Genomic DNA, 72,089 nt, shown 5'->3' with positions numbered 1-72,089 from the left:
ATAAGTGGTCAATGACCCCAGTGCCAGGTGAACTACAGCAGTCTCACAGTGCTACCCATTATTCATCTCAGTGGTAGAACAACTGCAATGACATAGTGACATTTTGCTAAAAGCTCAGATTTCTCTCAGTAGGTGGTTATACGGGTGGAATGGGATTTTTCTGAAAGACCACCACCGTTTCTTGTTCTCCCTCCGAAAGGTCAATTTTTATTTTATTTTATTTTTTTTATTTTGCTGAAAGACAAAGTTAAAAAGTAGGAGGTGTCACAGTTAGTAAAGGACACGCCAAAACTATAAAACAATTAATATTTCTATATGGATGTCTATTTTACAGGTTCTGAGGCAAACTATTTTCTGAAGATAGGACTGTAAGTCTTTTGGGGAGTTTGCAGTGAAAATTCAAATGTCGATGTTCAAGTTCAAGCAGACTAAATACAGACTTTTCCCTCACTCTGTAAAGTCATTTCACTATCAGTTTATATCATTTGACAGTGATTTTACCATTGAGGAACAAGTTTTTAATAATGAATATGAAGATAAAATGTGGGAATAACTTTATTTATGGTTAGGATGGGGGAGCTAACTTGTGGTTTTCTGACCTATTGGGCTTGTGCTGTTTGGGAATATTTCAAAGCACCTATCAAGTGCTCTGTGCGCTATTGTCCTTCATAGGCAAAACCCACAGGAAGATGGAGATAAGATTGAGAATACATATAAAAAACAAAAGGGTAGATAACATTACAGGGATGTTGTAATTATCCGCAAACCAAGCATAACAAACTCAGGAAATTCAGAATTAAAAGTTACCCTCAAAAGAATTTCAACTCTGATTTGTAGTGATGCCATGCAATCACCTTATGATTATAATTAAGGCATTTTAGTGTTTGCAATCTCAGATTAGATTAAACTGATTTTTTAAATACACAGTAGGTTTTTTTAAATCTCTCCCTCCCTCCCCCCGCCAGGGTGCGTGCATTTATGGGGATAGATAGAGTGTGTATGAAAATTAAAAAGGACATAACCAGGAGCTGACTGCTAATTAAGGTCCTTATCCTGGAAAGATTTATTCCACTTGCTTAATTTATGTCCTTATTTGTAAAATGGGGATAATAATCACTTTGAGATCCTTAAATGAGAAATGCTATATAAGTACAAAAGAACATTGCCAAAGAGTGAAGGGCAGCTGCATGTATGGCTGGTATGGTACAAAACAAAACAAAATGTTGGGTTGCTGACTGCAGGAAATTGATGAATTCTGTGGGTAAAAATATTGAATATCTAGGCATCTTAAGGCGGGAAAATGTGGAATCTGAGGGCTTGTCTACACTACCAAGTTTTGTTGACAAAACTTATGTCGACACCCAAAAGTTGCCAAAACAAAAATCGCCAAAGGGTGTTCACACTTGCTCCCTCTGTCAACAGATCATGTCCACGCTGGGGACACCATCCTCAACAGGGTGAGCAATGCACTGTGGGTATGTATCCCACAGTGCAGTGTTGTGGGAAGGAAGAGCTGATTGCTGCACATCTTGGGATTCTCTCTGAGTTCTCCCAAAGCCCCCTCAGCCGCTGTGAGCAGCGTCATGAGTAGCTCTGTGAGCTCTCCCTGCTGAAGAATGGCAAAGCAGCACCGCAGTCTGTCCCCCTCCCCCTGCAGCAGCAGTCCACCTGCTGCTGTGTTCCTAGTGCATGGTAGAACAGGAGCATTCCAATGATTTGCTCTTTGTTTGTTCCCCAAACAGAGCAGCACACAGATACTTCCTGGAGCTTTGAAAGGGGAGGGGCACATGCCTGCAGGGCAGCAGAGATCAAAACACTGAGCAGAGCAATCAGGGCAAGCATTGTGGGATATTGGCAGAAGCCATTTCTGTGGACAAAACAATCAGCAATGTCGACACTGGCTCTTTGCCGACAATAAAGGGATGGGAAAAGACAAGTGTCTCTCCTAGGGGTAGAAATTTTTTGTCACCAAAACTGGGCATTTTTTGCAACAAAAATCCCATTGTAGTGTGTACGCTCTTGCTGTTTTGTCGCCTAAAGGCAGTTTTTGGTGACAAATCTTGGTAGTGTAGACAAGGCCTGAGTCTATGTGCCCTGAGTGTAATGTCCAGAGCAGTTCACACCTCTCAGAGCTATTGTTTCAGACAGTTTGCAGATTCAGCCAGGAATCAGTACATTGGTTCTCCTTCAGCTTATCTTTTCAAAGTTCTTTGCAATTATGTAGGTTAGATACATATTATTTTAAATAAAAAAAGCTGGCCCTATGGAATAAAATTCACAGAAAACATGCCCCCCCCTGATTTTAAGGAAAGATGAAGTATCACTGCTTGGAGTAGTATTGGGACACAAAGGGCTGGTTCTGAAGTCAATGGAAGTCCTTCCATTGATTTCAGTGAGCTCTGAAGCATGCCTTAAGTCCTTTCCAGACTATGCACTAATAGGTCCATTCCTTCTTGTGCATCATAACCAATCTTGACTTTCAGATCCCAGTTAGAAAAAGTAATTTTTGCCAGGCAACTGAGCTTTCTGAATGGAAAACGTTAAGAGACCAATCAAACGGCTTTATTATTTATTTAGTATTTGCAAAGTCAATTAACGTTATTTAATAATGTTGGAGGGTTGCCGGGAGGAGAACCGTTGCATTTAAGATGAGGTGTTCAGTTTCAAGTCATTTGAAATAATTTGACTTTGATAGGGTTTAAATAGAAAAATCCCATAGGATGCTAACATCATAATAATACCAAACCATAACTTATTTCAGATTCATAGTTTGTTTTTCTATAGCCAGAAAAGTGGAAAAAATAAAACTTACATTGCAGGAAAGACAGAAAAATATTGTTTTAATCTGACCTGTTAGAACATTGTTTGATTTAATTTATTTGACAACAAAAGATATTACTTCACCCACCTTGTGTTTCTAACAACAAATATGGCAGTGGAAAGCCTGCTTAGGGTAACAGTGTCATTTCTGTTACAATAATCTTTTGCAGTTCATTCTCATCATCTGCTTTATGTCAATGCTTAACATGATGTGGGTAAAAGGTCTGGCCAAAAACAGAGACCTCTGAGGAAGGTCTGGAGATGAGTGGTTTCTGGTGGGTAGGTAATATAACTGTATAGAAACAAGCTGTTCAAGATCTAACCTTTCGCTGCAAACGAATGAAGTTATTTTGTTGGATTAGGTCAGATCTGTGTTTTCTGTGAGACCAATTAAAACCCTGAATAGTGAGTGGTATAAAGGTGCAATATGCACTACACATCATACAGGAAATATTAGAATAGGAGGTTCACAGGGACAGTTATTAAAACTAAAATGATAAACACAAATACTTTGTTTCCTAGTGGTATTTTGAATGTAGATTAATTTATTTTAATGTTCTTCACAACCAATTAATTTCTTCTAATGTGTTCCCCACAACTGATTAAAAATAATAAAGAACACTTAAAAGTTTGTTTATGCTGCCATCCCTCAAAGGTTCAACCCCAAAGATTCAGTATTCTGATACTTGTCATACTTAAGCCAGGTATCTATTTTTAATATGTATTAGGATTAATGACAATTGAACACACAGTACAGAATTATCTTCATTGATTGAAGTTCTATTGTTTTGATATTGCTGAGGCATCCCATACAGAAACTGCAGCCTTAACTAGACATTTTTATAACAGAATCCCTTCCTAATTTGCCCCTTACATGTCACAGAAAGAACCAATGTAGATTTCAAGATTAGAAACACGAAACATACAATTGCTTAGCCTTGAAATAACATTTCAGAACTCTTAGGTGGACTGATGTTGCCATTCTGTTATGTCACAATGCCCATTAAAAAATCATGCTGGGACCAAATGCACAATGCTATGTTACTTGGCTGACATAGTTCTTTAGAATAGTTTTTCCACCATTTTATGAAGCTACCCACAGAACACTAATAAAGGAGGTGAAAAACTCCTTAAAGGCAAATTATTGTGTTAACCTCATTTCGGTCTGTGGTGAGTCAATGGTCATATAGCTGATTATAAATAATGCTGAAAACAGAATATTACCCTATTTTTGCAGCTGGATATCTATACTATCAACTATGGCGTGAAGGAAACAGTCTTTTATATCAATTTGCCAGATATTAAACTATTGCAAGCCAACTGAAATCCTCATCTGAGATTTATATATTTGATGTTTATTATGACTATTACAATAATAACTGACTGCTGCATATAAACTGCAGAACAGCTACTAGACAGTCATCTGAATTCTACCTTGACAAAATTCTTTTTTTCCATTTAGTCCTGTAAAGGTGTGTGGTGGTGGGTTTGTTTGTTTGGTTTTTTTAAATGTTCTCACACTAGCAGGATAACTCTCATTATCAAAGAAATTTCATGGAACAGCTGTTTTCTACTCAAGACAAGACTACCTCTACCTTCATTTTCCATGGGTGTTTTATGTATTACTGGCTGACAGGTCGACCTTTTCAGGTTGCCTGCTGTGAAGTTGCTACTAGGGACAGCTGAAATGGAGGGGAGATAAAAGGTTATTTTGTAGCTCTTACTTAAAAAAAAGGATTGGAAGATGAAGACGTTCTAATTAGAGTAGTACTTTACAGAATTGTGCATTATTAGACACCTGAAATGAAGAAGATATTATTTCCCCTCCTTTTTTACCTAGGGGGACAGTTAGTGATAAGTTTTAAAAGAGGCTTCTGAAATGAGCTATAGAGTTCACTCCTGCTCTCTGTAAGTAGTTTTCAACGTTGCAAAAATGGCATTTTGAAAATATTCTCTTAAATCTAAAACTGCAATACCAAGGTTTGTTATATGGCTCTCTTCCCACCCCCAGTATTTTTTTCTAACAATGGGATTCTGGTTACCATTTCCCAGCCAACTACTTCAGATATAATTTAAAATTTAGTTAGGGTCTTCTTTTATCTTTCAAATCATAGATATGCTTTTAGATCTGGCATCTATCTATATTAATAATTGCCCAATAAATTTGCAGCTGTTGATTTTGAAATCAGCCAGATGTACTGTGAAGGGATGTGCATTTTTATCAGGTCACCAGGCATATTCCTCACTGGAAGACAAATAAGATGAGGGGGAAAGTCTGAAGTCCCATTATGGGAAGACCTCTTTGGGAGATCCTAGGGGGACATAGCTGTTGATGGTATCAGTTTTTTCCTTCATGTTCTCTGGGATTTAAAAGTTTGTGATCATCCAAATGAACCTCAAGAAGGACTAACTGAAGTAAATGAAACAAACCAACCCTCTGATTTAAATTAATGCAGTGGTTCTCAGCTTATTTATAATTGTGGGCCACATTTCTGTCCCACAATTTCTTACCTGGGCAGTGGCAGCTGGGATCCAGACCCCTGTCACATAGGGCCGGCGGGCTGCTGCCCACCCTGGACCTCCACTTCAGGGCTGCCCGGGACCTTGCGGCACCAGGCGGCTGCCCCAGACCTTGCGGGGCCAGGCGGCTGCTCTGGATCTCTGCCAGGCGGCTGCCCCAGACCTCACGTTAAGAATCGATCCAAATCTTCTCAACTTGGCAGATCTACTTTGTAATGACTGTCAAATAACTCCAACTTGTGGTATCTAAAAATTGTTAATTATCTTTGTCATCTTTCTTTACAATCAGGCGCATTATTTTCTTCTAAATAATAAGTGGATTCAGTGTATTACCTCTTTTCAACAGGAACTGCATACATTTCATAAAATTTCATTTGAATCTTTATGACAGGCCTGAGCAACCTATGAAATTGTCTAGCTATCGAAGGCATTCACAACCTTCAAAAAATAATCTAGCAATCCATATTCATCCGCTTGTCAGCAATGCCTGCATGTTGGGAGTGAAAGAGAAAGGGTGGGTCCTCCGTGTCCTATAAAGCTCCCATAAGTGGGAGGCTTCTACCTGTCTTGAAGCTGAACTGCCATAGTTCTTATAAACCCTGCTCCTTTCACTTTAACTTGTGGAATGCACGTCACTGAGGTGAGTGTACCCAGGGTTGTTGATAGTCATGCTAGAAGTCTTCCCTGATCCTTACACAGTACTTACATCACTACATGAGTTGCATTCTAAATGTTAAACTTTTGTGCCTAAAATTAGATACCTACATCCATCTTTGGGTACCTGGAAATGAAGCCTCGGGGCTGATGGCTGGTGCCTTATCCTAGGCATAAAATCTCCAGAACAAAATCTCCACATCCCTTTCCACCTCTGACACACCACCTGATTCGGCTGAACAATATCCATCTGTAAATACTCATGCTTCAAACCATCCACTTCTTTGCCCTCATGTCCTACCCTGACACCAAGTGGCAGGACCTGTTGCCACCTGTGGAGTGTGAGGAACCCCATTGGGCCAGTCTGTACTCTGCTCTGGTTCCACGGCCTGTCAGGATTGTTAGTTGGTGGCTCATCTGTGGAGCTGAAAGCATGCGAGTGTACTTGGCATGGTTCACAAACTCCCCTGACACTGGTCCCTTCTGTTATGAGAGAGACCCTGGCTCACATTTATGTAGAGTGTGTCAGGTTGAAGCCTCTCTTCCAGCTCCTTCAGAAACTCTTACTGAGGTTCTGGCTGCTCTTTTTCCTGCACCTCCTAATTTATTCACAGTCCACCCATGGCCCCACCAAGTCTCAAGACCTCCTTATCATTCTCCTCCTGGAGCTGGCAAAGATGGTCATCTACCATTCCAAGAGGAGGAAGCTGGATGGGGTGGTTGTGGGTCTTTGTGACTGTGGAGCCTATTTCCGTGTCCTCATCCAATCATGTCTCTGGGCAGAGTACTTGTGGGCAATGTCCAATGACTTTGAGGAGCAATGGGCGTGGATATGCATTCTCTGCTCTGTGTCCCCCCTCTGGTTCCTGATATTTAACCTTTGACCTCACCCCCGGTCCTGTTTTCCACTTCGTTGTGCCATGTACTTGCCTGTGGCCTGGGCCTACTGGTTCCTCCCCCTTTAGTTGAGGGGGAGCCTTTAGTTTTGGGACAGGCGTAAACTCAGCTGTCCCAGTACCTGCAAAGAGTATCCCTTTCCATCAGCATGGCCTCATGCTAAGGCTGTAAAGGAGGGCACAGAGCTTACATATGAGAATGTGCCCCCCCTCACATCTAAAAATCTTCAACTGTCTTTTAATGGTAGTTTGACAACCTCTTTGAACCAGGCTGTATTGAAAGCCAGGATATGTCCTTCTTTTTGTGCAGTTTTCATTTTACTCTCTACTTTTCTCTCTCTTTTTTTTTTGGCTATTTCAGTTTTATTCTGCAAGATTTCCCATCCTCCTCTATGCATGTCTTTTGCAATTTATGTGCCTTTCCTGTTCTTTTATTTCTTTTACGTTGCTTAGTTCATCCACATTAGCTTTCTTCTACTTCGTGTTTTTTGTTCCTTAACTCTTGGGCATTTTTCTTTGAACATTTTTCATTTCCCCTCTGTGTCCTTCCCATTACCTTTAACCCACTTTATTCAATCTGGCACTTCTCACTTTCATCCAGAATTCAATCTGTTGAAATGCAGTGTTCACTTTTCTCTTTTCATTCTCAATTTAGTCATGATTGCAGTACACCTTTCCAGTTCTAAACATGTCAGCTCTGTTTGTCAGCAGGCAGGTGAGAATCAGCCTTTCCTATTTATTGCAACTTGGTTGGTTTTATACATTGTGGGCCAAATCCTACCCTTGGAATATGCACAACCCACATTGTGTTCAATGGGAGTTTCATGGGATATCTGTGGAAGGAATATGGTGCTACAAAAGGAAGCAGTCCTGGGTCATAGTCACAAAACTAACACACAATATATTTTTGGACCAAGTTTACAGAGGTGCCACAATCATATTACGTTTGTGCTCACAATTTTGCATGCATCACTAAGATGCTTGTGTGTTTTATTACTAGTGAAGATGCAAAAGACAAAAAGAACAAGATCCCTAACTTAGTTTTCCATGCAGACAACTTGAAAAACACCTCTTTACTTACATTTACTGAAGAAATTTTAAGCTGAGGAAATTGATATGGAAATCATTGAGCTACCACACACTGAGCTACCACTCCACAATGACATTTTTACATAGTTACTTTTCAAAGTAAAACCCCATGTTATTATTGATTGCTCTCATTTGTTTCTCTCCAGTCTTTATTGATACTTTGTAAAGCTTTTTTTTTAAGAAACTTTTTTAAAAGTTGTATAAGGTGATCTTTCACATTCTTCTTTTTCTCCTGTTTCTCTATCCAAAAAGGAGCAATGGGTCTAAGAGGAAAATGCAATTGAAAAATGTGTAATTAATTTATTTACAAATAAGGAAGAGAACCAAGAGAACGTTTGTTCCTTGGTCATTATAATCCTTCATGTGCCCACCATTATCTTTTGCTGTTAAGAAGCTTATACAACCAGCTGAAAATAATAATTTAATTCTAAATCTGGAGCTAACTCCCGACTAAATACTCATTGGGTCAGAGAGAGAGAGAGAGAGAGAGAGAGAGATGGATTCAAATCCCTTCTCTGACTGAGACAAAGAGAAGATTGGAATCCACATCTCATATCTCCCAAATGAGTACTTTAATCAGGCTATAGAATCACTCACATTCTCTCTTTTTGAACCAATGTCTTTTTATACAAAGTGGAATAGCTTGAACAGGAAAGCTTGAGAGACAATTGCCTATAGCCTGGTGGTTAGGACACGCACCTATCAGGGGAAGCCCTGAGTTCAAGTCCTGATCCAATTCATATTTGAGTATTTATACAATGTGGAACAGCTTCAACAGGAGAGATTGAGAGTTAGTGACCCCACACTAGCCTATACCCTTGTGGTTAGGAGGCTCGCTGAGGAGGGTGAAGGTCTAAGGTCAAGTATCTGCTCCAGACTGGAGACCACATTACAGGCAAGTGTCCCAACAACTGACCCAAAGGTTCTAAAGGATAAATGTGCACATGCAGTTTTCTGAAGTTGCCTCTGAAAAATCTTTTTCTTAGATAAAACTAAATGGGTCAAATCCATGAATAGCTTTGGGTTGACTGAAACTGTTTTTCAGCAAATGATGTATTCATCCAAAAAATTCACCCAGCTGTATCCATAGCTGATTACAAACATATCAGCCTAATATCTAAGACCTACTCATATGTTTAACTTTACACGGGTAGTCTAGTTGACATCATTGGGATTATTCATATATGACAAGAAAAATGTATTAATGTCTTTTCACACTTAGCAAGATTTCAGCTTTAGTGAAGAAGACAGACCGCTGCTGTTTTAAGATTAGATCTAGTTTTTAGATTTCCATACATTCCATACATGGTGTTTTCGGACATACTCAAAGTAGCTAAGGATAATGAGAGTTTTTCATTATGACAATGGTGAGTCTCAGGATTTCTTGACATCCCATTTATACAAAATAAAGTTCTTTTATCTAGAAGAGGAAAATAAGAAAGCAGTGCAGAATTCAGTCATTCCTATATGACTGATAGTCATTATTATTATTATTATTTATTAATCTGGAAACCACTAGTGATCAAAAAGTTTTACATTTTTAACTATTGAAAGGAAATTGTATCTATTTGGCCTTTATTTGTAACTATATATATATATATATATATAACTTCTATGATTGGGAATTAACTAATATCTATTACTATTCCTTTCTAAGATTTATGGGTGGCTAGGGACTAACAATAGAGGGTTATTAAATCCTGATGGTCCTCTGTTCAAAAAGAAACATTCTGAAACAAAAGACTGGCTCCTAACCAGGTAGACTGCTTTGTCAGGGGAGAGTCTCCTGTTGGTTAGTGCCTGATCACCTGAGGAAGCTGATCAGGAGACACTTAACAGTGGACATTGGAAGGTTAAAAAAGAGCAGGAGCTGTGCTATTCTGTGTCTTTGGCCATTTTCACCAATGCATGTTGAGGAGAGCTGCTGCAGGAGCCTGCGGAGGTGGAGGGACCCTCTCTCCTTGTTCACAGAGGAATTCCCAAGGAAAGAGTAAGCTACAGCAAAGTGCATTGCATTCAGGGTGTTTGTTTTCTAAATGATGTGTGCTTTCTTGTGTTCCCTCTCTTAACTGAAGAGTAACAGTGTTTTAGAGTCCTGTTCAAAGTCTGTCTGTGTCTCTGTTGGCTTTTGCTGTTGTGTGTCCCTCAAAAGGTGAAATGTAAATGAGAAAGCTCACACTTTTGGTAGTATTCTGTAGAATGTGCAAGATCTACTGGGGGAGAAGGCACTAGTGTCAGGTCCTAGGCAATTAGATCAGAGGGTCCCTCCCACTAAAAGAGTGGTCAAATATAAAGTCTGTCTTTAGAGTAAAAAGAAAAGGAGTTGGCACATTGTGGCACCTTAGAGACTAACAAATTTATTTGAGCATAAGCTTTCGTGAGCTACAGCTTACTTCATCGGATGCGAATACAGACTAACACGGCTGCTACTCTGAAACCTGTCTTTAGAGTGCGTGCCTGAAACCAGAGCAAGTGCCTAAATGCTACCTACACGCACCAACCCAAGGGCATGTGGGATTCAGCATTTGGATCCCTATCAGCAGTCTGGTGAGTGTCCAGCATGGAGAGCTCAGTCAGATCTGTGACACAAGTTACATCTTTTTAAACCTTGTTTTATGTAATAACATAATCTGTGTATTTTGCAAACTTGTATATTAAAAAAAAAATTAAAAACATAATGGGATCAGATCCTCTAATGAGCTCTGAGGCAGTTTTGTGATTGGAGCCAACTTGAGCTGTTTGAAATTTTGTAGCCCACTTGAGCTGGCTTCTTTGATTGTTCAGAGGATCTCCTTTAATTTCTGCTCTTTCTCCCCTGCCCTGCCCCCCACTACTTCGTTATTCCTTATGCTAATTTTTTTTCTGGCTATATCAAACCAACTCACTGAATGTATATTTATTTAAACATTAGAGCAGGGGTTCTCAAATTTCATTCCACCACGACCCCCTTCTGACAACAAAAATTACTACATGACCCCAGGAGGGAGGACCGAAGCCTGAGCCTGCTCAAACCCCACCGCCTCAGGCAGGGGGGCCAAAGATCATGCCCAAAGGCTTCAGCCCTGAGCGGGAGGCCTGTAACCTGAGCCTCGCTGCCCAGGGCTGAAGCTCTTGGGCTTCAGCTTTGACCCTGGAGGTGGAGCTTTGGGCTTCAGCCCCAGGCCCAGCAAGTTTAAGCCAGCCTTGGTGACCCCATTAAAACGGGGTAATTACCCACTTTGGGGTCTCGACCCACAGTTTGAGAACCACTGCATTAGAGCCATCATCAAGGAACACATGTCTATATAAGTTGTCTAAAAAAATACATTCTGATTTAAATATAGGCCTATTTTCATACTTATACTTGTGGTGTGCAGAGTTTCAAGGACTATCACATTCATGGCGTTCTCCATCCCTATGTTCCTTCATAACCAGAATCTTCATTGAATGAGGCAACCTGAACAATAGTAATTAAAGCTCTCCAGGGGAAGCTTGGACCCCAGTGAAATTTCTCCTTTGAGCTCAAGGGAGTTGAGGGACAACAGCTGTATCCTATTGAGAACTTAATTATTTAAGGCAGCTGTACTTCATTTGTAATCAAGGTGTATACAAGGGAAGTCACAAAGTTGGGCAGAGAGGGGAAGAAAAGCTGAAGGAAAATTTCTTAGAGCTAGAGAAAGTAACATGGAAGTCAAACCTTTGTTCCCTGTGTTTAAGTTTTAAGATTATTTGATTAGTTGCTCTACAGAATCTTGATAGCTTTAGGGTTCAGCTCTGGCAACTATATTTTCTGGGTGTTGCAATCTAATCAATAGATGAAAAAGCCTTTTGGGGAGTATCAGGGGCTGATGTAAATTGTGGAGCCCACAATACCCTTCTTCCATCCATTCACTTTTTTTTTTTTTAAACAAGTGATCTCTCTGGATTTATTAAAACACAACCCATCACAGAATTTAGCTTCTAAAATATTTGGTTCTCTTCTAATTCTTGAATGGTTTTTGCATGATTAAAAGAAAGTTTTCAAAGTGTGGAAATGCTATATAAGAAGTGTGGGTTTTTTAAATTAGGGATCTAAGTAATATTTCATACAATATTTCCCTCTCTGCAATGAGATATTTGATTTACTGTCTAGACTAACATCACTAGATATCTGACACCCCTGTAACAAAGATTTTGTTTTCCAAGAGAAGCAACTTTCATATAATCATTCCATAAAATTAATTTTAACGGATGATACTTCTCATTGGCAATAGATTAAATAGTTCAATTTGTATGACAAAATATGTATGTTTTATTATACAGTACCAGTTAAGAACATTAACACAGAAAGCTTTGTTTTACTGTATGATTCTTCAAAAGAAGAAACAACAAAATCTTCATTTTTTCAGACTTTCATTTTAGTAGCTTTCCTAAGCCAACCAAATTATTCGCATTACCTCCCCCTGAGCTGCACCTGTATTAATAGTAAGGAAATGGCCTTTCAGACTAGCCACATGATTTTCACTGCAAGAGTATGCACAGGGGATTAGTCAAGTTGTGAGAGTAACCCTTTGCAGGACATTACCGAATGTAAGCCTTCTGTAAACAAATGGAGAATATTTTTATATGACTGAGGTCCGTACAAGAGAAAAGCACATCAACACTGAAGTGAAGACAGCTTTCTTTTGTTGTGTAGTCTGGGCAGGAATTAAAAAAAAAAATAGCAACCTCGAGCTATTTCAAAAACACTTCTATGTTATTGGCTGAATAAAGTGAGGCTTAAAATTCAATTGAGCATCAGGAAGAAATTCCTCAACACATACACACAGGCAGCCCATATACAACTGATTACCGTTTTCACATCATGAAGACTTTGTTTTGCCTTTCTTTGAAGTACTGTAAGAGGCAAGATATCCTACTATATCACCAATTTTCTGATAGGATTTACTATACACTATCTTCCAGCAAGCATAGCTAACAGAGATTTTAAAGAGCTATAGGTGGCGGAGGGAGAGGGGTGTTGTTTTAGGTAAATGATTTGCTCTAGGAAGACAGATGCAGTATGTAGAGCCAAGTATGCTAAACATTGTGCCTGATGTAAATCATTGTTGCAAGACAGAAAGACGGGATAAAAGTCAGAAACAGCCATCTTTATTATGGAATTTAGAGCGTGTTTGTGTCTGACATTGAGCAATCAGGGAAAGGCTATTGATATCTGATAAAAGTAATATGTTCTCACACCAAGGCAACTAGAGGAGAAAAGACCAGAGTAGGAGACAGCTGGAGCTCTAGGGTGCTTCTGGAAACATGAGTGAAGTCTTGCTCTAAAAAAAAGAAAAGAAAGGGCAGAAAAACATCCAGACACTTTCCACCTGGTGGAAAAGCACATTCTTGAATATCAGCCTGACCACATAGTTACCAACAAAAGGAAAATGGAGAGGTGGGTCAGATTGGTGTTGTAGCTGATGAGGTTTCTTAGGAAAGAGGGCCTAGGGCTTAAACAGATGGCCAGAAACAGGAGTTTGGGAGGATAATTATATCTGAAATCTCCATGTTGTTCTAGAAATTAGGAGACTATCTGTTTTAGTTTCAGAGTAACAGCCGTGTTAGTCTGTATTCGCAAAAAGAAAAGGAGTACTTGTGGCACCTTAGAGACTAACCAATTTATTTGAGCATAAGCTTTCGTGAGCTACAGCTCACTTCATCGGATGCATTCTGCAGTTTCCACAGTATGCATCCGATGAAGTGAGCTGTAGCTCACGAAAGCTTATGCTCAAATAAATTGGTTAGTCTCTAAGGTGCCACAAGTACTCCTTATCTGTTTTAGTGTGGCTTTAATTTCTACAAATACAATGAGGGATTATGATATGGTAGAAGATGAAGATGGGTTATTAGAAATAGCAGCAATGAGTGATGCAAAGAGCAGCTTCACTGTTTTAAGCCTGGTCCATATGTTTGTGATCTGTTTAAATAAACTGAATCTGTGATAACAAGAATCCCATATAAATACACAGAGATGTATTTTTTACAAGGAACATAAATGTGTTGTTCAATACTGAAGGATTCAAAGAACAGAAGAAGTCCGAGAGTTCCAAAGTGTGGAGTTTGATTCAAACAACACTTAAACAGAAAACATGTAATGATTACATTAATTTAAGATAAAATATCGGCTGGGATGATGCTAAGAGTATGCACACAGATATGGGAATCAAGGTATCATATCAATGTGAGAACTGAATGGGATAGGTTCTGTCCTCAGAGTTCATACAAACTGTAACATTCAGTCACTTTGACAGATAGACATGCCAATTTAATAGGTGCTCGTGTTGAAACACCTCTGCTTGGGAACCCTTTGCTTGTGCTGGAAGGGGTTATGTTTTGCCAGCCTGAATTTGCATGCTATCTGCTACCATTTGTTAGAATGCTATCTCACTTTTACAATCAATCTGGTGTCCCATTTTCTAACTATAGCTTGCTCCTTTGCTTTCATATGGGGAATTCTTGGAGTAGTAAAAGTAACACTGTAGCTGATGTCCTGTGTGGGTTTTTTTTTTAAAACTTTTTTTTTTTGGTGGCTCCAACCTTTTCAGTGACCATTTTTGGTAATACTGTGATCCTTCTTGAGAACAAAATTATAATAAAAATGAGGTTTAACTTTTGTATGAATTTCATAGTTCTCAAATGAATGAACTCATGGTACACTATTTCCTGTTCTTATTGTAACTGAATCTGAAATATATTATCTTTGTACAGCTTAAAAATCTCTTACCATGCGGGCAGGTATTTTTGTGTTAGGTAGTTTAAGTATCTGATCACTTGACTCTGTACAAGTGATGGGAGAACATCAAATATACAGAGGTTTGGCTCACATCAGGGAAACATTTTAGGCGTGCAAAACTTGGCTGCAAAATCTGCAAGAAAATGTATTTTACAAAATATCTTTTACTTCCTGATTTTGGGAAGGGTAGATACAATTATAACAGCCTGACAACACTTTCTTGAATAGATTTTCAAAACCTGGGTAGGTGCTTAAATTTAGGCTCCTACTTTCATAAATTTGTGACCTGATTTTAAATAGTGATGCCTGACTAGCAACTTTCAATGGTGTCAATAGGAGCCGTTGGGTCCTCCGACACTCTTGAAAATGTAGGTGCCTAAATGTAGATTTAGGAGCTTCACTTTAGGTACCCGTTTTTGAAAACTGTGGTTTCTGCTGCTAGTCCTGTTTCAAACCAGGAAATGAAAAAATGAAAGCTAACAGAGGAAATAATTTATTTTTATGAAACTTGGTAGGTTTAGTCTAGAACTAGTGATAACTCTTTACTGTTTATAAAGGCCGCAAGCAGTTCTAGTAGTTAAATGTTAGTTTCATTCCAATTTCCAGGGGATTGGGGGGATTCCAGGGCCTTAGGATATTAGACAATGGAACTTTGTGAATTAATGTACCTATGTAGCAAGTGATGAGGGCCAAGGCACCAAAGGTTCTGAATTGATAAGCATCCAAATGACATAAAACACTGTTAGGGCTAAATGTGATTATCTGAGCCTTCTTAGACCGGAAAATAATTTGGAAATCTTATACGAACAGTATTTTAATATAGCTTCCTCCTCAGTGATCATTTTTTTAATAATAAATGAAAAAATTATAGCAAGATTGTCACAGGAGTTTCATAAACTTAGTAAGTGATGCTTGCATTAACCTGCCATGCATATATTTACTTCCTCACTTTTAAAGCAAGTTTTCTATTTCATTCTTATAATTCTTCATTAAATTTCCATCATAAAGAGGCAAAAACTACTATGAAAATAAGTACCTAGAATGCTAATATATATATATATTTGACAAATGATGAGAGAGTATTTTGGAGTCCTTAAAAGTCGATTAGTAAAAGCCTTAAAAGTTAACTGCTAGCTTAAAATGTTTTACCATAATGAAATAGTGCCAAACATAAGAAGAGGAAAAATACAGTAACAGACATAATAAAACAGTCTGTGAGGATGGAAAACAGGACATTAGACAGTGAACAAGGCAGTCTATTGGGCGAAAAGGACCAGCAGAAACTTCAGAACATCTTTACTGGTGCTTTTGGAGAACAGCACTTTGCAATACTCGTATAATCAAGAGAGAAGTATTTCCAAAGCTCACAATTGTGAGGACAACTGCAGTATGCATCTCTGTGGGGTCAAATATTGTTATATGAATTATTACTTCATATTTAATCAATATATTTAGTCACAGGAAGTGTTACACATATGAGTTTCAATTTATTGAATTCCATGGGAGTTTTGCATGCTTCTAAAAGAATGGGTCACAACCTTCGAAGTGCAGAGGGAAATAAAGTGATTCTGGCAATAATTACTGTGTAATTATTTAAAAGCAGACAAGGAATTCACAAGACCTTCATATAATGAAACTAGTGCACACAACCCCTCAGTCAAGAAGAATGAAATAAGTTCAGCCGTGTCTCTGCAATATTAGAGATGCAAATTCATCTTCCCTTTTTCCTCCTCCAAATTTCTCTTTCTTAGCACCCACTGTGATCCTCTTACCAGTTTCTGGGAAGTGGATTTACCTCTTAATGTTTATGAACTTTCTTCAAGGCAAAGCAAACTTGTGTCAGAGACAAGAAAGCAGGTGAGATGAAGTGGCTTAGTCTTTGCATTTAGTACCAAGCTTTTCTTTTTTTCCCTTTGAGTAAAATACTTAAATACAGAGTAGAAGAACAAAATAAAAAAAGTTGTGTATATTCACAAAATATTTACCAAACCCTTCAAGCTCTAAGTAGAAGTTTGAATCTTAACTTATCCAAATTCTGTTAGTCTCACAGAAGCAGCTTGAAGCCCATTGCTGTTGCATTCCACTATAGCTTCTTTCACTTGGAACAATTTAGAAACATCTGATATTCATTTTGACCAGGCAACTTGAACATCCCTCAAACAGCAGTAGGCTCTTACTTCTTCATCTGTTACCACTAATTGCATGAAACTGTGAATTTTCTAGAAAGGATTAAGCAAGAAATTTGTGTGGCACAATAAAAAGCAAGACCTGAGAGAAGTTATTATATTTTAAGGAGTGCAAACTCAGGAAAATCAAAACCAAGATGAGGCTACAAAGACTGTGCTCCTGCTATAGAGGAAGAAGATGCTCAAAACAAAAGGAACTCTTATTACCAAAGCAGGAACAAACACTAAACATGAGAGAAACTGTGCAGGAAATCTATCCCTATTTTAATTTAATTGAATGAGAATGTTTATTTGAAGTCAGTTAGAGAAGGGTTTTTTTGTTACTGTAACTAAAGAGCAGTGAACTGGATCTAATAAAATAGGTCCTCAACTATCACACACAACTCCAACTCAAGCCTGAAGCTTTCTGACGTTTGAAAAGTTCAGAAAACTTAAAATTCACAGGCTTTTTCTTTTCTTTCTTTCTTTCTTTTTTTTTTTGGTTGGTGTAAACTTCAGTGAGGATCAGAAGCAGAAATGCAAAACTACCATTATTGCAGCATTTCTGATCAGGCTCAAACACGGGAGCATAATCCCACAACAAACTATCCTAATAAGAATTTACAGCCTGTTTTTCAGACCAAACTGGTGTGGCTGACCTTTCAAATTTCCAAATGCTCTTCTGAAATGAACTGAATTTTTTAAAGTGCAGTCATGTCCAGTTCTGCTTTCTGAGTAAGTTATGAAGACGGTGAGAGGCCGCTCCGAGGAAGCGATAATACATGATAATACTAGCATGTGTACAGTAGAATCCTAATCATATATACTTTTAATTTTTAAAAAATTCTTAATCCAAAATACATTTGTATCTCAGGCTGCCAGTAGCTTATCCATTGCACATTTTTTTCCCCCAAGGTTTGTTTTTAGGAAGGGCTGGAGTGTTCCTCAAAGTCTCTGTGAAATCCAGTTTCTACTCTGGAGCAGGGATCACTTTCTTGTTTGTATAGAGCTTAGCGTAATATGGTTGGGTCTTCTAGGTGCTAGGACAATACAAACAATATTATTGATAAATAGTACACAGCATAAAAGCAAAGCCTTAACTGTTTTACTACTATCTGAATTCACAGACAAAACCTACCCTTAATTCTGGCTTTTGGACAGATTCCTGACAATGGAACCAGGAGGGTTCCACTGTGTAACAAAAGACATTGCTTTGAGGGAGACTGCACAAGGGATACACAGCTCATGAGTGGCCTTATGGTGGGGGGAGGAGGGATGGTCCCTGCATGACAGTGTACAGAGAAGTTTGCAGGTGGAGCAGTGGTAGATGTCAGCAGAGATCAGTTGATCTGTTGCTGAACAGATCCTGTGGATCCTCAAACACACAGAGAGAGGGCATTCTGCATTTATAGAGGCTACTCCTCAGAAGAGTGTGTCTGCTATAATCTTGGGGGGAGGGGGAAGTGTGTTTCTGCAACCTCTTTCTGATTAATTCAGTTGCATCACAGAAGATTTGCTTGGGGCAGTATTATTGCAAGCAACTAAAACAGGAGACAGAGTTTTCTTTTATTTTGTATTACACTGGGATGTTTTCTGACCCTTGAGATTATTGAAGATCCCAGAGAACAATCTGAAAGATTAGGGGTGATGATGCACTGTGGTAGATGAATTTAAATTTGGATAATTACAATATGCACTTCTACCATAAAATTTGCTTTTGAATTAGATATTTTATTCCTTTCTTGGTCCTAAATTTCTGTTTAGTGTTGCTGTGTGCTGTTTAAACAGTTGCTACATTTCACCTGATAGGCTATATGTCAGTGGTGGATGAAGTGATTTCTATAGATTTATGTCTAGTTTACAAAGCTACTTTAAGATCTTGTCTAGGCCCTGGTCTACAATAGGACTTTAGGTCGAATTTAGCAGCATTAAATCGATGTAAACCTGCACCCGTCCACACGATGAAGCCCTTTATTTCGACTTAAAGGGCTCTTAAAATCGATTTCCTTACTCCACCCCTGACAAGTGGATTAGCGCTTAAATCCGCCTTGCCGGGTCGAATTTGGGGTACTGTGGACACAATTCGATGGTATTGGCCTCCGGGAGCTATCCCAGAGTGCTCCATTTTGACCGCTCTGGACAGCACTCTCAACTCAGATGCACTGGCCAGGTAGACAGGAAAAGAACCGTGAACTTTTGAATCTCATTTCCTGTTTGGCCAGCGTGGCAAGCTGCAGGTGACCATGCAGAGCTCATCAGCAGAGGTGACCATGATGGAGTCTCAGAATTGCAAAAGAGCTCCAGCATGGACCGAACGGGAGGTACGGGATCTGATCGCTGTATGGGGAGAGGAATCCGTGCTATCAGAACTCCGTTCCAGTTTTCGAAATGCCAAAACCTTTGTCAAAATCTCCCAGGGCATGAAGGACAGAGGCCATAACAGGGACCCGAAGCAGTGCCGCGTGAAACTGAAGGAGCTGAGGCAAGCCTACCAGAAAACCAGAGAGGCGAACGGCCGCTCCGGGTCAGAGCCCCAAACATGCCGCTTCTATGATGAGCTGCATGCCATTTTAGGGGGTTCAGCCACCACTACCCCAGCCGTGTTGTTTGACTCCTTCAATGGAGATGGAGGCAATACGGAAGCAGGTTTTGGGGACGAAGAAGATGATGATGATGACGAGGTTGTAGATAGCTCACAGCAAGCAAGCGGAGAAACCGGTTTTCCCGACAGCCAGGAACTGTTTCTCACCCTGGACCTGGAGCCAGTACCCCCTGAACCCACCCAAGGCTGCCTCCTGGACCCAGCAGGTGGAGAAGGGACCTCCGGTGAGTGTACCTTTTAAAATACTATACATGGTTTAAAAGCAAGCATGTGAAAGGATTACTTTGCCCTGGCATTCGCGGCTCTCCTGGATATACTCCCAAAGCCTTTGCAAAAGGTTTCTGGGGAGGGCAGACTTATTGCGTCCTTCATGGTAGGACACTTTACCACTCCAGGCCAGTAACACGTACTCGGGAATCATTGTACAACAAAGCATTGCAGTGTATGTTTGCTGGCGTTCAAACAACATCCGTTCTTTATCTCTGTGTTATCCTCAGGAGAGTGAGATATAATCCATGGTCACCTGGTTGAAATAGGGTGCTTTTCTTCAGGGGACACTCAGAGGAGCCCATTCCTGCTGGGCTGTTTGCCTGCGGCTGAACAGAAATGTTCCCCGCTGTTAGCCACAGGGAGGGGGGAGGGTTGAGGGGGTAGCCACGCGGTGGGGGGAGGCAAAATGCGACCTTGTAATGAAAGCACATGTGCTATGTATGTAATGTTAACAGCAAGGTTTACCCTGAAAGAGTGTAGCCAGTGTTTTATAAAATGTGTCTTTTTAAATACCACTGTTCCTTTTTTTTTCTCCACCAGCTGCATGTGTTTCAATGATCACAGGATCTTCTCCTTCCCAGAGGCTAGTGAAGATTAGAAAGAAAAAAAAACGCACTCGAGATGAAATGTTCTCCGAGCTCATGCTGTCCTCCCACACTGACAGAGCACAGACGAATGCGTGGAGGCAAATAATGTCAGACTGCAGGAAAGCACAAAATGACCAGGAGGAGAGGTGGCGGGCTGAAGAGAGTAAGTGGCGGGCTGAAGAGAGGGCTGAAGCTCGAATGTGGCGGCAGCGTGATGAGAGGAGGCAGGATTCAATGCTGAGGCTGCTGGAGGACCAAACGAGTATGCTCCAGTGTATGGTTGAGCTGCAGCAAAGGCAGCTGGAGCACAGACTGCCACTACAGCCCCTGTGTAACCAACCGCCCTCCTCCCCAAGTTCCATAGCCTCCACACCCAGACGCCCAAGAATGCGGTGGGGGGGCCTCCGGCCAACCAGCCACTCCACCACAGAGGATTGCCCAAAAAAAAGAAGGCTGTCATTCAATACATTTTAAAGTTGTAAACTTTTAAAGTGCTGTGTGGCATTTTCCTTCCCTCCTCCACCACCCCTCCTGGGCTACCTTGGTAGTCATCCCCCTATTTGTGTGATGAATGAATAAAGAATGCATGAATGTGAAGCAACAATGACTTTATTGCCTCTGCAAGCGGTGATCGAAGGGAGGAGGAGAGGGTGGTTAGCTTACAGGGAAGTAGAGTGAACCAAGGGGCGGGGGGTTTCATCAAGGAGAAACAAACAGAACGTTCACACCATAGCCTGGCCAGTCATGAAACTGGTTTTCAAAGCCTCTCTGATGCGTACCGCGCCCTCCTGTGCTCTTCTAACCGCCCTGGTGTCTGGCTGCGCGTAACCAGCAGCCAGGCGATTTGCCTCAACCTCCCACCCCGCCATAAACATCTCCCCCTTACTCTCACAGATATTGTGGAGCACACAGCAAGCAATAATAACAGTGGGAATATGGTTTCGCTGAGGTCTAAGCGAGTCAGTAAACTGCGCCAGCGCGCCTTTAAACGTCCAAATGCACATTCTACCACCATTCTGCACTTGCTCAGCCTGTAGTTGAACAGCTCCTGACTACTGTCCAGGCTGCCTGTGTACGGCTTCATGAGCCATGGCATTAAAGGGTAGGCTAGGTCCCTGAGGATAACTATAGGTATTTCAACATCCCCAACAGTTATTTTCTGGTATGGGAAGTAAATCCCTTCCTGCAGGCATTAAACAGACCAGAGTTCCTGAAGATGCAAGCGTCATGCACCTTTCCCGGCCATCCCACGTTGATGTTGGTGAAACGTCCCTTGTGATCCACCAGAGCTTGCAGCACTATTGAAAAGTACCCCTTGCGGTTTATGTACTCGCCGGCTTGGTGCTCCGGTGCCAAGATAGGGATATGGGTTCCGTCTATGGCCCCACCACAGTTAGGGAATCCCATTGCAGCAAAGCCATCCACTATGACCTGCACATTTCCCAGGGTCACTACCCTTGATATCAGCAGATCTTTGATTGCGTGGGCTACTTGCATCACAGCAGCCCCAACAGTAGATTTGCCCACTCCAAATTGATTCCCAACTGACCGGTAGCTGTCTGGCGTTGCAAGCTTCCACAGGGCTATCGCCACTCGCTTCTCAACTGTGAGGGCTGCTCTCATCTTGGTATTCATGCGCTTCAGGGCAGGGGAAAGCAAGTCACAAAGTTCCATGAAAGTGCCCTTACACATGCGAAAGTTTCGCAGCCACTGGGAATCGTCCCAGACCTGCAACACTATGCGGTCCCACCAGTCTGTGCTTGTTTCCCGAGCCCAGAATCGGCGTTCCACAGCATGAACCTGCCCCATTAGCACCATGATGCATGCATTGGCAGGGCCCATGCTTTCAGAGAAATCTGTGTCCATGTCCTGATCACTCACGTGACCGCGCTGACGTCGCCTCCTCGCCCGGTAGCGCTTTGCCAGGTTCTGGTGCTGCATATACTGCTGGATAATGCGTGTGGTGTTTAATGTGCTCCTAATTGCCAAAGTGAGCTGAGCGGACTCCATGCTTGTCTTGGTATGGCGTCCGCACAGAAAAAAGGCGCGGAATGATTGTCTGCCGTTGCTCTGACAGAGGGAGGGGCGACTGACGACACGGCTTACAGGGTTGGCTTCAGGGAGCTAAAATCAACAAAGGGGGTGGCTTTACATCAAGGAGTAGTTCAGGCAGGACTTCACGGAGGGTTCCAATAAGAAATGGTGCACCTAAGTTATTGTTCTTATTGGAACAAGGAGGTTAGCCTGGCCTCTGATTGATACATGGCTAGATTTACCTCGCTGCACCTTCTCTGTGAGTGACTGCAGTGTGACCTAGAGGAATGAGTCCCCTAGACAGGGGAGGAGGCAAATGAGTACAAAACAAATCTGGTCTATTTCTTGTTTTGATCCACTCCATCTATCTTTTACATCTTTGGCTGGCAGCAGACGGTGCAGAAGGACTGCAAGCCATCCACATCTCATGGCTGCTCGGCAGAAGATGGTACAGTACGACTGCTAGCCATCCTCATCTCTTGCCTGCCTGGCAGAAGATGGTGCAATATGACTGCTAGCCATCCTCATCTCTTGCCTGCCCGGCAGAAGATGGTACAATACGATTGCTAGCCATCGTCATCTCTTGCTGCCCGGCAGAAGATGGTACAATACGACTGCTAGCAATCCTTATTGCCTGCCTGATCACCATTATACGGTTCAATAGGACTGACTGCAGGACTAAAGAGAATGACCTGGTCAAGTCACCAAAAATTTAGTCCCTGCGCCCATGTCTGCCCAGGCGCTCCCAGCCGACGTGGCCAGGAGCACCTCGGACATGACGAGGACGGCTATCTGTCATACTGCACCGTCTGCTGCCAGAAGGCAATGGGTTGCTGCTACTGTGTAGCAATGCCGTACCGCGTCTGCCAGCACCCAGGAGACATACGGTGACGGTTACCTGAGCGGGCTCCATGCTTGCGGTGGTATGGCGTCCGCACAGGTAACTCAGGAAAAAAGGCGCGAAACGATTGTCTGCCCTTGCTTTCACGGAGGGAGGGAGGGAGGGAAGGGGGAACTGACGATATGTACCCAGAACCACCCGCGACAATGTTTCAGCCCCATCAGGCATTGGGATCTCAACCCAGAATTCCAATGGGCAGCGGAGACTGCGGGAACTGTGGGATAGCTACCCACAGTGCAACGCTCCGGAAGTCGACTCTAGCCTCGGTACTGTGGAAGCACTCCGCCGAGTTAATGCACTTAATGCACTTCTGTGGGGACACACACACTCGAATATATAAAACCGATTTCTAAAAAAACGACTTCTATAAATTCGACCTTATTCCGTAGTGTAGACATACCCTAGGAAAGTCTCAATCTTGGCAGAGAGAATCAGACACTGAACTGCACTCTTAGTTCCAAAGGTGATCCCTCCATAATAAGGTATGTTGATGGGTTGGGGTGAATTAGAGAAGCTTGTATAACCAGCAAGATAGCATCTTCTTTAGATAAAGAGGATTTCACAAACCAGGATTCCACTGCTGCCAATCTAGTACATCCCACAAGTAGTATATTCACTCTAAAAATAGACATAGTAAAAGCAGTCAATTGTAATTATTGTCACGTCAATAAATTGTAATTTCTCCTCTTTTCTTATGCATTTAACAGATCGTAATTGTAAATCACCTCTAGGATTACACTTTTATAGGTGTTGTAAAGTTAGATCAATGGTATGTGTTAAAGCTATAATTTAAATAGTAATTTGGACACAAGATCAAATAGGACAAAATATTTTGTGCCAATACCTACTTCATATCTACTATTAGAAACGGCAACACTATTGAATCCTATTGTACATTTGGATGTCAGGAGCATTATTCAATATTAGATTTCAGTAATATCTTGCAATCAAATGGAATCTCATTTCTATTCAATTCATCTGTACAGTTAATTTAGAGGATAGATGGCTACTGCGGCATTATTATTTGTGAAGCTGACTTAAACAACTTGTTATATTGTTTAATGCCAGATAAGCTTATGTGTGTTTTTTCATATTCTGTTTTGGGACTCTTGTGATCCCAATTTGTCCAAATTCTTGTCTCAGAACTCATACTCCCACCAGCTTCTTTATCTTAACAAAATGCCGTGACTCTCCCTGACCTGTAAATAATTTGTAAACCCAGCCACATTTCTGAACCAGGGGAAGAGGATGGGCAGGGCAGGGCAGTAGGAAGGAGAGTTGTCTTCTGGTTTGCAGATTCATCACAATGATTATGACTTGCATCTACTCAATGGTGACTGACACAGCTCAGTTATCATACTCACAATGAACTGTTTGTGAAGAATCAACAGGCCAAGTATAATTTGAGGTTCAAGAAAATTATAAACTGCTGATTGATCATCCGTGAAGGGGAAAAAAGCTAAATTCACTGACTATTTTTGCTCAGAGCTGCTCATCTAGAGTTTCATCACCAAACTCTTCATTTTGTATCTCTGGTCTTGACTATCTTAACGTTTGAATCCATAAGCCCTCCCTAATGCTGCCAGTCTGCAATCATATTACACTTTTTATGTGTTAGCCCTGGTAGGTGACTAACTTCTTCAACCTTCAGGAAGGAAAGATGATACCGTAAAAGCACAGCAGTTGGGTTTTGTTCCCATCTCTCTTGAAGAGTTAGGTCTGTGATGTTGGACAAGTCTCTTACATTCTCTGTGTCTCCATTTATCTGTTAAATAGGATCACTAGAGCTGACTGGAAAATTTTTGACAAGATGTTCTAATGAAAAAAACCTCTTTCCCAAGACATTCTTCATTTGTCAACTTTCACTTTTTAAAAATTAAGTATTCATCACTGCAAAGTTATGAGGCTAACTATATTATGTTGGTAATATATTTATTTGTAGAATCTTGGATGGGAAGTTACTATAGAAGTGGGGCACATATGTTCAGGATGGCTTTTAGCAACATACATTATGAAGAGTTAATTCTAGCCTGTAAAACATTGCACTACCCTGTGACAATTGTGCAGATTGCACTCAACAAATATGGAAGCAATCTGATGTCCACAACTATCAGTTACTATCAGATTTTCAGAATTGCATTTGTGTAAATATATGTGCATTTGTTTGCCTAACAGGGTCCTGTAATTACTTTGATTTCACACAGCCGTGCCAATGCATGCACAAATGACTTGTTTGGCTTCTAACCTGTCAATTTGTGCATGAAATCACCACGACTACACCTGCCATTGTAAGTACTTGCAAGTGCATGTTAAGCATACAGATCCACATGTAATTCTGAAAACCTTAGCAATTTTGTCAGCTCCTTCAAAATTTTGCTTTTGCAGATTATAATTTGTAAAACTTGTGTGAAAGCCTGGTAAAGGGGCTGTTACAATCTATTTGTGTGTTTTATGTTGTGAAGGAAAATTTCGTATTTCTCTGTAATAAAATTCTCCAGCACAAGAGCATTTTCTCTCCGTCAGAGTTACACGATCTAATTTAAGTCAGTCCCTAAACACAGCAGCATTCATTCTCATAATGCTATTTGTTTCTGTACCCCACCAATAGGTTGTGAACCTCGTGAAAACACTGAGGCTTTGCAGATCTTCCTGTAACAAAAGCACAACACTTCATCATGCCAGAGAAATTGCAGCAGAAAAACACTATGACTCATTCTTTCATCTCCCCCCAGGATAGGAAAATCTTTAAAAGCTAGCATCCCACTTCCTAATGCGGACCAAAACAACCCAGTCTCATCACAACTGTGCATGTTTTCTTTATCAAAGTTCCATAGAAGACCAGACAAAACCTCTATTTTTCCATGCCTGGCATGCACCAAGGTCAGCATCTGCTTTCTCACCATGAACTCTCTTAAACTCAATGTTTCTTTTGATTTTCAAATGGCTAAACCATGCTCTAATTGTAGTTTAACCCTTGCTGCTACTCCACTCAATAGATTGCAGTGGTATGGAGAATTCATTAAAGGAGATCTGGGCCCATATTTTCCCCATTTCCCTTTTCTATGTAGGTGTTGATTCATTAGCCAGGCATCCAGTTTCCTGGTCTGTGAGTGCTGACTGAGTGATTTCAAAAGTTGCAGCTAGCCCCCTTTAGATAGCTTATGGCATTGTTTCAATAGCCTAAATGAACCACAAAGTATTTGCCTGTTGCCCAAGCTCCATGTACATCTTTTAAAAAACCAACACAGCACAGATTTTGGAATCATGAGATGCATGGCACAGCTGGCTCTGAATAATATTTAATTACCTTAATGTGATATATGCTGTTTTAAATGACCAGTGTTTATTCTTATAACTGAACACATATGTAATGGCTGTTGATGTTAAGAAAATGAACCACGCATATGATTGGCGTATTATTTTATCTATTTATTTGTATTACATTGAATAGAAATCAGTAGCAGTCCATGAACACCACTGTCCCTAAAAAAGTTACTTCATCTAAAAAGGCTGATTTAATTTTTTTTTTTGTGCTCATCTTCTAAGAATCTCCTTATGGTTCCTTATTTTAAAAGAAACTGTAAATTTATACCTGATTACAGTGTTTTCCCTTTGTATTTTGTCTCTCCCTGCCCATCTTTTGCCAAGTTCCACTCCGGGTCTCAATCCAAGAACCCAAGATAAAACTCAACACACTAAATTGGTTAGAGGCCTCTGACCCCATATGTACTGAAATGAAATTTCAACCTGTAAGGCGTGGGGGTCGGGGGATGGGGAAGGTTAAGTATGGAATAAGTTCATGTGGTCCTACATTCTTGATAATAGACCTTGAATTCCCCTGGCACTTCTATAAGTTTACCAAATAGCATATGGTCTTACTGAAACCAAAAATTTCATCCAGCCTTACCTGGATGAAAGGAACTATGTTCCAAAATGCCTAGACCTGTGAATGGTACTGAGAATGTCCCACACCCAGTCCCCACAACAGTGGCCCATTTTAATTCTCCATTACAAGTCCAGATAATGAATATTGTCAGCCTAGTATTCCAACCCACTGCAGGGTGCCCAGCAACCGAGCTGCAATTAACTTCACAAAGCATTCCCACTGGCATTACTAATCTCTGGGCCACACAGTGCTTTTTCCTGTATGATCCCAGTTTATTACTAGCAAAATTCCATCTCTGAAAAGGGCTACAGGGATTGCACAGAAAGAACCCCCTACCCCTACCTAGAGCCAATCTTTCAAGGAGGGAGAACTCCCATCCAACCCCAAAGTTCCACTCAGTTCCAACTCCAAACATGGCAGTTTTAGCATGAGGTGGACAGCTGTGTCCTAGCCTGAGCCAAAAAGTTAGTCCCTAGCCCATATTAACCATTGTACTGAGGCCCTGCAAAGGCATCGGTTAAAAATGGTTTGAGGGTGAGGAAAAATACTTTCTAACTGGCTGCCTGTACAGCTCCAAATTGCTGCCATCCTGGGCAGCTGGCATTCAATATACCTATACTTACTTGCCCCAGGGTCCTTCCATACTATTCAGAGGCTTTCCTACTTACACCTAGTTTGCATGATAGCTGGCCTACTGCCAAATAAGAACATGAGGAATTTATGGAAAAACTCAAGTGGAGGTGACTCCACCCAAGGTCCTTTGCTCCTCATCCATGTGCTACAGAAGCTCAAGATGCCACTCAGGGAGGTGGGCTTAGAGAGGTGCTAGAAAATGCCTTTCCCTCCCATTTACTGAAAGGGGAACCTTCTCTTAACTTATTTTCTTAAAATCTATAAAATCTACACAAAAATGAAACAGAAGTACTATCTGAACTAAAGAAAAGAAAAATCTAAACTTAAGACAAGGCTGAATGAAATAGAAATCTTGGGTTGTACAAAGCAAGGAATTGTCAGAGTAGAGCAGACACATAAAACATTTCCTAATGCTGAAGGAAAGAAAAAATCACTGATTTTTTTTTACGTATTAGAGTCCCAAAGAAGAAAAAAACCTAACTCTCTTGAGGAAAACAAGAGGTCAAAGATTGCCCTGAGATGCTTTTAGCAGGAACTCTCTCAAGGCAGAGTACCATGCAATTTTCATTATTTATTTATCATTGTTGAAGGGTTTTGGTTCCATAATACTTGCCCACAATGCATTTGAAGGTTACTGGAAAGTCTTTTCTCCTTTGAACAAAATGGCTATTCACTAGACTACATGAAACATTAAAAGCATAAAGCACAGAAGTGGGATAGCTTTTGGTCTGCTTTACAACCCTGTGCAGCCATCCTTCCCATGAAATATGCAGGGAATTTATATGAATAAGGTTTTGATATGGTCAGACGAAGACAAATGCTCAACCTAACTTAAGATGAACATTTACAACTACCCTTTTGTAAATGCAGAAAGTGGTCTGAGGGCATCTTTATTGGGATGAGAGGATGTCACTATGTGAACAATTAGAATTTTGGCTGTAGTCATAGGTGCTGGGACTAGTGGTGCTGGGGGGTGCTACTGCACCCCCTGGCTTGAAGTGATTTCCATCATATACAGGATTTACCATTTGGTTCAATGGCTCTCAGCACCCAACTATATAAATTGTACCAGCAGACCTGGATGTAGTACCATGAAACAAATGTGAGCAGTAAGCATGTGTATTCTGCTTTCAGGGAGGATATGGAGATCAGTTATTTAGTATGAGCCTGATCCAAAACTGACTGAGGTCAGTAAGTGACTTTCCATCTACTTCAATGGGCTTTGGGTGAGAATCTGTTATTCGGAGGCCTGGGGGTAGCTACTAGGTTCAAAACAACTACTAGGAGTATCATGCCACACTTAGTTGTGAGGGGTTTCTCCCCTTCACTGGAGGCTAAGGGCTGGGTTAACAAGAATCTTCTCCGGTTTGCATCCAGGAACCAGGAAGCTTAGGGTCAGTATTGTATGGTCTACTCTCTTCCCTACAAGAAAGCACAGTGAAGATAGCAGCAGACTACACTTCCCCAAACCAAATACAGGGGCCATCGGTTCTTCTCTTCCCCACATATTAGGGAGGTGCTGGAGAGCTTAATTCCCCTCCTTGTATGTCAGAGGAATGGGAGGAGCTACTAGATTCATAGATTCATAGATATTTAGGTCAGAAGGGACCTTCAATACCTGTAGCCCAGTCATGACTACTATTCCACCCGGAGGGCCTCCTGCTGCTCCGGCCACCGTCAGGGGGTGGGAGAAAAGCCCTGGGGGGCCAGCAGCTGCTTTGGCAGCCCCAGGATCGCTGCCAGGAGCCTGTGAGATCTGGCTGCTCCCGCCGCCCCCGGGACTGCTGCTCAGGTGGTTCCTGGGGTCAGTCCCATCAACCACAGGCTAGGGCTCCAGAGCAGTGTCTGGTGTGGCTGGCTGTAGGACCACATGAGTGGCTGGCTGGAGAGCCACTCCAGGAGCTGCCAGTATGGCTGTCCCCAGGGCTGCCTGGGCTGTCTCCTGGGGTCAGCCACACCGGCCACTGCGGACGTCACGGAGGTCACAGAAAGTCACAGAATCTGTGACTTCCATGACCTTCGTGACAGACACGGAGCCTTAATCATTATCCATGTATTGAGCTATTGTGTGAAGAGCATCCTTGATGAACAGTTCTGTCCTGATGTTTGAATGAGGCATCTTATGATTTGTATAGGGGAGTAGTTGGAAAAACTTATAATACGTTCCAAGAAATAACTGTTAAGAGTAACTTAATAAATACATATTTTTCTTTGATTTCACCCTTTCTCACACAACTGTAATGACATGGTACATATCATTTCCAGTAAGAAAGCTCTTTAAAGTTGGACAGATAGGAATGTTTATCTATTAGAGTGCACTTTCAGCTTTATTTTCATTTAAATATCACCAATCAGCCACAAAGTTCCAAAAGCTCTTTACAAACTCGATGCATGTAGCACCACTGAAATGCAGCCGTCTCTGGGGTACTGGGTAGCACAGCACACAGCTGAAGTGGAGGTGAAGGGGTGAAATTGGCTACGGGTGGTCACTTTTGCAGTCTCTTGATTCCAGCCTGGCTGTTATGCCCCTAGAGAAACTTTAGAGAAACTTTAGGACTATTCTGCATTACCCTAGATGACAATGCTTCCAAGGGCAGCTGGGGATTGAGGCACACTGAAATTGTGACCAACCCCCCTTTCCGTTGGCCATATTACATCCCCTTACATCAGCTGTGAAGAGAAGGGGGCATCGAAGGAGGGATTACCTAGTTCTGTACCACTGAGGTCTCTCTCTCCATAGGGGAAATCCTCTCACTGATGTCTGTACCAGCAGTGCAGTGCAAATCAGACTACTGGCAGCTCAGGATTTGGATTCTGCATTTTTAAGAAACGTGTTATGGGATCTTTAATACACATACCTATAGAACCTTGGATTCCGAAGTCTGATCTTAAAGACAAAAAGACCAAATGAAGTGTTAGAATTTTGCAGAAATCAGACAGATGCCAAATGTATTGGAATCTGAAAGTGATACATTAACACAATTAGTGGTAGCAATTTTATGTTTAAAACATAGAATCTATGTTTTAAAACATAAAAGGTGTAAAAAGAATCTCAACAGAAAGAGTAAAACAGTTTTTGCAGTTTTTTAAATGGCAAATTAAATATAAGGGAAATAATACTGTATGGGCAAAAACTGATTCTTCTGAGAAATACTTCATGGCTTGGTCCCGTCTTCATTTTTATGACTGGTTCAGCTGTATCCATCGCTGATATGTTGTCAAGCAACAAATAAATTCTGTACTACCGTGAAAGCTATAATATAGCACTTATAGTACTACAATGCCCCTTACCAGCAGGTTCAGTGTTGACTCAAAGGAAAGAATGCCACCTGCTGAAGCAAAATTATGGATAGTTCACTTTCTATACAGCTCTTCCTAAAGAAAATCCACAAAAGAGTTATGGTTAGCATTAATTCTTCATCTCCTCTAGGAAGTAAAAACAAACAGGTGTTGCAAAATGTTCACTTTTTCTAAGGGAAAACTGTAATGTGATGGGTTTGATGGGGGAAAATGTTGAAAAGATTAGAATCTAGAGTACTGTTAACCTGTCTTGACACCACTGGAGGGTGATTCTGAATTTATTTCCTACTACTATGGAAAAATGATGAAGAATTTCTTGTCCTACAGTCAGTTTTGTTAAGTAAAAAAAGTGTTAATTCATAAATAAGTTTGCTTGAGGGATGGTTATAACTGTTTTGTAGGAAGTGGTGATCAAAAGGACAGTGAAAAGTTGTGAAACTGACAAAAGTAAATTTCTGTCCATGTTGAAAGGTGGCGGCTCACTTGTATTTGTTCCCAACAAGAAATATGAAATAACGGCAATATGTTGTGACATATTGTTTCTTCTAAGATGCACATACAGCTGTCTTTGAACTCCTTGTTTAATGGCATACTAACATCAGAATAATCAGACTAGCCAGTACTGCATGAGTTCAGGAGCTTAGTAGAAGAGCTAGTTGGGAATTTTTCAATTAAACATTTTAAATGGGAAACGCAGATTTACCAAAATGTATACCTTGATGCATTTATTGACTTCAGTTTTTTCAAAATGTTTTCAAAATAGTCAGTGCTTCACTTCAGCATTCAAAATTTCTGTTTTTCAAACTGATCTTCTGTTTCCTAATTTAAGCTAATTATAATGTTAAAAATATTACCATGGTCATCATCCATCCATCCATCGGTTATGGATTCTCATTTCAAAAAAACTGAGAATTTGACTGGAAATTGTTCCTATTCAAATAGGGACAATCTCAAATTCTGCCTACTCTAGCTGCTGAACAATAGAAAAGACCTGAGATGGGAAGGAATCTCATGCTGCCCCCGCCACAAGAGAGCCCAGCACAGAAGTCCAAGCCAGGAAGTGACTCTCTTCCTTCCTGCCTTCGTTCCTTCCCTTTCCATTTAAAATATGGTTTAAAATATAGAAGCATGGAATATGAATGAAAGCCCCATATTGTTAAAATAAACAAGGCTTTACCAGATCCTTCTGGAAAGACAGTCTATCGCCTATGATTTGGAGAAAATAGGATTAGTGTTGGTAGCCTCAAATCTGAAACATCTGCAAAGTCCATGTACAATAGCTAGCTGATTTCCCAGGTCAGTGCCTTACCTTAGGGCATTTTGACAGAACTTGAAAATTACTATCAGAACTTTTGGAATAATCAGACATTCTCAATGAAACATGCTAAAGAAGAGTAGAAAGGCTGTATTTATCTAAGAAGGAATCAGATGACTGTTTGAAGCTTGGATTACTAAAGGCTCATTAGATTGAATTTTAAAAAAAGGTTTTAAAATGTATTAACAACATCCACATTTCCCTCAGGGCCCTTCACCCCAATCTCAAGTATCACCTGACATTTATTTATTTATTTATTTATTTATTTATTGCTTTCTCTCTTCCCTGTTTCCATGTCAAATTTAATTTGGGCCAAAACTGTTCCATGTTCCATTTCCGATGACAGATAGAAAATCCACATGAAATAGTAGATTAAGTTCAAGGCTAGGAGGCAGGGTGTTCTAAGATGGACTGTCCAGAAAACAAGTATTGTGCCCCGCAAAAAATTGAAATTTCAGATTTTTTTTCAATTTGCAGCAGAATGCACCTGAGATTTTGAAATTTTCTAGAAAAAAAAAAGTGAGTAAGACTATACCCCAGAAGTTAGGGCACTCACCTAGCATGTGAAGGGCCTCATCTGCTGGATTTGGGTTCAATCAAGGTTTAGAACCTACATCCCAGATGAATGTCCTAATCTGAGGGACATTGGATATTCTGGGGTGAGTTGCTCTGTCCAGAAATTCCATCCTGGATCTATGAACATTTCCCAGTGAAAGCTCAATTGAATCTGATACATTTCCGTGAATAGTTTTTGTTTGTTTTTGTTTTGTGTTGACAATTCTCAATTTTCTGACAAAAGACTTTTTGTGGAAAATTTCCTGACTAGTTCTAAATCTGTTCATAACTCTGCTATTAACTGGCCCTAATATTGTGCTTATATAATACTTTACAAATATTAAGTATGTTGAAGTAGGCAAGCATTATTACTTTACAGATGGGGAAAACAAAGACTGAGAGATTGAGACTTGACCAAGGTGACAAGACTTTCAGAAACAGGATTACAACAATCCTGGTCTGTTGACTGCTAGGCTTATCCCTAAACCAACAGATCATGGTTCTTTTCATCAACGCGTCACAATCTTTCTGAATGTCAGTTTCCTAATCTGGATTATATTTATATGCAACCTCCTTCTGGCTCTTGATATCTTAAGCTCTGTATACTTTCTCATCTTGGATATGGTAAATATTTCCCCATTTTACAAATAAAAAGATGCAGGTTCAGAAAAAAATTGGTACTCTTATCCAGTAGATTAGCTATAGGGATTGGAGTCAAAACATTCTTTAGTTAAAGTTGGGGAAGACATTTATTGATGGTGGCATTGGGACTGGGGTAAGAGCAGGTGAGTTTCTAAGTGGTGATAAACAGGCCTACAAATTTACACTAATTGTAAACTCAACTCTAAAAAATGAAAGTTCATAGTTTCATAATAAGCTGTAATAACAAATATTGATTGGAAAAGATGCAAAAGACAGAATTAGTCCAAACAAAAGGTCCAGTGATGTAACTCAAGGACTGTTAAGATCGTGTCTGGTAAACAAGAATAATGTGGGATCAGAACTAGTGAAACAAAAATGGTGTTGGAAATTAGGCCTAATTGATGGGCAAAATAAAGAGGGATGGGCTATTCCTCAAAAAGAGACTTTGAGAGGAAAATTGATGGATGGACAGAGGCTACTGCAATGCCAGCTTACTGGAAGACTAAAAAAAGGGAAGGAGTGACCTTCACCATCATGGCTGCCACCACTGTCTCCTGGGACTCTTGGCTCTTCTTCATCCTAATCCTGTGAGATGTCCTGACCAAACTGAGCAGCAGAGAGGGAGCCAGATGATCTCACCACCTCTACCAGTGCCAGCTGAAAACAAACACCTGGGATGTTCTTTCCCTTAACACTATTGTGTTCTTTTCCTTACCCATTTTATTTCTTCTCTTCCCTATACCTCTTTTTCCTTCTATCTAATAAGTCTGGCCTAGCTGGCCAAGAATGCATATTTTGCAACACTACCACAAGTCTGTGACCAGAAATGCAGCTAAATGCCATACCCTAAATAGCCTAATGCTGATACAAGTTTACCAGGTCTCAGACTGGCTAATAAGACCATGTGTTGTGCCTGTGTTTCTTTCCCCAGTAGTGAGGATGCAAGCGAAATTCCACATCAGAGACGGAAGCTGCATTTTCTCTCTCTATTATTCTTTTCTTTCCCTTTTTGAGTGTTCATCTTGATTTGCGTCTTAGAAACGGGATTGGACTTTAACAGCAGCAGCAGCAGCAGCTCCAGCCTATCTAACTTCCTCTTTTCCACAAAAGGACAGTTATTACTGTCTTTAATACGGTCTATTAGACTGTCAAACAAAGTGGGGGGGGGGGGGAGAGGTTCCTTCTGAAGGCTGTCTCCAGCTAAAGGGAACAAGGGATGTTATTAAAATAAAAGCTTTATTTAATGTTTTACATTTCAAATGCTTTAACTATTTTCCCTTCTTTTCTGTATCTTTTATAAAAAAAAGATTAAAAGGATGTTTAGAGGGTATGTTTGCCATGGTACTAAGTAGGCTGACCTATCTGTATACCAAACCATGTTTAAAACTGTTTAATGTTGGACAGTAAATGGTTTATGTTAACACTTCTCATTTTTTGGACCCATATATCCCATCTAAATTAATTCAACAGCATAAACATCTTCCTATGGTGTTTTTGCTAAAACTTTTTCTTAAATTATCTCAGGGTATGGTGGTGGTGGTTGTTGCTTTTAAGTATCGGTTTTCATATGCTTTTAATATTTAAATTGTATATTTAAATTGTAACTTTCAAAAGTTTTAACCACTACAACTTGGTTATAGAAAAAAATATTCCACTTGGAAAGGTCAATAGCCAGGAGCTAAGAGGAACTGAAGTCCCAAATGCATTTGAATGAGAATGTTGACATTTTTGCTCTGTATGTTGGCTAAATGTATGGCCTTGTTTTTCTTTTCTGTCTTAATAAAAGAGAAAAGAAGTGGTTTAAGAATTCTATTTTTATCTTGAGAATTTATTAGATGCTGCTAGTGCTTTATTTGTTTTGGGTTTTTTTTGTTTGTTTTTATTTTGTTTTGCTTTTTGGTAGGCCAGGTCATTTGGTTTGATATTTTTAGCTTAAAATATTTTGCCATTCTGTAAACATTTAAGTTAGTGACATTTGACCCTCTGATTTTAGAATTAGGCAAAAGACTATCTCTGGCACTACTGAACTGTGAAATTCACCCTTCCTCAGCACAAAATATAAGTAAGGGACTGAGGGAACAAAATTCAAACCCCAGTTTTTTGCCCAGAGTGCAGAGCAGCTCCACACTTCCTCTGTGGCTGCTATTCCAGAGCATGTGCAACCTCTGTGCTCTCCTTATTTTGAGGGTCTTTGAACATAGGAAAACCATGTTATGTCTTGGCTGTCTATAAACAAAGGGTTACAGCACAGGGATACTTGAAACCCTGTGGTCTGGCAAAGAACGCTGACGTGCAGTTCCAGGCCACGTGTTCCCTGCCACCACAACTCACGTTTATTTACCAACTGGGTCCTTAATTTTAAAGTCTGCCCCGAGAAGTGGAATGCATTTATAATTATGGCTTCTGATTTTGCAACCATTTATTTACAGAAGCCTTTTTTTCAACTAAAATAGCTATGCTGTAAAGGTTTGATCCAAAGCCTGTTGAAAACAAAAGAACTAGTCTCATTTACTTCAGTGGGGTTTGGATTAGGTCCTAATTCTCTCTTCTAGATACTTCCTCACCCATTTTTCAGACTCTTTGCAGTCCACTGTTAGTCCCTTCCTAACACCAGCAGCAAAACTTAAACCTGGTTGTCAGAGATATCAAGACTAGCAAAAGTACAAAAATGTGTGGTTTAAACACAAGCTTTTAATAGACACAGGTTTTCATTGGCAAACTAATAAGTACTAGATTTAAATATATGAAAAAGCTATGCATAATTAAGAGCATGTAATGATTCCTTTTGTAAACTGTCACTGATTACATTGAGGATTATAATCTCCTCTGATTAATGATGCATTATGCAAAATGAAGCACACCTATATTAATTCTTCTACAAATACATATGCAAGTAAATGGCATGTAATTTTTTACTGAATAAATTATGACTTATGACCAATTGTATGTGGAGATGTTTGTCCAAGAATGACATGAATTTCATTCATTTAACCTGATTTCCCATCCCTCCCCACCACCTTTTAAAAAAGAAAAAGAACTTCTGAATCCCACTTGCTTGTGCTAGACAATCCAACAAAGTACTAGATAGGCTGTAAAGTAAGGTTTGATAGGAACAAATGTTTCAAACTTCCTCAGAGAATAAGACGCAACACTTCCCACCTATTAATCTAAACCCTTCTGTAAATGGCTATGGTTAATGTCTGTGCATGACTGGATGCCTAAAGGACAGTGCTTTAAATTACTAATGGATTTCCAAAGCAGCATGAGAAAAGGAGGTAATTGTGATAACTGTGATGCAAAATGACAACTAGCACGACTCTATAATTTTTTCTGACTTTTTGAATAACATCAGCCACAAGTTAAATTTAATCATACATGAAATGACTCTATTCTGATCTTTTGCATATATTAAATGGTTTCTTCCCATGACAGTTAAGGATATTTCACTGCAGTTCTGAGCTGCTATTCAGTTCATCTAGCCCTCTCTGCTTATTTCAGCACTCCTATCTACCCCATCAAAATTTTACTGCTTGCATTGCTCTGTGTAGCCCCACTTTCTCACATAACTGAAACTCCTGCTCATTGGATCCCACAAGCATTAAAAACAAGTGTCTGTGTATGAATTTGGAGGGAGAAGGTCCCCCACAAACCATCTAAAGCTTTTAATGATTGTGTTCGGCTTCAAGCTCATCGGAGGGTTGAACAACTATTTTGAGTCCTATGCCTGATCTAAACTACAAAGTTAGGTTGAATGTAAACCGCTTTGTATTGACCTACTTGCCTCCTAATGATATAAATGCCCTGTTACAGTAACACCACATTCCTGAAAAGCATTGAGTCATGGTCTATTTACTGAGGTTGACGTAGTACGAGTATAGACGCTGCATTACTTATGTCCATCCTAAAAGTCCTCCAGCAGCTGTCTCACAATACCCAACACTGACTGCTCTGGTTACAACTGTGAACTCCACTGCCCTGGGATCAGGGAGAATGAAAGGCCTCCTCCCGACTTTAAATCTCCATGAATTTTTGAAATGTCTTTTCCTGATTGCCTAGCTTGGCAAGCACGCCTAGCAGCTCTCCATTGTTTTATGTTCTATTGCTCAGCTGACCAGGCCGGCTACTTGGTCAAGACATGCTCCAGCTTGGAGGAGACAAGAGACATTGAATCTCCTGGGCCTGTGGAGAGAAGAACTTTGCTATGGACTAGCCATAGAAACATGGACATCTACGAGCGATCCCACCAGTCCGTGCTCATTTCTCAGGCCTAGATGCAACACTTCACTATCTGCAGCTGTTCCATGAATGCCACCAACAGCCTTGAATTGATTCTTTCTGTGTCCCACAAAAATCTGTTCTCCAAGAAATCATCACATTCCCTGCTGACTTGGTTCTTTTTGCAACACTGCAAATACTGAAAGATTGGGAATCCTGCGCTTGTAATGGTCATGACAATAGTGCAGAGCTGTGCAGACTCCATGCTTCTGTCTGAGATGGTGGACAGTGAGGAAGTCTATGCGGGTTTGTGAGATTTTTTAAAAGGTGCAGGAATTATGGAATATAGACGACATATGGGATGGAGGCAGTTGCACACTGGGAAGTTGATATCCTTGTTCCCAGTCACCCTCGCATTATTTGTTTCTGGCCTATTATGCATCACCAAAACTTCCCAAAAGAGTCTGAACTGGATATTGGCAGATTGCACATTGGTGCACCACACTTTTTATCACACAAGCTCACTTAGTGAGTACAAAAGAGCCAAATATGCACATGCACAAGCGATATACTAACTGTGGCAGCTTTATGCCAATATAAATTGTATTGGCAAAAGTTTGTAATATAGACATGGCCCTAATCTGGTGTAACTCCTGAGGCCTACAGGAAAAGGGCTCTCTTCCTATTGACGTTAAAAATTATGCATTAATCTGGCACTTTCCAGCTGATTTCAAAAATCAGGAAAAAGTTTCCCAATTATTGGCTCCATGTTATGACTATTTAGAAACAAAGAACATTCCCGTACAAAAAACTTTGTTTATGTGACATTAAGGTTTCAGGCATGTATCAGTTGATTACATATAGCCTTTCAAAAATGTTAGTTTTTATTTTTAAAAAATCTGAAATATTACAAAACCAAAAAGATACAGCCAAGCCTATACTACTTAAACTGGGTATGCAGATCTAAATGGTCCGGCTTAGCTCACACGTTCATTCTTCATGGAGTTAACAGTACAGCTGTAGAGAGAACTACTGTACTTTGGACCTACTGTTTTCATATAAAAAGGCACTATCAGTGACTGAGGTATATTACTATTGGGTTATTTCTTGCTGTGATAAATGAAAGCGGGGGGTATGGGGTGGGGATAGCTCCCTTTTATGGACACCCAGCCAGCCAGTTAGCTATAAAATCCCTTTTAGTAGCTGTTCTCTACTTCAGTGTTTCCCAAACTTGGGACACCGCTTGTGTAGGGAAGCTCCTGGAGGGCCCGGCCGGTTTGTTTACTTGCCGCGTCCTCAGGTTCGGCCGATTGTGGCTCGCGCTGGCCACAGTTTGCTGTGCCCGGCCAATGGGGGCTGCGGGAAGTGGCGCGGGCCAAGGGACGTACTGGCCGCTGCTTCCTGCATACTGTTACAAGCATCATGATGGATGGGCTTTTCTGAAGAAAACCAGTTCTCTTTAAAGGTCGAATTTGGAGAAATTAGATTGATTGAGTTTATAACTAATTTAAAAGAATTAATACAAAACAGATTATTAAAGATGGGGGAACATTAGTGAAGTCACTCTCTACTCAGGGTAAAATTTTCAAAGGCACAAAGTGCAGTTAAGTATCTAACTCACCTAAAAACTCAATGGGAGTTGAGTGGCTAATGGACCCATGTCTTTGAAATATTTCTCTCTCTTTTATTTAATGGTGGGAACTGTGTTCTTTCAATCATCAGTTGTTGGGGTTTTTTTGGTTTAATAGTGAAGAAATTGCTCAAAGGAATATACTAAATCAGCATTTGATTAGCCTGTTTACTTATGCAACTACCAATTTAGAAAGATTCAAGGACAGTACTACATGATTATTAAATAGAAGAAGCTCTATTTTTAAAAGACCATTTAAAAATAAAAATGTTATTAGTACTATATCCAAAAAGAAAAGAAAAATTTTGAACTATGACCCTTGAGACAAGTTAGAAGAAACTTTGTGATGGTCTACGGTTACATAACCTTCTCTTTATACTAACTCTGCTTAAGTGTAAGTGATGCAATGTGCAAGACAGTGGCGAATGAAGCTCCTAAACAACAAAGAAGCAGCAAACAAAAATAAAGATGATAGGCCTGATTTTCCAGTTCATTACACCAGTGTGCCTATGTAATTCCTTTCAAGTCAATGAACTTATGCCAGTGTAAAACTAGTGTAAGACAGTGAACCATCAGGCTCTATGTTGCTATGACTATCAAAAGGGAAACATTTCTTCCTTCTACTTAGCCTTTGTTCCTTTCCTAGCCCTGTCTCCCCCCATCTCCCCATTACCAACCCTTCCTTTAATCCCTTATCTCCTTTGTGGATGTTCTTCTACTGCCATATATTCCTGTGAGATCAATGGAGTATGTGATGGAATTAGAAACTCATAGATTTATTTTTCCCCTAGATTTATTTTTCCCCCAAAGTCAACATTTTCCAGCCCTGCCATGTACAGCAACAGATGAGTGGTTAATGACAGTTTTGTTCAGCCTCTTCTGCAGTTTTTTTTTTAAAGGAGGTCAGAGTTGATTTTTCTTTTCCTTCCTCCTTGTCCTCTATTGTGAGGACAAGTGTGTTCCTGAAGGATTTACCCTTGGCAAATAAATAAGAACATCCAAAGCTTTGTGGATTGGAAATCAATGTGCATAAAGCAAGAAAAATGGGCAATGTTATCAAGTGAGCAGTTTGCACAGCCAGTGAACACAGGAAAAATAGGCCATTTTATAACCGCTAGCTAAGTGGGAAAACTGAAATATGATCGATTCCAAGTACATCTTCCAAGTCATATGAGCCTGCACATGGCTGGATTCCTGCTTCCACATGGAGCCCCCTTGATTTTTATGTCAGTATTCAACTCTTCTCCTGGTAGCTCAGATAGCATACCGCTCTCCACATCCAAAACAATTACCCACATCCTAACTGCCAGGCTCCCTATTTCTTCTCTTCAAAACCTACTTTGCTCTCCAATCACCATTGGCCCCTTTAGTCCCTCTCTTAGCTGAACTCTTGCCCCATATTTTGCCTGGTCTAAATATGGCTCTGATCTTGCAAATAGATTGACTTGGGCAGATCCTTGCACCTGTGTCGTAAATATAAAGGGAAGGGTAAACACCTTTAAATCCCTCCTGGCCAGAGGAAAAACCCTTTCACCTGTAAAGGGTTAAGAAGCTAGGATAACCTCACTGGCACCTGACCAAAATGACCAATGAGGAGACAAGATACTTCCAAAAGCTGGAGGGAGGGAGAAACAAAGAGTCTGTCTGTGTGATGCTTTTGCCGGGGACAGAACAGGAATGGAGTCTTAGAACTTAGTAAGTAATCTAGCTAGATATGCGTTAGATTATGATTTCTTTAAATGGCTGAGAAAATAAGCTGTGCTGAATAGAATGGATATTCCTGTCTTTGTGTCTTTTTGTAACTTAAGGTTTTGCCTAGAGGGATTCTCTATGTTTTGAATCTAATTACCCTGTAAGGTGTTTACCATCCTGATTTTACAGAGGTGATTCTTTTTTACTGTTTCTTCTATTAAAATTCTTCTTGTAAGAACTGAATGCTTTTTTCATTGTTCTTAAGATCCAAGGGTTTGGGTCTGTGGTCACCTATGCAAATTGGTAGGATTTTTACCAAACCTTCCCCAGGAAGTGGGGTGCAAGGGTTGGGAGGATTTAGGGGGGAAAGACATTTCCAAACAACGCTTTCTCAAAAATAAACCCGGTCAGATGTTTGGTGGTGGCAGTGGAAGTCCAAGGGCAAAAGGTAAAATAGTTTGTACCTTGGGGAAGTTTTAAACTAAGCTGGAAAAAGTAAGCTTAGGAGGTTTTCATGCAGGTCCCCACATCTGTACCCTAGAGTTCAGAGTGGGGAAGGAACCTTGACAACCTGCATGTGCCCCACTGAACTTAGTGGGGCTCTGTGCTGGAGAATGGATCCACATGTACAGATCCAGCAGTAAGGTGGGGCCTTAGACTGTTAGCCCTTTGGTGCAGGAAACTTACTCTATTAGTAAAATGCTGTATGAATTAATCATAGAATATCAGGGTTTGAAGGGACCGCAGGAGGTCATCTAGTTCAACCCCCTGCTCAAAGCAGGATCTAATCCCCAGCTAAATCATCCCAGTCAGGGCTTTGTCAAGCTTTACCTTAAAAACCTCTAAGGAAGGAGATTCCACCACCTCCCTAGGTAACCTCTTCCAGTGCTTCACCCTCCTAGTGAAAATGTTTTTCCTAATATCCAACCTAAACCTCCCCCATTGCATCTTGAGACCATTACTCCTTGTTCTGTCATCTGGTACCGCTGAGAAAGTCTAGATCCATCCCCTTTGGAATCCCCTTTCAGGTAGTTGAAAGCAGCTATCAAATCCCCCCTCATTCTTCTCTTCTGCAGATTAAATAATCCCAGTTCCCTCAGCCTCTTCTCATAACTCATGTGCTCCAGCCCCCTAATCACTTTTGTTGCCCTCCACCGGACTCTTTCCAATTTTTCCACATCCTTCTTGTAGTGTGGGGCCCAAAACTGGACACAGTACTCCAGATGAGGCCTCACCAACACCGAATAGAGGGGAATGATCACATTCCTTGATCTGCTGGCAGTGCTCCTACTTATACTGCCCAAAATGCCATTAGCTTTCTTGGCAACAAGGGCACACTGTTGACTCATATCCAGCTTCTCTTCCACTGTAACCCGTAGGTCCTTTTCTGCAGAACTGATGCCTAGCCACTCAGTCCCTAGACTGTAGCAGTGTATGGGATTCTTCCATCCTAAGTGCAGGACTCTGCACTTGTCCTTGTTGAACCTCATCAGATTTCTTTTGGCCCAAACCTCCAATTTGTCTAGGGCCCTCGGTATCCTATCCCTACCCTCCATCGTATCTACCACTCCTACCAGTTTAGCGTCATCTGCAAACTTGCTGATGGTGCAATCCATGCCATCCTCCAGATCACTAATGAAGATATTGAACAAAATCAGCCCCAGGACCGGCCCTTGGGGAACTCTGCTTGATACCGGCTGCCAACGAGACATGGAGTCATTGACAACTACCCATTGAGCCCTATGATCTATCCAGCCCATACTTCTATCCACCTTATAGTCCATTCATCCAGCCCATACTTCTTTAACTTGCTGGCAAGAATACTGTGGGAGACTGTATCAAAAGCTTTGCTAAAGTCAAGGAATAACACGTCCACTTCTTTCCCCTCATCCACAGAGCCAGTTATCTCATTGTAGAAGCAATTAGGTTAGTCAGGCATGACTTGTCCTTGGTGAATCCATGCTGACTGTTCCTGATCACTTTCCTCTCCTCTAAGTGCTTCAGAATTGATTCCTTGAGGACCTGCTCCATGAGACGATCATATAATACTATGATATAATTAATAAGACTGGCTTCCTGGTTTTCTATTGAAAAGTATTATCCTTCAGTAGAATGGCATCAGGTTCCTATGGAGAGATGTGCAGGAAATTCAAGGAGTTAAGCTCCGTAGGTGAAATCCTTGCCTTAAAGTCAATGACTAAATTCACATTGATTTCTGTGAGATTAGGATTTCACCCTGTGTTTGTACAAAAGTATCAGAGGGGTAGCTGTGTTAGTCTGGATCTGTACAAGCGGCAAAGAGTCCTGTGGCACCTTATAGACTAACAGACGTATTGGAGCATAAGCTTTCCGAAGAAATGGGTATTCACCCACGAAAGCTTATGCTCCAATACGTCTGTTAGTCTATACGGTGCCACAGGACTCTTTGCCGCTTGTACAAAAGTAGTTAATGAAACCAAGACAAGAGTAGGTTCATCACATGTCCCTTTGCTGTTGACTTATAGGATTTTAATATGTAAATGGAAGGAAGGAAATCTAATCAAGCCTAAATATGTGTTGTAAAACAATGTATATAAAATACTACTGTTGTGAATTGTTTCATTTCCTACGTGGTTTGTTCTGGGACCTCTCTGGTAAATTTCATGGGGCTGATTGCGTTTTCAGAGCACAGGCTTTCCTGCAGTAATGTGGTCAAATCCCAAAGTAATATGAGACAAAAAACTTAATTAAAATAAGTCTGGAATACTATAGAAGGAAGGAGAGAGAAACCTTTAGAAAATATTTTTCCCCAATCAATCAGGGCTGGATCTGTCTGTGCCAGTTTATCACTTAACTGTTCAGTCTTTTTAATTGCAAAACCTGTTCCTTTATTTCCATTAAATTCAAAGATCTCATAAGTAATTACCTTAAAATGAAAGTCCTTTGGCGGGTCTGGGAGTTAATGCAGGTTAATTTTAAAGGTCTTTCTGAAGTCAAATTATTCTGATTTGCCAGCAGACTTACTTAGATGGGAGGGGGGAATCTTTCAGAATATACAATCTTTTTATATTCATTTGAATGACAGTAATAAATCTACATTATGTTCTTTGTAAATCTGCAGACAGCTGTTCATCAGAGATTTAAACTCTTGGCAGTATACTAGTAAGTTCACTATTCACCAGAAGTTTTTTTTTAAGAACAGGTTAGACAAATACCTGCCAGGATGGTCTAGGCATACTAGGTCCTGCCTGAGGTTGGGCTGGGAGGATGGACTAAATGGCCTCTCGGGATCTCTTGTACTCTATGCTTCTGTGATTGGACTCTCACTTCATAGATGGGTAACAAGGAAAGCCACAATGACCTGACAGAAACTTTCAAATGGTTCTATATCCTTCCCTGTAGGATAGATTACATTTTAAGGTTGATGAGAAATAGCAGCCTTCTCCCTCTCTGGGGTATTTTCAAATGATGCCATTGTTTTACAAAGTACAAAAACTGTGAGAAGGACATTTGCCATGGTCATGGGCCTCTAGTCAAGGAGGCTTTTCAAGCAATTATGACCTTGTAGTTGTCTTTATTACTTAATGCATCGCTACAAAAGGTTTTTTTTCTCCTGCTGATAATAGCCCACCTTAGTTAATTGGTCTCATTACGGTTGGTATGGCAACACCCATTTTTTCATATTCTCTGGGTATATATATCTTCCTACTGTATTTTCCAATTGCATGCATCCGATGAAGTGGATTTTAGCCCACGAAAGCTTATGCCCAAATAAATGTGTTAGTCTCTAAGGTGCCACAAGTACTCCTCGTTTTTAATGTAAACTGTTTCCCATCAAAGAGCATGAATTTCCTTATGAAATCTCTATGTAAATCTCTATTTTCCAAGCTCTTCTTACTCCCCCAACCAGTCATTATTATTATTATTAATATATTATCTATTTTGTAATAATCCCTAAAGAACTAGACACTGTACAAACAAATGTACAAAGATGGTCCTTGGCCTAGAGTTTACAATCTAGAATTAGACACTATATAACAATGGACAAACAGACCAATGGGGGCAGCGGAAGATTGGACAAGGTAACAGTAAGGACCGGTATGTATTCAAAAATTAGTAGTCACAGTGCAAAACTGCAGATATCTAAGGAAGAAAAAATGTGTACCCACCCACCCACACCAGGAAATCCTCTTTCAGCCCTTATTAACAGGAATAAGATGAAGGGAGTGAATACTAAGGGAAGTGACTCTCCAGTAGATTACTTCTCTAAAATCCAGAAAGACCTCCCAGACTCTGTTGTTTTTGTTCATTTCCCAGGAATCTTATAACAATCAAAGTGAGGATAAAATGTTTTCTCTTCAAAGAAAATTGATTCAGGATTTAACATAAAAAAATGAGCCAAATCTTCAACTCTCTAGGTGCTTTTTACTCGTTACTCAGGCCAGATCTAATGATTTGGCTGCATGTGGACTGAAAATTGTCTGGCAATAATCCTAACATACTGCATTGCATTTTCCTGACATTCAAAAAATAGTGTGTTCAGACTCTGAGTTTAAGGGCCATATGCCACCCTTCACACATGCACAAAACTATTGAGCAAGCACAATATATGTCCCTAAATATAAACAAAAACCTGAACAGTTTCCCATAGTTTTATGTTCTCCAGCTGGTACATATAATTGTGTCACCCTATCTCTCAGCAGTAATACAGGAATAAAAAGAGTAAGGAAGGGGAATTGTATGTTTAATATTTCAAGTTTTGACTCATAGTTCACATTGATCATTTCAAAGCTCTTTTTGACTCCAGATCCATAGTATTTTCATGTGGGAATGAAAAGTGTTTCTAAGGGTAGAATTAGCTGAAAGCACTCTTACTTATATTAAACCACTTTTTACAAAAAAATATTCTGGATCTCCTTACAGCAAAGATTGATTTATTTATTCATTCGTTTATTTACTTATATTCATGTTCACGAGTGATTAGACCAGACTCTATTATCAGCTTCAATAAAGAAGAAATGAACATTAGGATTTAATTGAATGGTGAAGGAATCTAATGGCATTGTTTTCTCTCAAAATGGAATAATTACATAGAGGGATCAATATTTTCCACAGAGAAGGATTGCTGAAATCTTTTTATTGCAGTACAATTTTGGCTTGTGGTTCAATAGTGTCCCCTCTTATCCAAATTATAACGAAGATTAAATTAAAATGACGTTTGCTAAAGTGATGGCTTTCCAAAGTCCGAACTAAAAGAGGGAAATAGAATCACATTAAATAACTTACATGTCACACATGAATGATATGTGTATTATCTTCTTAGAACCCAGGTAACAGAATAAACTAGTAAAAAGTGGAATTAGCATTTAAAGTTAGCAAGAAATGTGATGATTATTATTGCCTTTGGTGATTTTTGTTAACAAGTATATGTATATACACATAGTTTTATATTGCTGTTGTAAAACCAATATCTAGGAACAAAATAAAATATTTATAATACCTAACTAGTAAGCTAGGGCCAAATTCTGCCTTGTGAGTAGTACATTACATATTCTGACTTAAGGATGGCAAAATCTATCACTTAGGGCTTGTCTACCTTGGGAGTTATTCTGGAATAGTTATCCTTGATTTGCTCAACTCTGTGAGGACGCTCTTATTCCAGAATAAGAGTGCCTTAATTCAAATTAATCCACTTTGAATTCCATATCTTTGGAATTTCTCTTACTACTTTGCTTAGTCACAATTGGTTAAATAAATTGCATGGTAATACCCCTGTTTACTGCAGAAGCTCTTGTGGTCAATTACTAACATTTGCAAAATTAAAATGTAGTTTCCACAAATTATGTCTGCAACTTTGAATTTTGTTCCTCTCAAACACTTATGCCAGTATATCTTGATTCCTGAGCTGTTCATGAAAAATGAATCCAAAAGGTATGCAAGAATGGCTAACATAAAGTCACTTAAATATGTTTGTATTATTTACTGAGCTTTAATTAAAGATAGCAGAACTGATTTTTTTTTAACTATAATACAAATAGCAGTGCAACTAGAGTAGTAGTAAAGGGCCAAAAGATACTTAACTAATGTGGTCTGGAAGAATGAGTGCGGTATTGGGAGTCAGGTGGGTCTGAATTCTAATCCCCGCTCATTGTGTGGACATGTGCAACACAGAATACAAAATGTACAGTGCTCACTTCATATTTATTTTTATTACAAATATTTGCACTGTAAAAAAAGAAAAGAAATAGTGTTTTCCAATTCACCTCATACAAGTACTGTAGTGAAATCTCTTCATAATGAAGGTTGAACTAACAAATGTAGAATTATGTACAAAAAAAACTTCATTCAAAAACAAAAGAATGTAAAATTTTAGATCCTACAACTCCACTCAGTCCTACTTCAGCCAATCGCACAGACAAACAAGTTTAGTTACAATTTGCAGGAGATAATGCTGCCCACATCTAGTTTACAATGTCACCTGAAAGCAAGAACAGGCATTCACATGGCACTGTTGTAGCCGGCCTCGCAAGATATTTACGTGCCAGATGTGTTAAAGATTCATATGTCCCTTCATGCTTCAACTACTGTTCCAGAAGACATGTGAACATGCTGATGTTGGGTTCTGCTCGATAAAGATCCAAAGCAGAGTGGACCGAGGAATGTTCATTTTCATCATCTGAGTGGACCGAGGAATGTTCATTTTCATCATCTGAGTCAGATGCTGCCAGCCAAAGGTTGATTTTCTTTTTTGGTGATTGAGGTTCTATAATTTCTGCATCAGAGTGTTGCTCTTTTAAGACATCTGAAAGCATGCTCCACACCTCATCCCTCTTAGATTTTGGAAGGCACTTCAGATTCTTAAACCTTGGGCTGAGTGCTGTATCTAACCTTAGAAATCTCACATTGGTACCTTCTTTGCTGTGAAAGTGTTCTTAAAAAGAAGATGTGCTGGGTCATCATCCAAGACTTCTATAACATGAAATATATGGCAGAATGTGGATAAAACAGAACAGGAGACATACAATTCTCCCCCAAGGAGTTCAGTCACAAATTTAATTAACACATTTTTTTAATGAGCATCAACAGCATCTAAGCATATCCTCTGGAATGGTGGCTGAAGCATGAAGGGGCATATGAATGTTTAGCATATCTGGCACATCTGGCACCTTGCATATCTGGCATCTTGCAACACTGGCTACAAAAGTTCCATGCAAATTCATAGATTCATAGATATTTAGGTCAGAAGGGACCATTATGATCATCTAGTCTGACCTCCTGCACAACGCAGGCCACAGAATTTCACCCACCACTCCTGAAAAAACCTCACACCTATATCTGTGCTATTGAAGTCCTCAAATCATAGTTTAAAGACTTCAAGGGGCAGAGAATCCTCCAGCAAGTGACCCATGCCCCATGTTACAGAGGAAGGCGAAAAACCTCCAGGGCCTCTTCCAATCTGCCCTGGAGGAAAATTCCTTCCCGACCCCAAATATGGCGATCAGCTAAACCCTGAGCATATGGGCAAGATTCATCAGCCAGATACTACAGAAAATTCTTTCCTGGGTAACTCAGATCCCACCCCATCTAATATCCCATCACAGGCCATTGGGCCTATTAACCATGAATATTTAATTACCAAAACTATGTTATCCCATCATACCGTCTCCTCCATAAACTTATCTCACTTTCAGGGGACATTGTAAATAAGATGTGGACAGCATTATCTCCCATAAATGTAAACAAACCTGTTTGTCTTAGCAATTGGCTGAACAAGCAGTAGGACTGAGTGGACTTGTAGGCGCTAAAGTTTTACATTGTTTTGTTTTTGAGTGCAGTTATGTAACAAAAAATCTACATTTGTAAGTTACACTTTCATGATAAAGAGATTTAATTGGCACCTGTATGAGGTGAATTAAAAATACTATTTCTTTTGTTTATAATGTTTACAGTGGAAATATTTGTAATAAAAAGTAATATAAAGTGAGCACTGTACACTTCGTATTTTGTGTTGTAATAGAAGTCAGTATATTTGAAAATATAGACCATCCAAAAAATTAGTAAATTTCAATTGGTGTTCTATTTTTTAACAGTGCAATTAATCATGATTGATTTTTTTTAATCACAGTTAATTTTTTGGAGTAAATTGCATGAGTTAACTGCGATTAATCGACAACCCTAATCTCTATATAACTCAACAACTTTGAAATGCCGCATCCAATCAATTCCAAAACTTCAGGGAATGCTTCAGGCATCAATGTGCACAACTCTAATGACGTTGGTGCATATTAGAGTACTAGAAAAGCTTGATTCACAGGACAAACTGTGTCTCCAGACTTCTTGGTGCTGCAGATGGAGGAATCTCTCTGATGCTACCAACACATCAGAGTTAGCAGCAACTTGACTTGCTGCAAGGGAGACAGTGCAGCCAGGACATTACCTGACATGAGAACCTTGCCGGGGGTGGGGTGGAAGTGGAGTGGGGGAAATGAGGACTTAGTCAAATTATTACATTTTTTATTCAAAGTTGAAATTTTCCATGAGAGAAAACAGCCAGCCCTAATATTATAATGACTTAGATGACTACAGGAGCTGTCAAATAGTAATATGAATTTGAGATGTCTTGGCTACAGACTAGTTCAAAATCTTTTGTTTGTTTTAACTGTCAAATTATTATTTTAAGCTCCATTATATTAAATTCTATTATCACTAAAGCGTAAAAAAGAAAGCTTTCCCAGTTTCAAAATTTCAAATTTTAAGCCCTGAAAAACAAACCAAATCTTTGTGGCAATGAATACAGTCTCTAAACATTTGGTGCATTAAAGCCACTTGATTACTTTCAGATGGTATGACTGCAAACATTCATAATTCAGGTGCTTACAATAACATAACTAAACAGTCACATATGAATTACCAGCTGATTGCTTTTTGTTGGTATGGCAGGTCTATGACATGGCATTCTTCTATATTTATTTTAGGACACTGAATCCAGGACTTATTCCACAGAGAAATAGATATCAGTTACCCATGTAACCATGGGGATCTTCAATGTCTAGAGTTCTTGGTCACTGAGGTCAGAGGCATAAGGTGGAGGTATCATTCAGATACCTCATAGAAGAGCCCACAAAATGGAAGAGCCATGTAGATCAATTTCTTCTTAGATCTGAAAAATATTTCCTAATATCCTAAACACAAAACCTACAAAAGTTTAAACCTGTTACAATCCTGCAAAACAGATTTCAAACTGGATATAATAATGTGTCAACATGCGTCCTTCAAGAAAAAATAATTATCTTTATGTTTTGGGCAATATTTTCAAGCCTGTGTGCCTAGAGTTAGATTGCTAACTCCTTATTTAGGCATCTAAAATAGAAGTGGGCTGATTTTTTGAGAGGCAATGAGCAGCCACAATTCTTATTGACTTTGTTGGAAGTCAGTGTTTCTCTTTAACTTAGATGCCTAACACTAGGCATCCAGGTTTGAAAAGTTTAATTGTAATGTTTATTTACTTATACTTATCTGTCCTTAATAGACTATAGGTGGAGGTGGTAGTATGGCCTATAATTAAGATCACCCCCAAATTCCTTTTATAAGACCTTTGTTTTCAGTTTCCTGAAGCTTTTCAAAGCTTTCACCATTTGGGCTGAAACTTTTCTTGTTTATTGTCTACCTCAGGCTGAATTTTTCTGGAAAGTTTCAGTTAAAACAGTTCAGCCATTTCCTAGAATGAGATAAGCAGGAAATATGGCTTTTTGCTAACGTTAATTTCTTACAACCACATAATGGAGAATCTTGAGCACAGACTTGAAATTTATCAAGGGGGGTAAGGAATGAGCCTTTTGACATTCCTATGAAAAAATCACCCTATTTGACCAAATCTCAGTTTACTGATGCTAAATAGAGGCTTGTTGAATCTTCTCAGAAACTAGCTACCAATCTGCATTGAGCATGCTCCAGCCCAAGATTTCAAGGGCTGTACAGGACTGTCCATGAAGTTGCTTCTTTCAGGAGCAGGAGGCTGCCTGTGGCACAAGACACAGGAACAGCGAGCAGGGAGACTCACTCTTGCTGAGGCCCTGGCAGTGGAAAGGAAGAGAAGGATGAAGTCTTATTTGAATGAGGAAGGGATGAAGACAAGGGAAGAGCAGCGGTTGAAGGGGTTGCAGGAGCCAGAGATGGCAAGCAGAGTAGGATGGGAGAGGAGCAGACTGGAGGGTGGATCTGGGTAGTATATATGGGGAAGGGAAAGCAGGAGATGAGGTTGTACGGGAGGAGTTGAACAGGAGCAGAAGGGGACAAAGACAGGAGCAGTTGGGGTCAGGGGGTGGACTGGTAGGATAAAAGTGGACACATGGGGTGGAAGGATCTGAACCCACTAGAGAACACTCCGCTCCACAATCTCAAATTGAACCCAGGAGTTCTGAGTGTCTACATGCCTCTGCTATCAGCAAATAGCTGTGAAACCTGCTGGCAAAGTGTATGTGTCATCCTGTTCTATTGGCCAGCCCACATAAAGAACAGCAGTCCACTACTTCTACTAGTCAGTCATAGATTCAAATGCCAGAAGAGACAATTGTGATCATCTAGTCAAGCATTTCTAAATGAGGCCACCGTGGCCACATGCGGCCAGCAGGGGCTTTTCTTGCAGCCACAGCCTCCTGGGGGGTGATGGGTGGAGAGGAAGCAGTGGAGCCACAGATGCCAGTGGAGCAGGTAGCCAGTGTGAGTTCCCCACCTTCCCAGGGGCGGTGGGGTTCAGGCTTCCAGCTTCAGCTCTGGGGTGGCGGGCTCTGTCCTCTGGCCACACGGCAGCAGGCTCCATCCTATGGCTGCAGGGCTTTGGGCTCTTGCACCAGCCCCGGGCTCACGACCCACTTGCCCCTGGGCCCTGCTGCCTCCCCTGGCCTCCCCTCTGCCTCCCTACCCACAGCCCATCCAGGGCTTAATTTGTCCTCCAGCTTACCAGGGTGGAGTAAGTCTGTTGTGAAAAGTGGTATTTGTATGTTTGGTAATATCACTTTTCACTGCCTTCTAGTCTGCTAATGTGAAAAGTGATATTAACAAACATACAAATATCACTTTTCACAGAAGCAGACTTACTAGCTAGCAAGTCATAAAAAAGCAGCCCTAAAGCAAAACAACTACAGAAGACAAGAACATTGAAAGCACCTTATTTGTGTTTCTATTCTGTTTAGATCCAGTAAAGAATACAGACAACTATACATTATTTTTATTATTAGGTCTGCAAAAAACCCTACATAAATAAATTACAATTATTTGGACATGGATATGTGCATATTTATTTGTTTTTCCTAAAGTAAATTAAGTATTTTAGGAAAAATTGTCAGAGCGGCCACCAGCAAAAATTTTGTTGTGAGAACCCCCTGACTGCTGTATAACACAGATCCTAAACTTCCCCAAAATAATTCCTTTAGCATACATTTTTTTTAGAAAAACATCCAATCCTGTGTTAAAAATTGTAAGTAATGGAGAATCCACCATAACCCTTTGTAAATTGTTCTGATGGTTAATTATTCTCACAGTCTGAATTACTCTAGCTCCAACTTCCCGCCATTGGATCATGTTACATCTTTCTCTGCTAGAATGAAAAAGCTCATTATTAAATATTTGTTCCCAATATAGGTACTTACAGATTGTAAACACATCACCCTCTAAACCGTGTGTGTGTCATTGCTTCCCGGGAAAGGAGTGTTATAACTGGGCTGACTAGCTGGCTTAGCTGGTGGGCAAAAGAATGAGGGGTTGGGCTATCCTACCCATTACTTTTTGGGTTCTTAAAGACACTTTGGGGAAAAAATAAAGACAAACAAATGGAGGCTACTGGAGCAAAGTTTTCCATCAAATGCCTAGTTTTTGCTTGCTCCCAGATTACCAACCGATCCAGATTGCTCTGTATCAGTGACCTGTGCTCTTCATCATTTATCTTTTCCCCCAATTTTTGTGTCATCTGAAAACTTTATCAGTGATGATTTTGTTTTCTTCCAGGTCACTAATAAAAGTGTTAAATAACATAGGGCCAAGAAACGATCCTGGTAGGGTCCCACTAGAAACACACCCATTTGATGATTCCCATTTATAGTTACATTTTGAGACCTATCTGTTAGCCAGTTTTTAATCCATTTAGTGTGGGACAGGTTAATTTTATATTGTTCTAGCTTTTTATCAAAAATGTCATGCAGTCAAAAGTCCAATGCCTTACAGATGTCTAAGTATATTACATCAGTACTATTACCTTTATCAAACAAACTTGCAATAGCATCAGGTTAGTTTGACAGGGTCTGTTTTCCATAAACCCATGTTGACTGGCATTAATTATATTGTCTTTCTTCTTTATTAATAAAATCCTGTGTAAGCTTCTCCAATATCTCGCATGGGATCAATGTCAGACTGACCGGCCTATAACTACCCAGATCATCATGTTTATCTTTTTAATATTGGCACATTAGGGGGGAGGGGATAGCTCAGTGGTTTGAGCATTGGCCTGCTAAACCCAGGGTTGTGAGTTCAATCCTTGAGGGGGCCATTTAGGGATCTGGGGCAAAAAAAAAATATGGGGATTGTACCTGCTTTGAGCAGGGATTGGACTAGATGAGCTCCTGAGGTCCCTTCCAACACTGATATTCTATGATTAGCTTTCTTCCAGTCTTCTGCAACTTCCTCAGTGTTCCAAGACTTATTGAAAATGAACATATAGAGTCCACCAAGCTCCTTACATAGCTCTTTTAAAATTCTTGGATGCATATTATCAGGACCTGCTGATTTTAAAATGTCTAACTTTAATCACTGCTGTTTAACATCCTCCTGAGAAACTAGTGGAATGGAAAGAGTATTATCATATTATATTACATGTTTTTTCCTCCCTTGTTTACTCCTTTATCACACCTGGTAGAAATCTATGCTGTGGGTCTAAAGCTCCAGTTCCTTCTAATGACCTAAGTTGGGGTTCAATATGGTTCCATTGGGAGATATCAACTGGTTCCTAGTGCCCCTGGAGTTGGGGGAGGGAGCAGACGATGTCTTCCCTGAACAAGTCTGGGTCCAGGGGGCATGCTGCATTAAGGGCTGCCATTTCCAAACTTTAATGCTTGATTTTGAAACCTTAACATTATTTTTATTTATTTGTATATATTAGTTACATACATGCTATGTGTTAGAGCTGTGGAGTTGGATCCCACAGTTAAGGCACCCTTATCCAGTTCTATGTTACAATAATTTAGAAATTTATTGCAATATGTTTACTGCTTATTTTTTTATTAAAGTTATTAAAGAAAAAAATAAAATGAGGAAATTTCACACTGGAGCAAAATTTCCATTTGTCTGACTCCCCCCAGTCTATCTGGTGTACTGAATATGCCTAATTCTCTTTATAAAATTGAAAAAAGCAATAAACCCTTCTTCATCAATCTTATTTCCCAAACCTTATCACTTTTGTTGCTCTCATCTGAATGTTCTCCAATTTGTCTTTTTTTTAAAATGTATCCTGAATCTAATCAGTACTCCTATTGAAGCTTCAGCAGTACTGAACAGAGCAGAACAATTTCCTTGCTTGTTTGACATATGTTTTTTTCTGTTAATATCATGCAATGTAACATTTTCTTTTTTCAGAAACATCATCTCATAGTTGACTCTCAGACAATTTATCATTTGCTATAAAATTACCATATCCTCCTTTTTTGTACGACTGCTTGGTCAGTACTTCACAGTCTAAATATGACAGGTTTCAGAGTAACTGCCGTGTTAGTCTGTATTCGCAAAAAAGAAAAAGATTACTTGTGGCACCTTAGAGACTAACCAATTTATTTGAGCATAAGCTTTCGTGAGCTACAGCTCACTTCATCGGATGCATACTGTGGAAAGTTATACTGTGGAAAGTTACACAGTTAACAGATACACAAAGTTACACAAATAACAGACAGAACACAAACAACAAGGAGTCTGGTGGCACCTTTGGTGGCACTGCAGTTTCCACAGTATGCATCCAATGAAGTGACCTGTAGCTCACGAAAGCTCATGCTCAAATAAATTGTTTAGTCTCTAAGGTGCCACAAGTACTCCTTTTCTTTTTGCGAATACAGACTAACACGGCTGTTACTCTGAAACCAGAACAAAGTAAGTCACCAAGCAAAATAAAGCAGAACATGCCAGTCTAAGCCTAATACATTAAGAAACTGTTTACAGGTAAAGTCTCACCCTCAGAGATGTTCCAATAAGCTGCTTTCACAGATTAGACACCTTCCTAGTCTGGGCCGAATCCTTTCCCCTGGGACAGTCCCTGTTAGTTCCAGCTGAGGTGGTAACTAGGGGATTTCTCATGACTGGCAGCTCCCTTTGTTCTGTGCCACTCCCTTTTATAGCTTTGGCCCAAGGCGGGAATCTTTTGTTGCTCTGGGTCCCCACCCCTCCTTCTAAATGGAAAAGTAGCAGATTTAAGATGGATTTCAGCATCATGTGACATGGTCACATGTCCTGTGAGACCCCCCCCACAAGCCTCCATTCTCCCTGGGCTGGCTTACAGGAACACAGGAAGGCTTGCAAGTAAACAGAGCCATTTACAACCAATTGTCCTAGTCGATGGGAGCCATCAAGATTCGAAACCATCATCAATGGCCCACACTTTGCATAATTACAATAGTACTTTACTTTATATTTCTAGCTTCAGATAGAAGAATGGTACATACATACAAATAGGATGAACACACTCAGTAGATTATAACCTTTGTAATGATACCTTACAAGAGACCTTTTGCATGAAGCGTATTCCAGTTACATTAAATTCACACTCATTAGCATATTCCCATAAAACCTATTGAGTGCAACGTCACAGCAGGCATACGCTATATTGCAGACACTGATAATGTAATAATGTTTAAACATACACTGAAATGCAAAACCTGAGGAGTAGAAAGGGTAAATTAGCTAATCTTCAATATTAAGTGGATGTGCAGCATATGGTGGTTCTTCTGTACTCAGAATACTGTTTATAGATATATGTATGCAACATTGCTGTGGCTGTGTTGGTCCTAGGATTTTAGAGACATGCTGAGTGAGGTAATATCTTTTAATGCACCAACTTCTGTTGGTGAGAGAGACAAACTTTTGAGTACATTTCCCAGATGTGAAAAAGAGCTCTGTGTAAGCTCAAAAGCTGGTCTCTCTCACCAGCAAAAGTTTATAGATACAATCAGTTTTAATGGCTCAATCTTTTCCCATTCTTTGTATATTAGTATTATTTGTATTACAGTAGTGCCTGGAGGCCTCAATATAGTCAGAGCCCCTTTGTGGTAAACAATATACAGGCGTACAGGAAGAGACAATCCCCAACTCAACCCAGATAAGGGAGTGGAAATCCATAAATTTGAACTTGCACTTCTATTTCATTAGGGACATAATTTTTCCTTCACAGAAGTAAAAGGTTTTGTTCCTTTATTGTCTAGGTCTTGGGGAAGAGGTGATACAGATAATGCTTGCCTTTCCTTTCCTACCTGGACCCACCAATCTCTCATTGGCTCTTAGAAGCACATGCTTGGGGTTCCTCTAGCCACAACTGCCTCTAGAAACAAACTTTATTCACTTGTGAGGTTTGGGAAGAGGAGAACTCCTGCCTCAGCCCCGTGGAACCCAAACCCAGGGGTTCTCAAGTGCTGAGGGTGGAGGAGGGAAGATTACTTCCATGGGTGCTGCTTCTTCTCTGTGTGTGGACAATAGTGGAGGCATGGAGTCTGAAATATGGGTAACCAGTCTTTAGCTATTACTAGTGAAAATTAAATTCATTTTAGTGGGACTAATTTCAGTGTGAGATATTACTCATTATGAGTAATTGTGGAGGTATCTGTTCCTTAAATATGTGATGTTGTGTATTAATTAGTTGAGGTTAAAACTGGAGCCTTGGTTAATGTGTCGCTTTCTATTCAAATTACATAAACTAACCCCAGAGCCCTGTACACCATTAATTTGCAGCTAATATAGTTATTTTTGTTCCATTCTGTTTTGGGGTGTTTTTTAAAGAAGTCCTGGATTAATTTATTTTCACTGAGGTTATCCTTAGCTTTGCTATGGGCCTGCTGCACACTTGTCTAGGCCAAATTTTCTGTGCGAGTAGCCCCATTGACTTCTCCCAGCTACATGCGCAGGATTTGGTGTCCAGTCCCACAAGGTGCTGAGAAAGCACAAGTCCCCTTGTGCCAAATTTTCAGGTTCTTACTAATTTCTCATTCAGGAAAACTCCTGATGAAGTTAAGAGGAGTTTTCTTGAATGAGCATTGAGTCAAAATGTAGAAACTAATTGATTTCACTGGGAGTTGAGGGTCTTAGCACCTTGCAGGATTGAGCCCTTGGGCTTTTATATTACTCACTGTCATATTAGATTCCAGTACCTGCAATAAGACTGAAGGAAATACGAAACTGAATGTGCTGTATTTCTACTGCTATAATTCTAGTTGCTAAAATACTTGACATATGAGAAAAGCCAAATGTTAGGTTAACACATTAACCAGTCCTAGTACTACAGAGCTGCCCTTATATTTCATTTTAAAAATGTTGAAGACAGCTCTTTATGGTAATTATCAGCACGACAGAACAAAGGTTAAGATTTCTAGTAATTCTCTTAAACTATTTTTCCCAGGTGAAATTTAGCACAATGATCTCAGCCCAAGTGAAATGAGTCTTGAAAGCAAAATAATCCTCATTGCAGGGTATGCAGTTCGGTATTTTGGAAAAAAGAATTAAAAATAGCTCTTTGCTCCAGGGTCTGTTCGTTCTGTTTGTACAGTGCCTAGAACAATGGGGTCCTGGCCCACTAGTGGGGCTTCTTGGAGCTTCTGTAATAAAATTAATACATAATATTTAATTTTTAATCTCATACACAGTGGGGCAAATTCTTATTTCAAGGTCAGATGATACCTCTACACTGTGAAACCCACCGGAGAGGCAGGAAACTCTACTAGTGTGATGCTTCTCAGAGGTACCCAAGGTTGTGAGGCACCTTGCTACCACGTGCTATTAGTATGAGGAAACTTTGTCTGTGCCTGCTGATTGTCAGCTCCCCAACTACATTGGTTGGGTAACACAGGCAGTCCCTAGACCTACACAGGCCCTACTCTTTCTCTACAGGTTAATAATAGGCACACTCCAACTTCCGAGTCCTCTGAGCATCTTCCTGGAACATCCAGCCCCTCTTCCACTTGCAGTGTTTACAGATTTGCTGCTTCCAAAAAAGCAGTACACACCACCTTACCAGTTATACCTCAGATCACTGCTCTACTTAACATACAGCACTTATGTACTGATTATAGTAAAAACAAGTAAGTTTATTTAACAAATATAGAGATTCCAGTGACAGCAAGAAATAGTACTAGAAAGAAAGAGTCACATATAAAATAAAATAATAATTTGCATTCTAGATTCTAGACTTTATTAATAAGATACTTTCATGTCTAATAAAGTATTGCTTCCTAGTGCTTTCTAGCCAGGCAGTCTATAATCACTTTTACATGAGACCAGACATGGTTAGCTTGTTTCCTAGGTGAAGGAGCTAGAGTACCTCTGCACTCTTAGCTATATCCTCACAATCCATTGTCTTGACTCGTGAACAGGATCCCCTCCTGCCATGTATTTCTTCCTTTAAATTTCCTGTCTTGTTGGCTTTGCAACCTTTTGACTGGCATTGGGCTCAGTATACAGATAGGCATCCGTTGTGTGACAGACAATGCTCAATACACACATGACCAAATGGAGAAATAACTGTCTGTCTTGAAAGGAACCTAAGACGTCATCTCCTGGTTATCTACCTTAACTCCAAGACTCTGAGAATATCATTTCAGTGGATACATAATTCCTTAAATAAAAGAACAGGAGTACTTACGGATACAGATTAACATGGCTGCTACTCTGAAATAATTCCTTAAATGTTATCTGTACACAAATTTCAAAATGATTGATAAGCCTCCCCTCTGCACCACAGCAGGTTGCGATGGCCTTCTGAGGGCAGTCCAAGGGTCTGTGCTCTTATGTATCAAATTCAGCCCAGAACCCAATGCATCCTAGGGGTTGTAGTCCAGCAGGATTCTAGTAACTGGAGGCTAGGACAGTTAGGATTGCTGGGAGGACTGGTGGCGGGGAGTGTAATAAGTTCCCTGTCTCCAGAGTAGCAGCTTCAGCTTTCTGGGCAGGTTCTCCAGAGTTTGGATTTAGAGGAAAAATCTATCATGGGACTCCTAACAGAGAGAGCAAAGAAGGAGCTTGGGATGGTCTGTACAATAGAGGTCTGGTAAAGGTGCTGGAGTAGGCAGGCAAGTCAAGGTAATCTTTGCAGTGAGAAGTGGAATGAGCATATGAAACTCAAGCAGATGGCTGCTTTGCTGTTTGGGGCCTTGGTTCTGGAGGATGTGGTCTCCCCTATACCTTAGGTGTCACCATTTGGAGGTAGTGAGCTGATACTCCTGCAGTCAGGGGAAAAGCTTTGTATGCTCCTGACCATATAACCTTATGGTGCCCATATTGTGAGATTAGAGGATTTGTGGTGTTTTTCATTTGGGATTTTGTTTACCTTGTAATGATAGGGCTTTAGTTTGGATGGTGTGTGGCTTTAGAGACCAAAGGTTCTTCTCAGTTTTGGAAAGCAAGGTTCTGGCCTGTGGGGGCAGAACAGACTACTGAAGTACACCAAATGTGTCTCATGGCCAAATTATTGTATCTCATTATCAAAGTGATTTAAGAAAAAATACTCTACTTGTTAAATACAAATTCTTTGGGCCTTAATACAAGGAGAAACACAGTCAACGGCTTCATCTGATCAACTGACCAATACCTGGAAGAAACTGAGCTTAATATGGATCCTGCCATCAAAGAGGTAAGTAACTGGTTCTCTCACATGCTTTGCAAATACAATGATGATGATATGGCAAGTATTGTAATTTATGCTGAAATTGTATGTCATTATCAACCTAGCTGTAGAATACTCCCTGTTTAAAAGAAACACTCTTCCCCCGACCCCCAAAAAAGAATGCATGGATATGCAGTGTCAGTTTTCATTATTAACCTTAACTCAGAATTATATTATGTTTGAAGTTTAAATAAGTTTGTTAACCTTTGGCTAAAGTCAGGTTTAGGGGAAGTAGATGGGGGCGGGGTTGTAAAATAAGAAACAGTGATAAAATATTATTTGGCATTTGAGAGTCCTGTGGAAGCTGTTAAAGAAATCTTTGGAACAGAACCAATCTTTATGTGAAATCGTTATTGATTGTGTTGAGAAAAGACCGTTTTAAACACTCTCATAGCACTGCCTTGCCTGCAGAAGTAAATCTATTAAACTTAGATTATGAACTTTTTGTGTACGAACTCAGTTGTCTTAGTGGACAGCTAGCAGAATGTGGGCATTATTATCCTCTCTCTTTAAACCAAACTTATTAAAATTCCCATATCCTTGTCCACTTGTGTTCAGCTGCCAATATTTTCAAAAGCTCACATTGGCTCAAATGGCCTGCTATGCACTCCCATAGGACTTGACACGTTTTTGGGCATGTAGCAGTTCTTCAGGACAGATTGTTGCTTGTGCTCAAGTCCCCAGAGCATGTTGTGTACCTTAGAGGACCCCTTATTTACTGCTACAGAGTGCGGGATGGGGTGCTGTATAAGGATTTTCATGTTTGCTCAAAGGGCCCCATGCTGTTGGCGATTCTGTTATGGCAGGGGCATGACTAAACCTGTAAGTGGTGTCTGAGTAACTTATTCTCTTTGTCAGTCACTCACTGGTAGCTCTGTGTATCACACACCTAGGAATCTGACTGCTAACTGATTTTTAAAAGCCCTAAGCATCCAAGAAAACATGATGAGAGAGCGAGAACTAGCTGTTGATCTTTTGGGCTACAGCTGGGCTGGTAGAGGGCATTAGGTTAGATAAACATATGACAGAGATGCATCCTGGGTCTGACATTTCTAGATGGTGGCTTCAGCACAACACCTAACTTTGTTAGGATGGTACATGCTGGTGCTGCTGAGGGAGACAAGGAGGACAAGGCCTGTCCTGGCTCACAGAAAGAAGAGGCTCTTATACCCTTGGCAAAGAGCCTCAGAGGAAAGGACAACCTTTCTTAACCTCATCTAGGTAGTCCAGTGATACAAGGAACCATCATGGTACATGGTTTCTAGAAGCTACCACATGATGGCTTTGGGCTGACCAGAGTAACACACAGGAGCATGCCTGCTCAGTACCTCAGGGCCACCACTGCCAGAAGACTGTTGGAGACACCACTGTCATCAGCCAATTTGTTGTCTTGAAAATGTATTAGATGTTACAGTGAGGAGAGCTACACAATACACACCTTCCCTATGAACAGAAGTAGTCAACTGGAAATCCTGCAGGAATTCTGAGAGTCATTTTCCATCCAAGAGAGAGAGAGAGAGCAGTTGTCACATACACATTGCTGAAGGTTTCCAGGTGGACAACACTGCCTCCTGGTATAGGAAGCATGCTGTGTGTGTGTGTGTGTGTGTGTGTGTGTGTGTGTGTGTGTGTGTGTGTGTGTGTGTGAAAGAGAGAGAGAGAGAGAGACTGACTGAGACACTCAGCTTCAGTTTATAGTGGCTGCAATTCTTATGTGCTGTTCAAGTCCTCCTCTATTCAGAATTTGTGAGTGGAGCCATTATGTCTGGATTCATCCTTGGTGAGTAGAATACTATGCACACCATGCAGATGCCTACAAGACCAATCGCACATGACTTCTTCTCACAGAAAACTCATCCTGTCCAATAGTCTATATCCTTCCTTCTCTCAGATGAGAAGGTACTTCTTGTGAACTTGACTCTTTGCCCACCACCCTCAAAAAAAGAGTACCACATAACAGTGCCTTTCACTCCACTTCAATCATCCTGATGAGGGCATTTTGACTATTTAAGTACCTCGTAGGACTGGTTTAAAAAAATCCCATCAGCTGGAAAATTGGGATTTTGGTCAATGATTTTTTGTAGGTGAAAAATATCTACTTTCTCCAGAAATTTTTGACTTTTTGTCCAAAAAAAAAAAAAAACCCAAAACCCCACAAAAAAACCTCACCTGAAAACTTTCACTTCAGAAAGGCTGCTGGAGTGCCTCATGGAAGTTGTATTTTAGTTGCCTTATGCCCCAATTCTCCTCTAGGTTACCCCCCCCACACACACACACTGCATTACATCGCACATGATACACCATGACCAAGAATAACCCTTAGCAAGAGAAGAGACCCTGATGCATTATGAAAGATACAATCTCACCAGGAATTCCAGCCCATAAGGGAGAATGGGGACCTGAAGCACCCAAACTACAACTCCCACAAAGCACTGCAGCCACATTTGCAAATCAATTTTTTTCAGTTTACACCTGCAAATTTTCAGTTTTCAATTTTTCATCTCAAAGTTGAAATGTTCTGTGTGCGCAGGGGGTGGGGAAACCATGTTTTGACCAGCTCTAATATCTGATGCCAACTTCAGAGCAGTGGGAGACAACAATATCCATTCTGCCATCTCCCTGAGGAGATACAAAACAAGTAAATAGAATATCTACATAAAAAGGGGAAGAAATGAAAACTCCATAGAGTCGCACAATGACGGTGTTGAATATGTACATATGGAGCACAAAGTGAGTTTTCTACGAGATTAAATAAAGAATTTGGAGACTTTTTGAAAGGTAATAAGAGTGATAAGGATTGATAACTCTTGCATTTCCCTGGTCTATTCACAATAATGTTTGGCAATACTGTCACATATAATGATGTACTGCTAAACTGCACCATGCTTAAGTTTATTAAAAATTACTTTACTTGTCAAATGTTTTGATTTGTTGAGGGGATGTACTGTCCTCAGCATTCTCCACATTTAATGACATTAAAGCTAGTAGCAAGGGTTTAGGCAAGGGGATTCCTTTAAAATTGGCTGTCTGTATTTAAGTAAAAAATATGTTGCTGTAATAACGGAGAGAAGCAGCCGCATAAACCTAAATCAGCACAAACTAAATCCCACAGAAACTGCTCATCCATCCACTTGAAAAACTTCAGTCTGTTTTGGCTAGAGCTGAGGGTAGATGTGTTGCAACTGCAGAGAGAATAGTCAACCTCCTAAATACATACATTTTTTAAAAATGTGTTGCAGTGGACCGACTACATGAAGCAGTGAGCAGAAGAGCAGAGATTTCACATGAGAGCCAGTTGTGGTGCCACAGCCCCTCTGATAACTCCTCACTTCCCTGAGGGGGTCAGTCACAGCCTTCCATTGGGACCCACCCGCCTACATTTGTTACATTACTGTGGAGGGGGCTAATGGAAGACCACGATACCTTATGGCTAAAAGAATAGGTGTTAAGACCTCTTCCAGTGTACCAAAATTACACAAGAATTTGGGCTATATATGTTTATTCTGATCCAATATGAAAATTCAGTTGTTCAGTCTTACATTTGATGAGATGGTCTAGGGTCCAGACTCCAAATGTTATATACTACATTATAGTGTAACAATCAGCCTATCAAATTAATTCCATTCTCCACCAGCTCCTTCAAGTTTTATCCGCTCTTATTCCCCACTCCCATCAGCTGCTAGTCCCCTCTGTCCATTAGTACTGCTAACAAACTACACCTGTATTGTTTTTTATAACACATTATTTTGTTTCTGTAGCTATATTTAGAAAAAAATAGAAGAAAGGTGAACTTTAGAAGAAAGATCCCCCAAAAGGAAATAGAAACGAAGGGCTGTTTGATCAAGAGTCCATATTATATTCCAGAAAAATAAAGAAACTAGCAGTCTTCACTCAATGTCTAAAGATGGGAACATTATTGTGTTTACAGTGAGAATGGTTCTTAATGCAGTATACATTTCCCCACAAAAAAAAATCATTAACTTAAAGTTGCTTAAGTATGTATCCTATCAACAATCAATCAATCAAAATAAAAGAAATCACAACTTAAGATAATATTACCATTTACAGTGACTTCTCTACCACCCAAACAAACTCAGACTCCTCAGGTCAGGTCTTCAGCTGATGTAAGTTGACATAGTTCCTTTGAGGTTTTTACTGCTTACATCCTATTCACTTTAGTAGGATGTTTGAAGATAGAGCTGCCTGAGTAATTGGCAAAGAATAACTCGAATGATGAATTCTCCACTTTCTCAGTTTGTAAATTATCCACCATCAGATTTGGAGGTTTCTTTTATTTTTTTACTCTGAAACAATTTACTGAATGTTTTCTTCGCATTTTGACTTGTCGTTTGTGAGCAACTTATAGATAGCATTTGATATTTAAAAAATTGAATTGTTATGCCTGGGCACAGTCATATATGATTCTTGCCTGATTGGATAACTCTTACCCTTTGTTCTGAATATTTGTAAGCAAGCATTGCACAGTGCACACAAACCAAGCTCCGCACCCTGGAACCACTAGAATGAGGTAGTTGTCTTCTACTGTAGATTGTGGAGGCACTCGTAAAAGGCCTGATCCAAAGACCACTGAAATTGAGGGAATGGTTCATACTGACTTCAGTGGCCTTTGGATCAGACATAATACGATTCAGTCTCTCTCTCCCTCTTTTTTCAAAAGCAGTAAGTGAAGAAAATGCTGGCACTGAATTATCAATATTCAGAGTTAATGGGTCAGTCAGAGGGAAAAGGGCCCGCTCTCACTGCATGCACAGGAGCAGTGGGGTGGACTATCAGGGACAGTGTTTAATTTGTAATGGAAGAGGTGCTAAAGCAATGTTTTTACATTCATAACTGATATAGCAAGCCCAAAGGTGCTGGGGCTATGAACTGCCAAGCCTAGAGGTGCTGAGGCTCAGCCCTGGCACAAATTAAGCACCGGCCAGGGAGTCAGGGTGCCATAAACTAGCTAAGAATTGGCAGAGTGCGTTGGTGCTGAAGTCATGCCCCTTGCAAAGCTGCAGAGGGCCATAGCGTAGTTGCTGAATCACTGGCTTTATGCCAGCTGAGAGCTTGGCTGGCCACACACAGACAATATCCAGCCCCTTTATGCCACCTTAGCCACAGAAAGGTGGTGGAACTTGGGAAGGCTTGTGGCCCATAATATCAAGAATAGTGTGTGCTTACATGCTACTGTAGTTGTATTATTTTAATTATTCTGGTAGCACCCAGGACACCCAATCAGTGCCAAAGCTCCATTGTGTTCGGTATTGTACAAACATATAGAAAGACCTAGACTATGCCCTGGAGAGTTTTCACTAGTCTCTACTTTGAATCAGATTATTTTCTTACATTTATCTTTGCATGATAGCTGTGTTTTAATTGGAAAAATACAGAAACTTGAATTGCTTAAACTTTGTTTAATACCGTTAACTTTTTTGAAAACTACAGGAGAGTGGAAGAAGTTTACTATGAATATAAAAAATTCTACAAGTATTCTGATCTACAAGGAGATGATGAATTGGATAGTTCTGCAGAAGAACAATAATAAAACTGACCAACTCCTTATATTTAAAAGAAAGGATTTTCAGCCCTTATAAAATTCTTGTGGTCTAAGTATTACTTTTAAAGATAGTCTCATTAAAATTATGTTTGAGGAGTCAAAGCCATTTATTTTATTACTTAAAAAAACCCACTGCCAGTGTTATGTAGCCATATAATTTTTGTGTAGATGAATTTATGCAAGAAGTTAATCTAAATTAAACATTATGAGTATGATCAATAGGAACTTACTGTAAGAGATGCTGCAGGTACAGAATACTAAGGGGTGGGATAGATGAGGACTGGGCATCCCTGAATATTGGGGTACCTGCAGGAGATGCTAAGGCAGATTTATTGCTACCCATAGACAGGAACTTCAGAATTAAAATACCAGATCAGATCAGTGGTTCATCTAGTCTGGTATCCAGTCACTAACAGGGGCCAGTACCAAATGCTTCAGAGGAAAGTGCTTGAATCCCCTTGGCTTAAAAGCCCATCTCCCCCCCCCCCCCCCCCTTTGTGTCTGGCATCATAGGCAATTAGAGAATAATTGGTTCACAGGAAAAAAATTCTTCCTCAATCACATCAGTTAGTGCTCAGAATTATGAAGGTCTATATTCCTTATTTTATCTTCCCTAATGTAATTGTGCATGTTTGCATTATAATATAAATGCACATGGTGAGAGTCTGTGCTGTTCCTCTAAGAGGTGCAGCACAGATCTTGCAGCCCAGAGGGCTGGGAGCTTAAGTGGCTTTTAGCCACCCTGGTGCCCTCCTGATTGTATGCTGTTCCAAGGAGTGAAGTAGCACCAGTGTAATTTAGACAGCATGGAACAGCTAAGTTATGACAGCCTTTCCCAGCGTCCCAGAGGTGGCAACACTTCTCAGAATCTCCAAAGTGCTGTGACCCCACCAGGGCTTGCAGGGGGATGCTTGGAGGACAGCCAGTAGCCGTGTATCTCAGTGTCTACACCAGGGGAATTCTCCATTTGACAGCTCCAGGGCTTTTAGAGGATCTTTGCTCCATTTGGGACTTTTACCTGGCATAAAGGGGTCAGAACAGAGGTGAAAATCTCACCCCTATCCCTTTTGGAATCTTGCCAAGCTGTTAGACACTATGATAATCTTGCAAAGAGTTCTACAGGCTAATTATGTGAACAAATTTTATATATATACACACACATTTACAGTTGGTGGCTTTCAATTTTAGTGGACGTCCCATTATTCTTGTATTATAAGAGGTTGAATAGAGCCCCTCAAATTACTTTTCTGTGTCATTCATTATTTTTGATACCTCTCATTACATTCTTCTCTAGATGAAGCATTACTCCATGCCTTATCCAAAGGCCACCAAAGTTGATAGGCACCCACTAACTTTGGGATTTGAATTATATACCGTATGCTTTATCATTTCTGAAAGTACTGTTCCCTTTGCCAGTAGATAATCTCTGAGTACTACTAACTGGGAATATAGTAGACTCAGATGGTGGACATGTACATTATTCATGCATCTCACACATTATCATTTCTGAGACTTTCATTTTGGGTCTGAAAGGGGAAAACGTAATGCCACATTTTTAGAAGCCAGTTATAAATTCTCTTTTCTGCTTTTTTCTCATTAAATAGTTAGGCTTTCACCACCTTATGTCATTTTGCAGAGCAGTAAAAGCTTCAAGAAATCAGTATTTGCTTTAAGCTCTGACTTCAATTTAGAATTTGCCAGGCACTTTATATCTGTGGGGACAGTGCTCTGTGAGTAAATATGGGCCTCAAATTAAATAAAAAGTTTGTGATCTATAAGCTATGCACCCTTAATGGGAGGTCTTCAACTGACAAGGACATATTATATGTCTCTGTAAGCTTAAAACTCCACTGCCTTGGAGAATGGGTGATATTGACTATCTTTAAATTGGTCTGTTTGGTTGTGCAGAATTTTAATTAAAAAGTATTAAAGTTCTCAAAAGCAGTGAGTGAGGAAGAAGCTGATAATATGATGTTGGGCATTACTGCCTTGTACATCTGCACAGAACCACAGCACAATCTTGCCCAACAGAACAAGGCATAAAATCCATATCCTCCAGAACCAAGGGGGCTGAGAATACTGTGGAAGCAGATTATCCAGGAATGTGGAAGTGATAAGTAACGTGTATCACTCAACAGTGGTGCTATGTCTGATTAAAAAATGGGGATTGCTGGCTTTGAAGTGTTCTGTTTGCTTGAAAAGATAATAATCACAGTCTGATGAATGCAGTCAACAGAAGAACAGGTGGATCCTCAGGGCTCTTCACGCTGTTGCCCAGGCTATCCCCTTCCTCCCACAAAAAAATGCATGGGAGGGCTCTTGGATGAGAGCACATGCAGGCTTGTGCTGCCTAATACCTCTGTGGGAAAGGGAAATGAGCAGATTCCTCAGCCATATACATGAAGGAGCTGTGCTTCCTCAATGTCTCTGGACCCGAGTGGCTTTCCAATCTTCATCTGCTCCTGTGTTTGTATTTAGCTGTATATGCAATTGCTTGTGTGGGTGATAGGGACCCAAGCCTTGATGTGCAGTTTCAGTATTGTAAACAGAAAAGAACATACCTCTTCAACTATTTGGGGTGGTGATGGGTTGGAAGCATTTACTAAGGAAAGCTATTCTAAGAAAGGTACAGAAAGTTTTAGAGCTACCATTTCATAGTGCCAATTCATGATCCCCATATTCCATACTTGTGTGGGTCTTGCCAGCTCAAATAAATTGGTTAGTCTCTAAGGTGCCAAAACTACTCCTTTTCTTTTTGCGAATACAGACTAACACGGCTGCTACTCTGAAACTCATCATCTCCTGGCTTCTTGGTAGACTGGCTGAAAAGCTGTATATTTTGTTGTTGTTGAATAATTTCCAAAGGTCAGAGAGAAACTGAATGGGTCCCCTCTTGGCCCTAACCTCAGCACTCACCTTCCTCTTTCCGTTCTGCCAAGTCTCCATCCCCTTCTCTAGCACAAACCCCGGACAATGCAAAGGCTTTGGAGGATCTGGGGGAGAAACATGGAGCTTGCTGATCTTTTTATTTTGAGCAGAGGTGTCAAGACCCACACAAGTATGGAATATGGGGATCATGAATTGGCACCATGAAATGGTAGCTCTAAAACTTTCTGTACCTTTCTTAGAATAGCTTTCCTTAGTAAATGCTTCCAACCCATCACCACCCCAAATAGTTGAAGAGGTATGTTCTTTTCTATTTACAATACTGAAACCGCACGTCAAGGCTTGGGTCCCTATCACCCACACAAGCAATAGCATATGCAGCTAATACAAACACAGGAGCAGATGAAGATTCAGTTTTTCTGAGGATAAATCAGCAATGTTAATTAGAGACACACTAAAATATGAACAATTTCATTTTCTATCCAAATCCTTTTTAATTCCTTACCATTACAGATTCTGTGCTGTAGACTTTAAGCACAACTTTGAAACATTTGTTCCACTTAAAAACTGAAATAACCTTCTTGCCTCTATATATCTCATTAAGAAGGTGTAGGGGAAAGCCTGTTTTTTCCCCCTTCCTGATTTATTTTTGGTACCTAACAGGCCAGAACCCTTAGCTAAGTGTAAATCCAATGGAGCTATGCCAGTTTACATCAGCTGAGAATCAAATGCATGCCTCAGTAATTTGATTTGTAGGAAATGGAGAATTAACCATTATAAATAGTGCTTTTAAATACAACATAATTAATTACATGTGCAAATACATTAGCTAAATGTAGTTGTGCAGTTATAGGAATAATAGTTTGAAGAGGTTGAACATTGCAACTTCCATTTAAATAGACTTCTCTTTACCTCTCTTTTCCCTATCACCTTGGTGCCTCTCTCTAATTCCTTGTCCTGGCACCAAATAGAGTTTTTGGTATTGTGCAAGTCTTAGCATTTGAAAACTGAGATCATGAATGTTAATTGCACACATTGAAACACATAATCTGAGTTTAATTAAGTAGGGTTCAACTGAGACTCTAGATTTATGTGCTTACAGGCTACCTACTGCTAAACTGAATGGCAAGGGAACTGTAGGGCAGGCTGGCCCTCCAGTCTGGGTAAAACCCACTTTCTCCCAGACAGCACAGCTGTTTTTCCTTCTGGGACCCACGGCCCACAGTCTGGCTCTGCCATATCAGCTTCCTCCAGGTTGAATGCACCTTGAAGTTGCCATCTCCTGTCAAAAGGCTGCAGAATGTGGAGAATAGCATACAATACACAAGAAATAAGACGAACTGGAGTACACTCCTAGCTTCCAAGTAAGGAGTTAAGAGTTCAAGTAATCTAAATCTTGTAGATAACTAGCTATGTGTTGGCAGAAATTTCTGTTTCATTTTCTATGACACAGGAATTATTAGAGGCATTTGCTTATTCAAGGAGCAGAATAGGGAGAATGAATTGAATACATCAGAATGTCCTTCAAGACACGCCTCAGTCTGTCTGAAGAAAGCAAAGGATAATGCCATTCTGATGGTTTTTTTGTTGCTTCTTAATGGCATCAGATTATTTTCTCTTTAGCATTGTGGATGCATAATCAACGTAAGATAACACTTGGGAACTGGGTAGGATGAACAGCTTGTTTTCTCTGCCCAACCTTGCTCTGAAGATTTGTGTTGCAACAAGAAGCCGATGTTGTCCTTATTTTACTTTTATTAGCAATTGGATTATTTTAAATTATTTCATCTAGCATTTCAGAAAAAAGATTAATAAAAGAACATATATGCATACACAAAGCCTCAGTAGCTTGATCACAGCTACTATTGAATTTAACTTCCAGCATTGGAAAAATTCCTTCCAATCACATCTTGATCATTGGATAGAATCAAATTTTACAATAGTCAAAGATGAAAGACTTAACAGGCAGAAGTTCTTGTGCCTGATCCTCAGGCCCAGGCATGCTGTGCTCAGTGAAGAACCTGGGGCTGGAGGGGATGCATTTGCCAGCTTTAAGTTTCTTTAATCCTAGGGCAGCCTCAGGGGTCCTCTAGCTTTCACCCATCAGTCAGTGGCCTCAAACAGCCAAATGTACTGAGATCCTACAAGTGCTGACTCCACTTGTACTCTGAAACTATAGCTGGAGCAGCTCATCTAGATTGAAGATGTTTTCATATGACCATGTGCAGAACTCTTCGTGAAGTGAGAGTATTTGCAAGCACATGAACAGTGATCTTATTGCAAAAAAATCAAGTTTTTTGTCATTTCTGCCAGATAAGCTGCCTTTTGTGATGGAAAACAGTGGTATTTGACTATCTGAACAACATTCAGAATCCTCAGGAATTTATCTCAAAGTAGAAATTCAACTTCTGTCACAGAGATGCATCTGTTTTGTAGCAAAATCAAATTTGCTTTGCTGGACTAGGTATTATTGACCATTATTATCGATACATTAACTTGGCACATACTCTTTGTTTTGATGAAGCTTATTAAAATTCTAATGCTCATGCAATGTTTTCTTTGGCATATAACAGTGAATGACAAAGGAAAGCTGGGCTGACCAAAAGTAAGAGGCAGCATGTAGTCTCTCTGGCCCAGTTCCATAAAGGGACTTAGGTATTGCATCCCCCCATGCTATGGTTATTGTTGGGCTTCCCACCGTTATCTCCTATTTGTTGTCTCGCCTTCGGGGGTGCCTGCCTCACCTCTGTGGTCGTCAATGCTGCGAACATGTTTAGCCTCAGAAACAATGGATATTTTTTGATTGTCTCCTGATGTGTCCAAGTCTCTCACTTTTTCTTGACCATCTGGACATTTGTGATGGCTTTCACACCTTATCTTTTCCTGATGCATGCATTCCTCATTCACACAAACAGTCTCTCACAGAAACCTTCAAAGGTATACAGAATACATTGTAAATTAAGTCTTGCTAAATCTTATAACTAAAACAATTCACATTGCCGCTTCAGGCCCTCAACATTTCTCTAATCTATTTATCATAGACACCATATAAAATCCTGTCTTTTACTAACTAAACTTTATAACAGGTCCTAATTATAATGCGTATGGGAAACAGGATCCCAGTCTCAGACAGTCATTCCTTTTCTGTTATTCAAAAAGGGTGGCTGGCAGAATGAAATCAAAGTTTACATCCATTCTTATAGTACAATTATAAAATCCTGCTCCTACACTAGGCCATGCAGCCCTGAGAGGAAGGGCAGCCATGTTGACTCTGGCCACTAGACCACACTGCCCTGAGGCTAAAGGTGGTTGGACAGACTCAGCCACGGGGCTATAATGTCCCTTCCCACACCACAAAGGGAGGACCAGGTAAGTATACCCTGTGACACATGATTTAGTCTTCCATCTAAAACAGAGGAAATGACTGAATGATCCTTAAGACTTTTTAATGTGACTTTTTTTTTTTTGGTTTGCCTGTCATCTTTTCTTCATTATAGTAGATTTATACATCAGAATTAAAATACTTTGTTAGAGCACCATGTAGTTCTGTGCAATCTGTTAAAGAGTTTGAGTCCAACGTTAATTAATGTGATGACAAAATATCACAGTTAAATGATTCTTTGG

At 40.2% G+C, this 72,089-nt stretch overlaps 1 protein-coding gene across 1 annotated transcript; it reads left to right on the top strand.

Annotated features, from left to right (window-relative positions):
* Window positions 1–19,300: 19,300 nt before the first annotated feature.
* Window positions 19,301–65,564, top strand: LOC141986246 (uncharacterized). The gene is made up of 3 exons (XM_074950548.1): window positions 19,301–19,706; window positions 20,293–20,731; window positions 65,468–65,564. The coding sequence occupies exons 1-3, from the start codon at window positions 19,301–19,303 to the stop codon at window positions 65,562–65,564; spliced, it is 942 nt and encodes a 313-aa protein (XP_074806649.1).
* The last annotated feature ends 6,525 nt before the right edge of the window (window positions 65,565–72,089 follow it).

This window comes from Natator depressus, chromosome 4, assembly GCF_965152275.1.
Source record: "Natator depressus isolate rNatDep1 chromosome 4, rNatDep2.hap1, whole genome shotgun sequence".
Classification (NCBI taxonomy): domain Eukaryota; kingdom Metazoa; phylum Chordata; order Testudines; family Cheloniidae; genus Natator; species Natator depressus.
The sequence above is the reverse complement of the archived record's forward strand: the minus strand, read 5'-3'. Positions and strand labels throughout refer to the sequence as shown.

Coding starts and splice junctions, on each gene's coding strand:
- LOC141986246 (XM_074950548.1), top strand. CDS start 19,301: ATGAAGGACAGAGGCCATAACAGGGACCCGAAGCAGTGCCGCGTGAAA. Junction 19,707..20,292: donor AGGTGGAGAAGGGACCTCCG/GTGAGTGTACCT, acceptor TTTCTCCACCAG/CTGCATGTGTTTCAATGATC. Junction 20,732..65,467: donor CCCAGACGCCCAAGAATGCG/GTGGGGGGGCCT, acceptor TGAAAACTACAG/GAGAGTGGAAGAAGTTTACT.